This window comes from Miscanthus floridulus, chromosome 8 (genome assembly GCF_019320115.1).
Source record: "Miscanthus floridulus cultivar M001 chromosome 8, ASM1932011v1, whole genome shotgun sequence".
NCBI classification, from domain to species: Eukaryota; Viridiplantae; Streptophyta; class Magnoliopsida; order Poales; family Poaceae; genus Miscanthus; species Miscanthus floridulus.
In genome coordinates this window covers 115,796,131-115,868,219 of record NC_089587.1, presented here as the reverse complement: position 1 = coordinate 115,868,219, position 72,089 = coordinate 115,796,131, and the positions used below count along the sequence as shown (strand labels likewise).

Genomic DNA, 72,089 nt, shown 5'->3' with positions numbered 1-72,089 from the left:
AATAGATTTTTGTGAAAATTTCATACCATTTGCACATGTATAACATCCTATGCAAAAATAACAAGCTAGCAAGGTCTATTTTAGTGAAAATAATTAACCCTATAGAAAAGTGTCAAACAACAGATTATATATTTTTCCTAGCTTCATATTAGTGCCATACTACTGTAAAAAAATTTCATAGCAATATGTTGCATATTTTTATCCCTATAATTTTTCTTAGGAAATGCCATTTATTAATAGATAAAAAGAAAGATCATATTTCAATCAAGTTTACTGCAAGCTTAATATTTTTCCTGGCAAGAGCATGTCAGCACAAGACTAGCAAAGATGGAATCACAATTTTATCACTTTTCTAGCTCAAGATATATAATTTACAAGATTATAAATATTCAAAAAGCATTTATCTAAATATATTTTAATCACCAAAAAAATACCATATACTGTACATCTAATATTTTTATAAACTACTACACTTCAAGAGAAACCCAACAAAATTTGGTTGACCAAAAATGGACATCTAGAACTCCACTTATGATTTTTTAAAGTTTGCATTCAAATCTAAAATAAATGAACCAGCTTTCAACCCTACAGCCGCTGACAACTGGGACCCCTGAGTCAGTCAGGCCCGCGCGTTAGTGAGCCAAAAGCATAGGACCGGCACGGACCGGCCGGAGTTTGTCGACGGCGAGCTCTCCGGCAACAACACCGGCACCACAGCGATCCCCAAGCCATCCCACATGCACTAGGCTAGCTATCTTGATTGATTCCCAACGCGAATGGTGATGGCGGCGCTCATGGTGGCACGGCGCAACGGGTCGATGGCGAGGCGCCGGAGCTGGCCAAGACAGCGCAATCGAGGGTTTGGCCAAGCTTCTATAGTCTACGACGATGCTAGCGCGCCCAATATCACGGCTAAAGGCGGTCAGAGGCGGTTTGACCACAGCGACGTGGCACGGCGGTGAAACACCGGCGAGGCCGTGCGTGGCATGGAGGCATTACCGTGCATGGCTAGCAAGCAAGGCGGTTGTGGTGAGGCAATGGGATCACGACGGAACTATGGCAGTGGCAAAGGAGTGACGTGGTGCAAGCTGGGTGGCCGGCAAGGCGATGGCAGCGAGCTCTCACTACTGCGGGTGGAGGCGTAAGCAAACGAGGTAGCAAGGAGGGAAATGAGAGCACACAGAGTCACGGGCGAGTGCTGGGCAGGTGAAGGCGCGTCGTGGCCCGACGTGGCTTCACTAGGCGGGCCATCAGTGACGAGTGGCCTCCACACGGTGGCCAGACCCTGACGCTGGTCGGCCACTGATGGCCAGCCGAATAGACCATCAAAGCCCACGATTCCGTCCTGATAGCGTGATTTAGTGAAGCTCCAACTCCTAATCCATGGATCATTAGCAAATTCTTCTTTAACCAAAGTCGTAGCCCTATATACCATCTCCAATTTCTCTTAAAAGATCATGGTCTAATTCACAATGAATAAGGAGTACAATCATCACAAAGTCGGCCCAGCGAAACAGTAAACACGCTAAGACTTAGAAATTTTCTAAGTGTAGAAAAACAGTAAAATGTTGATTTTTGTGAGCTCAAAAAGACCAAGCTATGCACTGAATTCGCTCATGACCCAAAAATAAAAGTTGTTGCTCTACTCAAATACTAAAACTTTGCTACAGTGCACACATCCATGCAAAGGCTCTATGACATGGTTCAAACTAGGTCAAACATAACACTTTCAAAAGATGACTTACACTACAATTATGACTTAGAGACCAAACTAGCCCTAGTCATGAATACCAAAGTTGTTTATAGTGACATTCTAAACATATTTAGGGTATTCCTAAGGTCACACAAGCATTTCATACATTGGTTACATAAATTACTTCCTAGGTCAACAAGCATATCATCACTTAGGAGCTTAATTACATAAAGTGATCTACATGAACATGGTTCCCTTAGTCATCCTAAGTGTAGCTAAGGTGCTTTAGTGACCAACATCAACCACTTACACTTATTCACACATGATCATAAGCATACACATAAGGAAACATGAAATAACAAGGCATGTTTTACATGTTTCTGTTGTATGTTTCATATGTAAGAGTTCATATATGAATGCTTGATGATTATGCTCATGCAATGCAAGTCAAATTATGCAAGCCTAACACCTAGGGTGTTACAAAATGGTTCAAAAACAACAATGTAATGCCTAATCACTACTACAGATTGACCTATCACCAATGCCTCTATCACCGCCGGTACCATTAAAATGTTAGTAATGCTTATCACCAATGGTTCGTAATATGAACCATTGGTGATGAGAGTATCACCGTCGGTTCGTAAGAACATCGTGGTTGATAACTATCACCGCCACTTCGTCTTACCAACCAGCGGTGATAGTCCATCATCATAGCCGGTTTGCACCACCAACCGACGGTGATGATGTGCTCCTCATCACTGCGTCCTCACCATATGAACCAGAGGTGAAGATGTTTTTCACCGCCAGCTTATTGTAAGATACGGCGGTGATAACATGCTGCAGCACAATAAAATTCATAAATTTTTCAAATATAGTTGGATGAAAACAAATTTTATATCAAAGTTGTAGATCTCGACGAGATCAACAACTTTGTAGTTGATGACTTTTTCATTCGAAACCATATGCAGTCCCAGAATTCTTTTTGAAGCGCTCAAATTTGGAAATTCAATTTTTTTGAACTGTACAAATGACCTTAGATGGAAAAATGACCAAAAGCAAAGTTGTAGATGTTGACTATTTTATTAGAAATCATTTATAGTCTCAAATTTATATCTGAAGATTTAAAATTTTAAAAAACCAAAATTTTCAAACAACCTTGGATGAAAAATTGATCAAAAGCAAAGTTGTAGATCTTGATGAGAACAACTTTGTAGTTGATGAGTTTTTTATTTGAAATCATTTGAGGTCCCAAAAATCTGGCTGAAGTTTTGATGTTTTGAAATTTAAATTTGTCAAACGACCTCGGATGGCAAAACAACTAAAATCAAAGTTGTAGATCTTGATTAGAACAACAAATTTGTAGTTTATGATTTTTTTATTTGAAGCCGTTTAGGGTCCTAAATATTCATTTTAAATCCTAAAAAGTGAATACTAGAGGAATGGACATGCTATATAGACACAAGTGACTTAGGGGTGGAGTGGTTAGAGGAGCTAAGACAAAGGTCTCAGGTTTGAATCCCACTACAATCGCATACCATAAAAAATAGCGTGGAGCGGCTTCCTAGGAGTGAAATAATTTTTTTTTGTTATTTTTTGGCCCGTTTTTGAGAATTTTGAAAATTCAAATTACCGTCGGCTGGTAATACAAACCGACTGTGATAAGCTATTATCACCGCCGGTTGCAAACCGCCTGTGATGAGAATATCATCGTCACCAATAGCTTACTGCAGAGACCGAAAAGCGTTTATGATAGGCTTTACGAACCGCTTGTGATAAGTCTGAATGTAGCAGTGAATGGTGTCACAGTAAGCACTGAAATAAGCCTCTACCACAGCACCAGAGTAGTCAGAAATTTTGTGAGTCTCTGCAACGATCCTTTCAGCTATTATTGTGTCATCTATAGACCACCCAAAATAACCATGGTGGCCACAAAGTCGTGGTGCACAGAATCGAACTAAACAGTCATAGTGCCTTGAGTTATGGACCTATTCGATGTATGACGAAATATCTATGACCTAACCAATCCACCAACAGTTACCTGCATTTAGTTACACGTTAGAGGCACTTAGACATACAACCAGACTTTGATAGTAGTGTCATTGCACATTGCTACATAAATTCATTACTCACATTACATCAATACAACCGGAATACAAGGCTGTGAAGAAGAAATGATTAAACATCTCTCTCAGTGGTGTGCTCATGCATAGTGGATCGATGTAGCAGTGTGGTTTACTTTGTTGCTCGTCCAGGCTAAATGGTATTGACGATTAAATAGAACGAAACACATGCAATACGTGCGCGCAGGCAGAGAGAGAACAACAAGAACTATGCATATTGATGAAATGTCTTACTGCAAAATTAAAAATGTTGCACATATATGTATGACTGCGCTTTCAATTTCGAAGCCTTTATATGCAAGTAGAAATAATACATCTTAATTAACTTGCTGGCAGATGACAAAATATACATCGCATTAGAAAATGAGATCACACAGGCTAACATTATCATCTTTCAACTTTTCAATATGTACATTCCCAAATTGTCGACCATTTAATACTGAATAGCCAAATGAAAATGCATGCACTTGTTTTCATCTACTTTGTAACTCCTTATATTAGAGTGGGGTGGCTAAAGAAAAACAAGCTAGCCAATGAGCTTATTTCAAACAATAACCGAGAAGATATGAGCATAAACTCAATACCTATGTTGGCGAAGGCCGAGATGGAGAGTTTCGGTACAGACGCATCTGATTAGTACGCCTACTTCTATAGTCATTTCGCAGCATCACTAACTTGTCCGCAAGATAGTCTTCTACCATATGACTCATGCTTCTCTAACTGGTTGCACAAGTCGTCCCTGCTTCCTTCGAGCTCTCAAGTTTGATTCGCCTTGGCGAGAAGATCTAGTGGTGAGGGATGCAATGAGCACTGAGGGGCACATAGGTGGTGCGGGAGCAACTGTATTTATGATAGGGGGACAGGGGCATGTGGGTAAAACTGTCACTAAAAATGGGCTCGGAGCACTTTTTGAAGCTCTTGTGAGTGTGCCATGAGTACATGCTTTGTCGTCACATGCAGCAATTCCTAAAAGCCCATGCCTCTACATCCGATACCTACTCTATACTCCATACTAAACTCTCTGGCCCGCAGTGCTATAGAGAATTTGCATTTATAGTTGTGTGCTACGTTTACGAAGTAGTAACATCTTCAGTGTACTAAATGGGTCACACATGTGTATATTATTGACATTAAGTTTGCAGTACCTTTTCCAATATTTTGTTCTCTTGATTTAGTAAAATGGAATTGTTTCCAACCTATATGCATGCATAAGCATGTATCCTGTCTGATTATAGTTACAAAGACTGTATAGCTATCCACTATGCAAAAGGGGACCTCCCTTATAAGTGTTGGGACAAGCGTCCCAAACGGGATCAAGAGGGGGAGTGAGAGTGAAGTGGAGAGGGGAAATTAGGATTTACAAATGAGTAAGAGAGAGAGCCCCCTTCCCCTCATGCTATTGGCATTATATATAGGCAATGATAATTTACAACCGACCCCTTGGTGGGGGAAGATTTCACAAGCTAATACACCAACTCCTATTGGGACTCTTCAAGGGGGAGTTGGCCCATATTTCATATGGGCTCCCCCAACAGTAGCCTCTTAGCTACTAGGTTGTGGCTGGTACTACATGACCGTACCTTGTACATGCTCAAACAAGAGGAGGTACAATACATCTCAAAACCTGGTTGCGAGGATTGCCCTTCGCAACCCACATATGCACTCCTCATTAAATACTCCATCCAAAAACCCTATGTGAAAAACAGGTTTGGAGAAAAGAGCACGCACAGCTCTAGCCTATACATGTTCTAATTCTTAAGGCATCTAGCTCCAAGTGCCTTAGTCTTCTAGATATCTTCACCTTTGGGCTTTGATCAGTTCCCTTCTCCACTTCTACGACATGATTTATTGGCTTTGCTTGGCGCACGAGTCTTCGCTTGCAAGCCCTTCTTCTCCGAATTCTATCGGCGTGCAGGTCTTTGTCTCTGAGGCCTTTGTCTTTTGTATCTTCTCATGAGTGCCGGGGAAAAGACTTTGTGTTCGAAGTTGCTAGTCCTCCCGTGTGCCCCCTAGCCCCTTGGTGTCGTCGACGTAGTCGTAGTAGTGGAAGTAGATGTTCGGACCGAAGTTGCTGATTAGCCCTTCGAGTCAAAGTGATTGACGAAAGTGTAGTAGACCTTAGTGCAAAAGTAGTTTACGCAGCCCTACGAGGTCAGTGATGATGGTAAGTTATTGTTGGTGATAATGCCGAAGGTGTTGACGAAGGCACTCGAGCCGTTCTAGTGCTTGAAGATGATGGTGAAGCCCCTCTTGCCGCAGAACTCTTGCAAAGGTGTTTGGTAGAGGCGATTTGTTGTAGATGATGAAGGTGTTGGTGAAGCCCCCTCATGTCATTGTGTTGACGGAGCTAAGTCATCATGGTTCGTCGTGGCTATTGGCGAAGGCCCTTCTACGAAGGTGTTTGGCAAAGGTGATTTGTTGTAGATGATGAAGGTGTCGGCGAAGCCTCTCGTGTCGATGTGTTGATGGAGGCGAGTTGTTTCGGTATGGCAAATGTGTTGGTGAAGGCCCTCCAGCAAACTTGTTTGGCGAAGGCCCTCCTACAAACTTGTTTGGCGAAGGCACTCCTAAAAAGGTGTTTTGGCGAAGGTGATGTTGGTGAAGTCACCGAAGATGATGGCGAAGCTCCTCATGCCGAAGATCTTAGCGAAGGCGATGCCGATGTAGACACCGATGCCGCGTGCCAAAGGCTGGAAAAGTCGCGTGAAATGCAACTGAGTTGATAGGGTGCATTTTTCATTGACTTCGGTTGAGCGTTATAGCTTAGTCAAATATCGACTTGCTGGCAAGTGTTTCGACACTCAATAAGACACTGGCTTTCTGCTTGTTGCAAAAGATGGCTAGCCATTTAATATAATATATGAGGGGTGAGGTTTTTTGAAGCTTTTAACAGAGCGAAGATCCTGATGCCTAATTGCCCATAGGTCTTTGTCGGGTAAAGCTTTTTGAAGTTTTTGAGAGTGGTGGCCCCGATGCCTAATTATGGATAGGTCTTTGTCGGGTTACCGCGTTGCAATGCATTTATGTAATGCATATATGTATGTGATGATGTAAATGAATGCATTTGCACAAAAATGTTAAAAGGGGTAAACTTATCACGCACCCTAAAAAATGATAGTTATGCTTGAGCAAAGGTTAAACTTTGCGCATAAAGAATGATGCCCTCAAATGAGAGAGGGTTATAGTTTCAGATGGCTATTGAAGGCTACCATTTAGGAACCTGCACGGTTAGTTTTCTCCGAAGGTTGGCTCAAATAAAATTTGGTTGATAATATTATAAAAACCTAAAAAAGAAAAATTGAACAATACAATCTGCAAAAGAGAGGAAAAATTTTAGCATTTAGAGGGTTTGAAGGTTAGGTGGCTGCCAGAGGTCGATTATTGATGGAGTATGATTGTTGGTGAGGTCTGATGGTTGATGAAGTCTTCTGACTGACGAAGGCCAATGACTAAAGGAGGCTGCTGACTGACGAAGGCCAATGAATGACGAATGTTGCTGATTGATGATAACCAATTATAGATGAAGGCCACTGACTGATGAATGCCGCTAACTGTTGAAGGTCAATAACTAACGAAGGCCGCTGACTAACGAAGGCCACTGACTGATGATAACCAATTATAGTTGAAGGCTAATAACTAATGAAGGCCGCCGACTATCGAAGGGCACCGACTAATGAAGACTGCTGACTGATGGAAAACCACTGACTGATAGAGGATCACTGAGGTATCTTACGATGATTGAATATTTCATGAGAACCGTTGATTGATGGAGAGTGTTGACTGATGCAAACTCGGGAGTTGTTGGACAAATATGTGATAAATGCTGATCACTTAGTGAGAACCACTGACCGACAAAGGTTGCGTTCCGTGAGGACTATTAACTAATGTAAACGTACTAATGTATTTTGGGATTGTAAAAATGTGCATATAACAAAGAGAATGTACTCTAGGGGGGGTGTTAGCTTCGGAGGACAAGAGATACTTAAAATGATGGTGACCTGCAAGTTAGTAAAAAGGAGGTTTAGAAAATAAAATAAAAAAGTGTTTTAAGTTAGCCGGTTGGGGCCAAGCATGTATAGCCATTCAGACCGTACTTTTGATGTGGCAAAGGCCGCAACAATTTCTTGGTCTCATTAGTGACAAGGTGTATGCCAAGGTTAATTTTTGAAAATTTTCCTTGAGAGGCGAAGGTCATTGTGACAAAATAAATCATGAGAACAAAAATTGTTAGGCATTATAAGCTGATGAGAATTTATAGACGGTGAAAAATATTCACTTGTGCTAGTTTGGTTCCTGCACGAGGATACTTTTAGCATATGTAAAAAGGTTAGTGATTGATATATTTGTGCAACAATAATCATATTATTGTGGAAAATGAATGTTAAGATATTGCAAAGCTACCATCTCCGCCATCTACAAAGGTTTAAGAAGATCATACCTTTGCCCCAAGGTTCTTACCTTCTCTCGAGGTTGTCACATGTTCAAACCTTCTCTTTCAAGAAAACCCGAATTCTCAGCTTCACTGACGAAGGCCGCTGCTCCAAAGAAAACCTGAACTCCTGGCTTCATTAACGAAGGCTGCTGGCGAAGGATGCTGGCAAAACTAATCGAGACTAATGCTCCGAGGAAAAACCCAATTTCCGGCTTCATTGATGAAGGCTGAAACTGATCGAAGGCTGATGCTCTGAAAGAAAACCCAATTTTTTTCTTCATTGACGAAGGCTGATTCCAGCGTTGATATGATGAGGGTCCGAACGACGAAGGTTCCAATAACCAAAGGTCCCTGACCGACGATTTAGTTAATGACCTGCACAAGAAAAAGCGGCAGGCACTAGCTTGGCTCGCTGGTTAGCCGGCGGAGGGAAAATCCGCACTATTTTTTTTTTAATTTAGCGGTGGCTATGATTAGAAAATATTAATATGCTTCATGTTGACAGTGTTAGGCTTTGGACCCGTAGGTCCCAGGATAAATAAATCACCACAAGAGAGAAATTTTGAGGGGGCGAGTTTTATTACTTATCTGCGCTAAGTCCCCGTTGGACCGGCAGCCTTCGGTGTCCAGGGGCCTTCGTGTTCCATCCGGCGCTTTGCATGTAAATAAATCGCCATGCGGTAGTGAGGTCCCGAAGGTTCTCTCGGCCAAGATCGTCCGAAGGTGTTGGTAGACGTTGGAGGTTTAGCTGAACGCCTGTGTAACTTTGCTAACAAAAATAAAGAATAAAGTGGCCCTTTCATTAATTTTTGTGAAGTATGGCTATTTTTGTGAAGCTTGGCCCGCGAATGTTGACCAAGGCTTGGCCCGGGGGGAGAAAAGACTTGCGAAGGCAAAGGCTTAGAAAAAGCACTGAGGGCTTCCGACGTCAAAAATGGCCGAGGGCTCAGCAGAAAAACCATATATAATCTATATATATACCTAATAATAAAAAAAATAAAATTTCTCTCCATCTATTTTTTTATCGGTTCATTTTTTTGTCCGTCTGTCTCTAGAGTTTCTTACCTCCTCTCTTCTGTCCCGACTTATATGACACGCGCTCATACGGAGTTTGAATATATCTTGACTAGCAAGGATCGATACGGAGTCCGATTGCAATTTATATTGGATCCTGTCCACACTCATGCCTAAAAAATTTTGTCCGCACGGTCGCTAAAGAGTTTCTTCGTTTTGCAGCTTTTGCTATGTCCCCATCCAGTCAGCCCGCTCGGTCAGTTTGTTTTATCCGAGTCCTAACCCATCCCGTTTACAATCGTGGAGTCCCGAGTCCCAACCTATCCCGTTGACACCATGTCCTGAATCAACGCAAGGGAAAACTGGAATAGATAAGCACTAAGATGTGAATCTGGTGTCTGGCGGCCCCACGCGGAAACCCTCTTCTTTTCCATGTTCGTTAACCATCCGTTCGGCGTTGGTGCAAATTAATAAACGCCCGTTCTCCCGTCCAACGTTTCCCATCCTTTTCCATGTTTCTTTTCTCACGTGTATGTTTTTTCCGTCTAAAGTTGATTTTTTTTGTTTTCTTCTTTTATGTATCCCATTTTTCTTATAAACTTTAAAAAATAAATAATAAATACATCATTATGGGTATTTAAAATATTATAACAATCTTTCCATGATACATAAATATTTCACCACTAAATTATTGATGTAATTTTGATTACCGAAATAAAATTTATTATCAGTACAATTAAACAGTAGGCTCAAACCTTGAGCGGTTTATCATCCAACCTAATTAAAAGAATGTATCTCCAAACTATACGTATATATCAGTACAATTTTCGATAAAACAATGAGAGCTGACATATAAAAATCGAGAGAGAGGTCTCATTAATGGATAGACCAATCCTCATGATGATAACTAACTCTTTGTTGACTTTTATTTTTACGGGTCCTCAAAAGGAATCACATAACTCAATATCTAACTCACCAACACATGGACATTATGAAAATTGAAGCTACGATAAATTTATGAGTACAAATTTTTTTGAGCTTACAATGGGAGAAAAAAAATATCAAGGTAGTATTTTAATTTATATAGATGTCATAGTCATCATAAAAAATTATAGATGCAAATTTTATAGAAAGGGGAAACAAAATATATATGTAATATTTGTTTTCATTAGTGTTTAATAGTATTTTTTTTCTCCCGTTGCAACGCACGTGCATGTTTGTTAGTATAAACCTATAGACTACAGATGGCCAACGGGCCGAGCCGGCCCAGCCTGGCACGGCTGGTCGTGCCTCCCGGGCCGTGCCTCTCCGGGCCACGTGCTTGGCCTTTGGCACAGACATGGCACTATGGGCCGTTTTTTTGTGCCATGCCGGCCCGCTAAGCACGGCCAAATTTACTGGCCAGGCCAGCCCGTGGCCCACCAAAGAGCCAGAGACCAGAGAGAGACGGGAGGTTGGTGGTGGCCCTCGATGCTGACGCCAGATCCGGCAAAAAGAGAAGGCAGAGGGGGGATTCGGCAGGCCACGAAGAGGCGTCGCTGGCCGGTGGAGAGTAGCTCGGGCACACCGCGCGCGCTCTAGAGTGGAGGAGAGGAGCCCATGGTGGCACACCTCGCCGTTGAGCGGAGAAGGGAGTGGCTTCCCTGGGCAGCGCACCCCACCGACTGGCGAAGCTTGGGGCCGAGCTGCCTCGCTCGAGGATGGAGAGCGGCCGCCGGCCGGCGACCTTCACCCCTGCGCATTGAGTGAGGCGAGATGGAGAGGAGTCGGGGAGGCGACAACAGATGAACAAACTCGCACGAGTAGGGGCCGAGGGGCGGCAGTGGCTGGAACTGGGATGGGGATTAGTGTAACACCCTAAAATTTGCAACCTTTTGAAAATAGGTGAATTGGATTTATTTATGCATTGGTGTGAGCATGTGACATAGGAAAATAATAAATTTTATTAAATTAAAATCAAATATAAGTCTACAAACATGTATATGCATTCATGCTGCTGCATATTATTTTTGTGTTGTATGGTTTGAAGTTACATTTTAAATTGATTTGAATTTGCATTCAAAACTTGTTTGAAAATTAGTTTAGAAAATAGAAAAGTATTTTTCTCTCCCTTCCTTGAATTCGGCCCGCCGTAGCTGGTCGGCCTGCTCTCCTCGGCCTATTGGCCAACCATCCCGCTCTCCTTCGCTTCTTCGTGGCCCACCTCCCTCTTCCGCCCCACGGCCCAGCCAGACGTGTCATGCCCGCGTTTTCCCCTCTCTCCTCTCGCTGACATGCCGGGCCCACCAGTCAGCGTCGTCTTCCTCCCGTGTCCGCGCTGGAGTCTCCATTGCTGCCATCACCGATTCGAATCCGCCACCGCTACGCCGTGTATGTCATGCGCCCCACGCCTCTGGCCCTCATAAAAGCCGAGCCCGTGCCTACACCGCTCCCCTACCTAACCCTAGTGCAAGCCTCCGCCTTGCCTAGAGCTCGCAGCCGCCATAGCCCTAGCACCGCTGCCGCCATCGGGTTCAAGTAGCTGCCGCGTGCCGTCGTTGGTCCCCTGTCCTTGTTTCCGGTCTCGGTGAGTTCTCCTTCATCTCCTCTCTCTCCTCGTGCTCTTGGTTCGCCACTTGGTTCGCCAAACGGTGGTACGTAGGCCCTAACCCGTGAGCGTCGGTGAGCTCTTCGCTACCGTCCATGGAGAACCGTCGCGCTCAGTCCTGTTTTGGCCGACCGGCCATGCTAGGCCCTTCTCATCCGTCCAATCTAAGATCAAGGGCCAGGATTAGAACATACCTTTTCGCTGGTAGTTTTGCAAAAAGGCCATTACAATTAATTGAATCTTAACCCGCCGTCCCTGGTTTCTTTCAAAAGGACCCCTGCCTTTTCTTTTAATAATGCCCGCAGTCCTCGACCAGATTTAAAAATCAGGTTTTATTTATTTTCATTCAAAAATCAAGTTCCACTTATTTACAGAACTGTCACTACCTTCTATAGGCCATAAAATCTGTGTTTTAACTCTGATTTGATCCATTCAACTTGCGTTAGGTTCATAATTCCATAATCTACATGTTTGTATTACTGTTAAGTATGTTTTCAACTTTTAAAATTTGAGGTTAGATTTAATCTATTATTTTACTAAAGAAAATCTTGTTTAAATCATATTTTCTTCATTTTAGCTCTGATTTTTGTGATCTTCATGTCCGTGTGTTCGTAGTGAAACGTAGATTCATTTTAAAAACTTTTCATCTTAATTTTATGCTGTTGGTGTATTGTTCTAATCTATAGCTTTTATTTGCTATGCATTATTTCTTCTAGATGCTTGTATGTTGCTGTGAATATCGAGTATAGACGGTGAGCAATTCGTTGGAGACCAAGAGTATTACTTTGACAAGTAGGATCAGCAGGAGCAGTTTGTTCAAGGCAAGTATAGCATGGGATTATCCTTGTTACCTATCAACTGTAATCCATTTAATTCATGTTGCATGTGTCACCTTGATAGGGATTTCCCTTGAATTGAACTTATACCTTGTCACGTACGGGATATGCATTGGGTAGCTTTGCTAGTGCTTAATTAAACCATGATCTTGTAACTTGACTAATGGTATATGCAATAAAAATTAAAATATGACTTTTTAGCAACTTAGAAACAGGGGGATGGAGTATTTAGCTACTTTCTAAATGCTTCAGATTCCTCTCCCTTGGGACTTATCTGTAAGTGATCATCCGGGACTTACAGTATGGCTGTGAGGGCTATATGGCTCTGGCTTTAGCTCAGTATGAGGACCTTTTCTAGCTTGTTAGAGGTTACCTTTATTGGCGTAAGAATGGCTTGACGAATTGGGTATAGGATAGCCTCTACTCTTATGTCTATAGCCGCGATGAAATTGTGCCATTCGATAGGGGGTTCCTACATCTGTTTGCCGAGTGAATCTAATGGCCCTAAGTTGTTAGACAAACCTTTGAAAGGCTTCATAGTGACCCCTGCCTGCTCACCTTGGAAGTGTTTTGGGAGTAATTAACCTGGGCATATGGGTATCATGACTCACAATGAAAGTGTACAACCTCTGCAGAGTGTAAAACTGGTATATCAGTCGTGCTCACGGTCACGAGCGGTCTTGGAACCCTTATGGAATAGAAGATCACTAAGAATTATCTGTTTATGCTATTCATTACTCATGTTTACATTGATCATGTGTTTTACTTTGGGATTAAGACAACTTGTTGCTACTCTTAAGCTAAAATGGTGACAACTAAAAGCTAAACATTGTTAAACCTATGTCAAGCCTTTTTGAGCCTAATGAACCCCATGTTACACTTGTTGAGTACGACATGTACTTACACTTGTTTATTTTTTATTATTTGGATAAAAATCCCGCATGGGTAACAGATGGCTATGGTAATTACGACTTTTCTGAGAATTACTAGACTTATGGTAAACCAGTTGACGTCCCTGTGTTATGGAGGTTCCGCGAGAGATCTTTTCTTTATTACTTCCGCTATATTTATGTGAAGACTTTGTCTTATTATTCATGATGTAATAAACACCTGTGATGATACTATTTATAATTTGTGGGCTTATGTGTGTGACTGATCTCTGGGCACACATTAAGTTTTGCATCCCATTTTATCCTTAAAATCAGATGTGACAATTAGGGAGATGGGCATTAGGTTTGGCTAGTTTGGTATACATACCGGGCCTTTTGTCAGGCCTTGCATAAAATACGGGCCATGCCGTGCCAGCCCACGTGCTTAGGGCACGGCCCAAGCACGGCCTGCTCTGGGCCAGGCCAGCTTAGGCCCGCTGACCATCGGGCCGGGCCAAAATAGCGTGCTTTGTGTCAGGCCGTCGTGCCTCGGGCAGTATGGACATCCAAGCCTATAGATAGGCTGCATAAAGGAAGCAATAGCATTTCTCATCGTTTCATCAAGGGCTAGAAATCATGCGCGGAGTTGCCGCACAGATGATCTTGTGTCGGGCCAGCACCAACCTGCGATACTTTAGCCAGCCGCTGTAGGTGAGCAAGACCGGATTCCATACACATTGTGTATAGCCTGGTTGAGGAAATCGTTCTCAAGAAAGGATAATGGCTATATCAACATGAATATAGAAAAGGAAGCTCATAATACGTGATAAGTCTAGATAGTATAGCGATTCAGAAGAACTCGTGATAACCAAAGAAGATATGTCAACATCTCATGGATCTAATTTTTTGTATATTGCAGTATATACGACGGACACCACAGGGCACCACATGGAGATAGATACACAAAGGTGCTAGAACTTCTATATATATATATAATGACTGCAGCATGCAATAGCTATATAACCCTTATGTTCCAAGTCTGTCTTCTATTTCCATGTTCCTGCTTGTTGAATAGTCGCTGCAAGTGTGTAAAAGGGAAAAAATCAGAACATGCTTTTTTTTGGTTGTATGCCTATACTGAGTTTCAATTATGGGCAGTATACTTTAGATTTACTCAATCAGAACTATGGAGATTGGAGAATGGGATAAACGTGATGCATTTGTCTCATGTGCAAGGGAACTTTGCTAATATCATGTGGAACCCAAAGTGATGATGGAGCTTAAGCTATAACCTGGTCCAGCCAGAGATGCTTTTTTTATTACTTATTTACCTTTTTATTTTTCACTTGTTGGTTTAGAAAATTAGAAGGTTTCAAATAAAGATGAGTTGAGTTCCAATTGGGTTAAATTTTGGTAGGTCTTGGTGCACATTTTTTCTCTTATATAGAGATAAGAAATTTAAACGAGCTTCTGTTACTATTGTTCTATTTCTACTGCTGGGAAGGAAACAGGTTATTACCTTGAGATATGTGATGGACCCTGACCTGGCCTCGCTGTTGGAATTTACCAGCAAAGAGGGTGTTTTTGCTGTCCAGGGTTTTGACCCAGGGGAGCACGTTAGGTTGTCCTGCAAGATCTCTTTCTTGCCAATTCAGAATCCATATGAATCAGTATCAGCACAAAATAAAAGGAATAGATGTCTAAGCTATTACCTATGTGTATGCAAGATGTAGGTAAGTTCATCCCGAGGTAGCTTTATATCCCCTTTTCTGTAATTTTTTTATGATGGGCCTTGAAGTTGGAGCTAACAACACTGATTGAAGATTTGTTTTGTTTGTCAGTCCAATCGTACAAGTATTATGCAGCGATAATTTTAGCGTAGCATAACTTTCCAATGTGTTGCACATAACAACTGAGGCTGTGACTGTGTTATGACAGTATCACTCGATTGAAAACATATTGACATTTTTTTCTTTGGATTAGTTGCTTAAAGTGCATAAAAGATACTAATCAATGTTAGGCATGCATTTCCACATTATACCATACTGTAGTTAAAATTCTTGTCTGAAGTTGAATGATCCTTACAGGTTTCTGGTCTAATTTATTGAGTTTTGCAAGGAACTTGTTCATTCTTATAAGCACATTATATACAAAAGCATCTGCACATTCGAGATATTCATCCAAAAGTTCAGAATTCATGATTTGAGATTATCTACCAAAAAAGGAATAAGATAAGCATTGTCAGACAATGAACAGCCTTATTTTCTTCGTAAACCCATACCTTTCTGAGCAAGAGCACAATTAGAAGTGCAAATACAATGTCGATGTCACTATCACTATTGTGGACCAGCTTGTAGAGTTCCAAGTCGATATCAACGGTGGCATCGTGAAAGTGCAATCAAGCCTTAATTGTGGGTTTTGGTGATAATGACCTCGCTATTAGAGAACTAATGAGATTTATCGAGATGACAACTAGAGAATTTATATTCGAGGATGCTACATGAAACGGAGGAGCAGCCAAATACAAATATAGATGGCTTCAAACTCAAAGGAGGTTTAAATTTTTTATATATTGAATTTGAGTATAGGAAAAGCCATACTATAAAGGGGGCACAATGCTTAAGCTAAATCTGTGCTACCAAGGGCTCAAACAACCACATGCATCCTCAGATTCACAGCCAATCCATATTGTCTTGCGGGGTGTGAGCTCCGACTCGCCTGACCCCTTGGGTGCGAGCTCCGACTCGCCTGACCCCTTGGGTGCGGGCTTCATCTCGACCGACCCCTTGGGTGTGAGCTCCAGTTCGCCCGACCCTTTGGTCACAGGCTCCGTCTCGCCCGACCCCAAGGTCATGGGCTCCGTCTCTCCCGACCCCAAGGTCACGGGCTCCGGCTCGCCCGACCCTTTGATCACGGGCTTCGTCTCGCCCGACCCCAAGGTCACGGGCTCCGGCTCGCCCGACCCTTTGGTCGCGGGCTTCGTCTCGCCTGACCCCAAAGTCATGGGCTCCGGCTCATTCGGCCCTATGGTCACGGGCTCCGGCTCGCCAAACCCTTTGGTGGCGGCCTCGTCTCGCCCGACCTCAAGGCCACGGACCTCATCTCGCCCGACCTCTTGGGTGAAATGTCTGTTCGGGGCTAGGGGTATATATACCTTTTCCTTTCTCTCCAATGGCTATCTACAATTTAAGTGACCGTTGGGGCCTAGGGGTATATATACCTTTCCCTTTCTTTCCCAATGGTAACGAAAAAACCTGCCCCCTTCTTCCTCACTTCAGTACACTCAAAACAGAGCAGGAGCTCTCTCTCTCTCACTCCATTGTTGACCTCAAGCCCCCAAGCAAATCCATTTATTTCCTCATCAATCCTTGAGGGATAAGGGTCCAAAACTTGATGAGAGCATCTCCATTGATTCCAAACTTGAAAGAGCACTTGGTTCACATTTTGGCCAACGGGTGTGTTTGTTACTCTTGGGGCTTGGCTCCTAGCCGGCTAGAGCGTCGCCCGGTGAGCTTGCCAACTTGTGTGGTAGCCCCGGGAGGTTGGTAACCACCTCTTGCATCAAGTAAAATCACCCATCATCTCAAGAGTTCACTCTCTTGACTTGAGAACGAGGTAGGGCTGCAAATCCCTAAGCCTTAGTGGTATACCTCAACAACGTGGACTTAGGCAAGCCTTTGTGGCGAGCTGAACCATGGGATAAATCCTTGTGTCATCTTGTGCTTGTGTTGCTATACTTGTGTTCTTATTGTTGTTGAGGTGATTTCTAGGATTGAGGCCGATCTACTTGTGTGTGGTGTTTCCACCACTTTTAGCTGTCGATCTATGATCTACCACCATGTAGGAAGCTAAGAAATTTACCCAATCTAAATTTTGTTGGGTAGATTTTGAACTGTGAACTATCTCTCCTGCAGGTTGAAAGGTCCGAATGGCTAAAGGGGTGAATAGCCTATTTAAAAATTTCTACAAAAACACTTAGCAAACCAGTTAGACAAATATGAGGCAAAGCGAGTGTTGTGCTAGCTTACTAAAAATGCAAGCCACCTACCACAATTCTAGTTTCTATAGTCTCTATCCACACAATGACTATGTCACTACACTAAGTTAGTGTGATCTCAAAGACTAACTAAAGAGCCACACTAACCAAACTAACAAGCTCTCATGACTAGCTACACTAAAGAGCTTGACAACTAGTTTATGGTAATGTAAAGAGAGAGAGAGCAAGATGGTTATACCATCGCATCGAGGAATGAACCAATCAATCACAAGAATGAATACCAACCAATCACCTCAGAATCAAATGATGACACAATGATTTTTTACCGAGGTTCACTTGCTTGATGGCAACCTAATCCTCGTTGTGGCGATTCACTCACTTAGAGGTTCACGCGCTAATTGGAATCACACGCCAAACCCTCAATAAGGTGACGCACAACCAACACAAGATGAGGATCACAGAAGCCATGAGCAATCCACTAGAGTACCTTTTGGCTCTCTGCTAGGGAAAGGTCAAGAACCCCTCAATCACCACGATCAGAGCTGGAGACAATCACCAACCTCCGCTCGACGATCCTCGCTGCTCCAAGCCGTCTAGGTGGCGACAACCACCAAGAGTAACAAGCGAATCCCGCAGCGAAACACAAACACCAAGTGCCTCTAGATGCAATAACTCAAGCAATGCACTTGGATTTTCTTCCAATCTCACAAAGATGGTGAATCAATGATGGAGATGAGTGGGAGGGCTTTGGCTAAGCTCACAAGGTTGTTATGTCAATGCAAATAGCCAAGAGAGTGAGCTAGAGCCAGCTAAACGATATTTATAGACGCCCCCAAACAATAGAGCCGTTGGCTCAATTATTGGGCTGACTATGGGACGACCGGACACACAGGTCGTGTGCACCGAACGCGTCTGGTCGCTGCGTCCGGTCGCAGCCTGACCGCCACATGTCCTAGCCGTTTGAAACTATTCGTTGCCGTGCAATGGCTCACTCACGCGCGCTCACTGACCATCGACCAGATGCTACTGTTCAATTGACTAGACGCACCACGTGTCAGAGTCCGGTCGTTTCTAGAGAGCTCCCAGAGAGGTAAAATTTTGACTGGCCACTGACCATCGACCAGACGCTACTAAGTGTCTCAATCACCAAAACGAAAAAGCTCCTATCAAGTTTCACCTTTGCCTTGAGCTTTTTATTTTTCTCTTTCTTCTTTTTAAAGTCCAAGCACTTGATTATCATAATGGCATCACCATCTTCATGAACTTCACCGTTGCTTCACCACTTGGAATAATGCTACCTATCTGATGATCACTTAGATGAACTAGGTTAGCACTTAGGGTTTCATTAATTCACCAAAACCAAACTAGAGCTTTCAATCTCCCTTTTTTTGGTAATTGATAACAACCACTACACAAAGATATGAATTGAAATTTAATTGAATCAATGTTGCTTGCCCAAGCATATTTACCATGTGTAAAAGGATATGGACAAGTTTCATGAGCCCCATATGGTAGCAATTGCTCCCCCTACATATGTGCTAAGAGTTTGGATTGTAGCTTGCGCATATGTTTAGATAGAAAATATAGGAGACAATGTCTACCAAATGATGCTAAGGTATAAAAGATGGACCTTTGAAGCGTGATACCAATCGGAGTGCACCAATATACCATCCTTAGCACCATTAGTAACTAGATATACACAAAAACTAGAATGCCCCATGAGATCAACATTAGAAGTACGGGTCTAGTTTCCATAAAATGAACATAAGTCTAGTTTCTTAACCTATGCATGCTAGTTTTTCATTTCATCATTCAATCCTACAACTAGCATATACCACATGGATATTGAAATTTAAAACTTGTACCATGCAAGCAATCATATGAAATGCACATTCAAATGCATCCACCAAGTTTATAAGCTTGCTCCCCCTACTTGTGTGCTCAAAATTTTAATTGGTCCTGTTACTTTATCAGATCTCTCCCCCTATGTTATCTTTTCACTTTTAATTGATCCTGTTACTTTGTCATATCTCTCCCCCTATGTTATCTTTTTCACTATTTTTGTACACTATTTCTCCCCCTTTGTCATCAATGACCACAAAGGTTCAAAATGTAGATAGGTTGAGTTATCGATGTCAATCAATGAGGTGAGGATCCCAAATTTGGTTCAATCTAGAACATTTGCCCAAGATATTTAACTCGGTTTGATACAAGGACAAGCTTCTTCACACCTTCAAATAAGGGTTATCTTATACCATGTTGAGTTAAACACTTATAGCTCATTTTCTAGATCAAACACTAGGTTTACAAGCCCACAAACATGTCATATGCTACCACTAGACCAAATTAAGCATAGAAGCAATAATGGTACCCTACAAACATCAAAATCATTTGATTTTCATGGATGAGCCTATTAAATGTGAAAGATGACTAGATACACTAAACATGTCCTTAGTAAGGATGTATGCCATGCCAATCAACTTTTACCTTGGATTGCTCGAAGGAGAGACATGTCATATAAGTGGGGGGTGCATCAACACATGTTTGAGAAATCCAATATGTTCAACTCATTCCTTAGCTTGTAAAACCTTTTCTCATCCAATGGCTTGGTGAATATATCGGCAAGTTGATCTTTGGTGCTTACACTCTCAATGTAAATGTCCCCTTTTTGTTGGTGATCTCTTATGAAATGGTGGCGGACATCAATGTGCTTTGTTCTTACATGTTGAACCGGATTGTTGGTTAACTTGATTGCACTCTCATTGTCACATAGCAATGGCACTTTCTTGAACTTGATTCCAAGGTCACTCAAGGTAGCCTTCATTCAAAGTATTTGTGCACAACAGCTACCGGCAGATATGTATTCAGCTTCGGCGATTGATAATGCAACACTATTTTGCTTCTTTGATGACCATGAAACAAGTGATCTTCCCAACAATTGACATGTGTCTGAGGTGCTCTTCCTTTCAACTATGCATCCCGCATAATCCGAGTCAGAGTAACCAACTAGCTCAAACTTTGCTCCATTGGGATACCACAAACCAATATTTTGTGTATACTTCAAGCACCTCAATATTCTCTTTGTAGCCTTCAAATGACTTTATCTTGGTGAGGCTTGAAATCTTGCACACATGCATATACTAAACATGACATCCGGTCTTGATGCGGTCACATAGAGTAGACTTCCAATCATAGACCGATGCAATTTTTGATCACCATATTTCTACTTGCATCACTATCCAAGTTGCCATTTGTCCCCATTGGTGTGCTAATGGCTTTGCTATCACTCATGCCAAACTTCTTGAGCATGTCTTTGATGTACTTGCCTTGACTCACAAATGTACCATTCTTCAATTCCTTGATTTGAAGACCAAGGAAGTAACTTAACTCTCCAATCATGGACATTTCAAACTCACTAGAAAATAGGCGCAGCTTTGCTGCGCCCCTGCTATAGTAAAGCAACCTGTGGATGTATGTAGCTGTCCAAAATGCTCACTGATGTCTTTTTGAGGCTATTATTGGTATGCGAAAAATATGGAGTAATTTTTGGAGTGAGCTACCATCTTTTGTTCTTGTAGTGATGACTACATAAATTGAAATGCTAGAGCTCTATAAAGTACTTGTACTACATATAAAAATATTAGAATAGTTCATTTAGGAAAGGGTAACATGGATCACTGCTGCTAACTGCTATGACTATTCCTGCGGCAGTCCACGATGCGTGGCCTAGGGCGCTCATGTCCTTATGACCTTATCCCTTCACTGGTGTTTGCCTCTCTCCTTCCTGTTTCGGATTTATAACTCCGTGGTGATCTGTATTGAGTATCAATTGAGCAAGACAAGGTAGTCATCTACTCATCTTAATAGACCAATGTTCTGAGCCAACCTCATATTTTCCTACGACACAACGGTGCTATGATAAATGGCAATTTGAACAAAACTTTAAAAACATATAAACAGGAATGTTGGCTCGTTTCTAACCTGCACCATCTCCTATGCAGTTTATAATGTCCTACTATAGGTAGCTTCATTGGCTGTGAGGCTATAGGGTATTTGATATGATCCTGCTAGGGTTTGTTCCCGATCTTTCGATGAGAGGTGTGGGATAACTCGATTGATGGGTGGAGATGACGTTCACGGCCCGACTACAGCCTTCTAAGCTGCGCCTTAGCAACCGATACACCACCTCCACTGGCTGCCGCAATCTTGTTGAGCGCGTCACCCGGCCACTAGGGCACTCGTCCTGCAAGCAATCGAAGAACTAGCAAGAACAAGTATAGCAAGTACTGAATTACTAGATGTAGATGAAAATTTCAAACTCAATCTCAATTAAGGTGGGGTTCCGAAGACAAGAAGACGGGCGACTAATCCAGCACGCGCGCTTACAAGCAAGTAGCGAGAGCTAAACTTGATCTAAACAAAACCCGACTATTCTTGATGGCGGCTAAGTAGTATATGAAGATGGAAGGACGACCAGGGGGTGTTGGTTCGTTCTCCAACCCTAGGACGCATCCCTAATGGACCCAACTTGATACACGGCCCATTGGACCAAATTAAGGTGACGCAGCACCTTTGGACAGACAAGCTCTTAGTCGTAATTCAGTCATTGCGGCCGCCTCAAAATAGATATGGACTTGATTCCAAATCCATATGAAAGTAGACTTCATAAGGATTCCATGAAGTACTTGAATGCCCCAATCCGAGTCCGTATGCGACCGTGGTGACCATCACAAGTTGGAGCTGTCCTGGAGTCCGAATTCAGCCTCCGCAAATCCTTGTCCCTTTCGGTCATGTCCCTGGTTCCTAACCAAAACAAGGGTGCACACGTCTCCATGGTCTAAATATGATGGACAAAAACTCAAGAGTGAACTTACTTGATGATTAATGTGACGAGCACGGGGGCGAGTAATAGGACCAGAAACTGATGTATCGTTGGTGTTGATGTCCTCATCATCCTCCCCTTCTTGCATTTGAGGCGTCCTCGACTCAAGCTCATCTTCTTCTCCTAAATATGGCTTCAAATCTGCAATGTTAAATGTGGGGCTAACCCCAAATTCTGTAGGTAGATCGAGTTTATATACATTATCATTAATTTTCTCTAACACTTTAAATGGTCCATCAGCCCTAGGCATCAATTTAGACTTTCTAAAATCAGGAAACCTATCCTTTCTCAAGTGCAACCAAACTAAATCTCCAGGTTCAAATATTAGTTCCTTTCTACCTTTATCACCAGCAAACTTATATTTAGCATTCATACGCTCTATGTTTTCTTTAGTTGTTTCATGCAGTTTTAACATCAATTCAGCATGCTTAGTAGCATCAAAATTTAGTTTTTCAGAAGATGGCAAAGGCATCAAATCAATAGGAGCACGAGGCAAGAAACCATAGACAATCTGAAATGGGCACATCTTTGTAGTAGAATGCAGCGAACGATTATAAGCAAATTCAATATGAGGCTATGAGGCAAACAATCTTCCCACATCTTAATGTTCTTCTTTAAAACAGCCCTTAACATAGTAGACAAAGTTCTATTGACAACTTCAGTTTGACCATCGGTTTGGGGATGACATGTAGTAGAAAACAAAAGCTTAGTCCCTAGTTTTCCCCATAAAGTCTTCCAAAAATGACTAAGAAATTTAGCATCATGATCAGAAACAATTGTGTTGGGCACACCATGCAAACAAACAATTTCTCGAAAGAACAAATCAGCAATATGAGTAGCATCATCCGTTTTATGACAGGGTATGAAATGTGCCATCTTAGAAAATCTATCAACAACCACAAACACACTATCACGTCCCTTCCTAGTCCTTGGCAAACCCAACACAAAATCCATAGAAATATCTTCCCAAGGGGCACTAGGAACAGGTAGAGGCAAATACAAACCGTGTGGATTTAACCGTGACTTAGCCTTTTGACATGTCGTGCAACGAGCAACAAACCTCTCCATATCTCTTCTCATCTTTGGCCAAAAGAAATGACCAGCAAGTATGTCCTCCGTTTTCTTAGCTCCAAAATGCCCCATCAAGCCACCTCCATGCGCTTCCTGCAGCAACAACAAACGAACGGAGCTAGCTGGAATGCATATCTTGTTAGCTCTAAACACAAACCCATCACTAAAGATGAATTTGTTCCAACCTTTCCCATCTTTACAATGCAGCAACACATCTTTAAAATCAGCATCATTAACGTATTGGCCCTTAATTGTTTCTAATCCAAAGATTTTGTAATCAAGTTGATTCAGCAAGGTATATCTCCTAGACAAAGCATCAGCAATAATATTCTTTTTCCCTTTCTTGTGCTTAATAACATAAGGAAAAGATTCAATAAATTCAACCCACTTAGCATGTCTACGATTCAATTTCCCTTGACTACGAATATGCTTCAAAGACTCATGATCAGAATGAATAACAAACTCTTTGGGCCACAAGTAATGCTGCCATGTTTCTAATGTGCGAACAAGAGCATACAATTCCTTATCATATGTAGAATAATTTAGAACAGGCCCGCTCAATTTTTCACTAAAATACGCAATAGGTTTGCCTTCTTGTAACAAAACACCACCCAGTCCAATTCCGCTAGCATCACATTCAAGCTCAAAAGTCTTATTAAAATCAGGAAGTTGGAGGAGAGGTGCATGTGTCAACTTATCTTTTAGCATATTGAAGGAGTTCTCTTGTACTTTGCCCCAACAAAAAGGCACTCCCTTCTTTGTAAGCTCATTTAAAGGTGCAGCAATGGTACTGAAGTCCTTCATAAATCGGCGATAGAAACCAGCAAGTCCTAGAAAACTCCGCACTTGTGTGATAGTCTTTGGTACAGGCCATCCCTATATAGCTTCTACCTTGGCTTGATCAACCTCAATTCCCTATGGAGTCACAACATAGCCAAGAAAAGACACTCGATCAGTGCAAAAGGTGCACTTCTCAAGGTTATCAAATAAACGTGCATCTCGTAAAGCATTAAAAACAGCACGTAAGTGATCAAGATGTTCATCCATAGATTTGCTGTAAATCAATATATCATCAAAGTAGACTACAACAAATTTTCCAATGAAAGCACGCAGAACCTCGTTCATTAACCTCATGAAGGTACTAGGTGCATTAGTTAACCCAAAAGGCATGACTAACCACTCATATAAACCAAATTTAGTTTTGAAAGTAGTTTTCCATTCATCTCCCAATTTCATACGAATCTGGTGGTACCCACTTCGCAAATTAACTTTGGAAAACACATTAGCACCACTCAGTTCATCAAGCATATCATCCAATCATGGAATAGGGTGTCGATATCGAATGGTGATATTATTAATAGCTCTACAATCAACACACATACGCCATGTTCCATCTTTCTTAGGCACTAAAATGATAGGAACATCACAAGGACTAAGGGACTCACGCACATAACCTTTGTCGAGCAGTTCTTGCACTTGTCGTTGAATTTCCTTCATTTCTTCTAGATTAGTCCTGTATGGCGCACGGTTTGGCAAAGATGCACCAGGAATAAGATCAATTTGGTGCTCAATCCCTCGTATTGGTGGCAGCCCCACTGGTATCTCACTTGGAAAAACATCCGAAAACTCCTGCAAAATGTTAGCAACAGTAGGGGGCAAAGAATGCTGCATATCGTGAACTGAAATCAAAGCACCCTTGCATACCAAAGCATAGGCAACAGAAGTGGAAGCAACCAATTCATTAATATCAGATTTAGTAGCAAGCAAGCAATGTCCTTTCAATCTTATCTCATCTTTGTTACTACTAACAGATTTGACATTTTTATCGTTCTCAGATTTAGTTTTCTTAGCTTTAGCAACATCATCACGCACAATAGCTTCAGGAGACATAGGAAGCAAAACAATTTTCTTATCATGGTGTATGAGAGAATACATATTTGATCTACCATGATGCATACAATCTGTATCAAATTGCCATGGTCTACCTAGCAGAATATGACAAGCTTACATAGGCATAACATCACACTCAACAACATCATGATATGATCCAATAGCAAAATGAATTCGTACCAATCTCGTTACCTTAACCTTACCACTATTGTTGAGCCATAGAATGTGATATGGATGTGGGTGCGGTTTGGTTGTAAGTGCAAGCTTCTCTACCATATCGCTGCTAGCTACAGAAGGTTTATATGTTAGCACACGGCTGTGACTAGAACGTGACAAGAACTCGAAACTCTAAAGGACAAAAACTACGACCAGCAACTCGACACAACCGATGTAGCCGATGACTCAACAAGCCCTAACTAAGCAGTGCTAGCAAAGGATCAAAGGGTTTATAGGATCATGGTAAAACTAATCTACTATATTTTTTTTGGCTTTTCTGGACTATAGGAAAAATTAGAACAACGAAGGATTGGAAGACTCTCACCGATAAACCTTGCTCTGATACCAACTGATATGATCCCGTTAGGGTTTATTCCTGATCTTTTGATGAGAGGTGTGGGATAACTCGATTGATGGGTGGAGACGACGTTCACGGCCCGACTACAGCCTTCTAAGCTGCGCCTTAGCAACCGATACACCACCTCCACTGGCTACCGTGATCTTGTGGAGCGCGTCACCCGGCCACTAGGGCACTCGTCCTGCAAGCAATCGAAGAACTAGCAAGAACAAGTATAGCAAGTACTGAATTACTAGATGTAGATGAAAGTTTCAAACTCAATCTCAAATAAGGTGGGGTTCCGAAGACAAAAAGACGGGCGGCTGATCCAGCACGCGCGCTTACAAGCAAGTAGCGAGAGCTAAACTTGATCTAAACAAAACCCGACTATTCTTGATGGCGGCTAAGGAGTATATGAAGATGGAAGGACGGCCAGGGGGTGTTGGGGTCGTTCTCCAACCCTAGGACGCGTCCCTAATGGACCCAACTTAATACACGGCCCATTGGACCAAACTAAGGTGACGCAGCACCTTTGGACAGACAAGCTCTTAGTCGCAATTCAGTCATTGCGGCCGCCTCAAAACAGATATAGACTTGATTCCAGATCCATATGAAAGTAGACTTCATAAGGATTCCATGAAGTACTTGAACGCCCCAATCCGAGTCCGTATGCGACCGTGGTGACCATCACAAGTTTGAGCTGTCCTGGAGTCTGAATTCAGCCTCCGCGAATCCTTGTCCCTTTCGGTCCTCTCCCTGGTTCCTAACCAAAACAAGAGGGCACGCGTCTCCATGGTCTAAATATGATGGACAGAAACTCAGGAGTGAACTTACTTGATGATTAATGTGACAAGCACGGGCGCGAGTAATAGGACCAGAAACTGATGTATCGTTGGTGTTGATGTCCTCATCAGTATTGCCGTGCATCTTCACCCTGAGCCACACATATCAGACGAAGATATGTAATGGAACAGGTTAGACCTAAAGGAGGCATGAAACACTGTCTTGAGCTGAATTTCGGGCTCTGTAATCTGTTCTTTCAGCAAGCATCAATGTTTTGTTATTAACAAAGTATGTTAGACAGTAGCGTGTTATGCGTTTGTGTGGGTCTAGCGTTAGGCTGTTATAGCCGGCCGGCCCATGATTGATTTGGTTAGAGAGATTTGAGGAGATCTTGATTGGTGCTGTTTCTATAAACCTCAAGATCTCCCCTCCCTATATATATGTAAAGCATCCCTCTCGATAAATCAATCTACTATTCCACACAATCTTGTTTGCTTTCAAAGTAGAAAGGTTCAACATAATGATATAGGTTGTATGCACATATTGATGAAATGTAGATAAAAATCAATTTATTTATTTCAAAATTTAGATGTAACAGTTTGAACGCCTAAGTATATGGAAAAGTAAAAACAATATGTCCGTAGTTTCTTAGATCGATAGTTTAAACCATAAAATTTAGAGCTGGCATCAATGAAGAGGTTTGTTGATAGTAGTACAGAAGAACTAATATTATGGAAAGAACTAAAACTTACCTCATGCATTGAACAGGTACCATCAGGGAAAATATTCAATAGTCCATAACCTTTAATCATATCAGTATATTTCATGAAGCTGCTAAATGAATAAAATCTGAGGCCAATTTTGAAATAGGATAATTATAATAGCTTGATGGGAGCAGAATGATTTATTTATTCACATAGATCAAACTGAGGGTCTGAGTTTTGGCTTTCATGAAAATACTGGAGCTTTGAGTTTGTGCTTAGAGAAGAGTATTTGGAAGAACCATATAACCTTGGTTTTGTGACATTACCAAAAGCAGTAAATTCTTGTACAAAAATAGGCAAGAGGATGGATCGTTTTTTACAAAAAAGAAATATTTAACTTTCTAATTGTTTGTTTCATTGATGACATAATCTTCCAATGGATTTGGTCAACTATTTTATGAAAAAAATGAGTAGCGGATGAGAAATATAATCTAGGATCAAAAGAGATTATTTTTCTGCTGCAATAAGCTTATAAGCATATGGCCATTTTAACTCCAAATTCAATCTTACAACATTTTCCATAGATATGGAGAGGGATGGATTAATTTGATTTTTACCATACCAATGCATGATAGCAAAGATGCTGAACAGGAGCAGTGCACAGCAGAATCATTGGCATTTGGTAAAGTAGTTGCTATCTGAGGCACTCGACAGCCTTATGTTTTGCCTCTTGCTGATTATCGACATATTTTACAAACAAATGTATTTAAACAAAGCATGCTAGATTTATGCTAGTATTGGAAAATAAGGAAGCTGATACTATGGGCTGTTGAGAGCACTAAAGCTAGGCATAAAAGGATTGCCAAATCCCATGCAAAATTTCTTTGAAGGGACCTGTTGTCCTGTCCTATTAACTGAATAAAGTGATGCCCAAATTTTTTGCAATCATCCTATATCTTCAAAAGATACATTTAGTGTTGTGCAGACTCTAGAAACATCGTAAAAAGAAAACTGAGCTGCACTGCCACTATATATGGATTTTTTTTCGTTCTGAAGCCATTGTAATATGATCTGACAGCACAAATAGTTGCAAAGTAAATGTGGAGACAAAGTGCTATATTTCTCTGGATTAGCTAACTGATTGATTTAGCTATAAGAAAACTGAACCTTGCATTAAACAGTAAAATCTTTTTTTTTTTGAAAATTATGCCCTCAGCTATTCCGTTTGCAGTGCTTTTGGACAATGCATCTTGTCCAGTCCAAGCCTCTTAAAATCTGACCGTATACAGCCTCCAAAAAGAGGTTATGTACTTATGTACATCTACTACTACTATCCAGCGTAAAGCAGTCAAGCATTAAACTAATTGCTAGATATAAATAAAGGAATGTAAATAGAAACCCAGTAATTACGAACTTATAAGTAAGAATCGGCAAAAGAAACAAAATGGTTATGTGCAATAGAAGTAAAGAACTATGGGGGTGTTTGGCATGGCTCCAACTCTGGGTGGAGCTGCTCCACTCTAGAACTCCAGGTGGAGCCAGCTCTGGGTGGAGTTGGAACTGTCTGATGGAGGTGTTTGGCTGGGAGGGTACCTTCAGCTCCAAAAAGACAACTTTTAGGATGAATTGCCATTGTTACCCCCAACTCACGTCCCCACATGTCAGCCTCTCCCCCCTATCTTCTTCTTCGTCAGAATGCCGGTTGCCCTTGAATCCGGTGGAGCTTCGCATGAGACATGGCGGTGCTGGCCGGTTCAGAGCAGGACGGGGCTGTGGCGGCGCGGGTCAGCGGCGACTGGGATGAGAGCAGGACGGTGCTGTGGTGGCGCGGGCCAGCGACGGCCGGCACGGGCCGCACCTCGCTCCCAGCGGCTGCAGGCGACCAAGCGGCGGCGCACGGCTGGGTCTCGAGGCCAGTGCTTGGCCGTCGCGGGCGTTGGGCCAAGCCGCTCCTACCGCAGGGCAGGTGCCAGCCGTAGTGCATCCTGGCGGCGGCGTGCTCGAAGAAGACCGGGATGCATCCGGCGACGATGGCGTCGAACGTAGAGCGGCGGGACAGCAAGTCCCCGGGCGGCTACAGGCAGAAGTTAGCCTTGAGCATGGGGCGCATGTACGCCACGGGGTTGAGCCCGCACGCGGTGGCGGAGCAGTCGACGACGGTGCACACAGCCGACGTGCGGTTGGCGCACTCAGCGAGGATGGCGCCCCGGATGTTGGGCCTGGACGGCCTGGAGACGCCACCGGCGTAGAGCATGAGCGCGGTGCGACGGGAGCGGCGCGCGCGGGCGATCCAGGACCGGAGGCACGGCAGCGAGGACGGGTGGAAGGAGGTCGGGTGCGGGATGGCGTGCTCCTGCCAGGGCCAGGCGTGTCCGTGCGGTACCATTTTCTGTGCTCCTGCCAAGGGGTTGCGTCTGGAAGGAGACGGAGAATAGAAAGAACGAACCATTTTCTGTGTAACCAGTGGCATTGGTGGGTAATTACCCACCAACTCCGCGAGGAGGTTCATATTGGATGGTCTTGGAGCTGCAAAAGAGGTGCTCCAAAACTCCACCCCCATTTGCACTACAGCTCCATGGAGTTGGCAGCTTCGTGGAGTTTTAGAGCTGGGGTGTTTGGCTGGAAAATTAGCTGGAGTTGCTGGAGTTCAGCTCCAGAGCCATGCCAAACACGCCCCATATAGAGCTTCTAAGATTCATGCTTGGCACTCCATCGAGCACCTTGAGGGCGCATGAGGAGCTTGGGCTACATCTACAAGACACTGGCGTGGAGAAGCTCAGGCTTCATCACGCGTGTAGCTCAGGTTGCAGCTCAGGGTGAAACATGGCCTTCACTCCGTTAAGGTCAGGCTGCAGCTCAGGGATGAGATTGTGCGCACCTCTTGAGAATGAGCCGGCGAAGGTCCACCGTAGCCGGTCATCTCACTAGAAAGGAGAGCAGAGGTGGTGGCACTGGAGCCCGCGCACTACTCTACTCGCCATGCCAGTTGTTGTCGTGGTTGGTTAGAGCGGCCCTGTGCTTGGTTGCGTGCAGTGTTGCGTTGCCGGTGGATTGGACGGGAGGGAGCTACATCGTCTCGTCGCCAAGCTGCCTTGACGACTCTCACCGGTGAGCCATGCCGCCTCGCTAGCGGATCAAGCATTTCCCGACGGAGCGCAATGAGTCAATGCGGCGATGCCTAGGAAGGTTCGCGAGCTATCGGATCGACACCCGCACAGACCCGCAATCGGACGGCTCACATGGTTTTGTCACCGTATCGAACGATCAACGGGTTATCGGGTGACGTGTCCTGATCCACGGGCCCGCTTATGGAAGCAGGATTCCTATATAGAGATTAGCCATCATCTTTTCAAACCCTTCACAAAAATCTTGATTGGTTGATCCAAATATGATGTCATCAAGATAGATTTGCAACACAAATAAGTCTTTGCCAATCTTCTTGGTGAAAAGAGTGGTGTCATTCTTACCCATCATGAACCCTTTAGAGAGTAGGAAGTCCCTCAATCTCTCATACCATGCTCTAGGTGCTTGCTTCAAGCCGTATAATGCCTTCTTCAACTTGTACACATGGTCGAGCTTCTTGTCATTTTCAAAACCAGGAGGTTGCTCAACATATACTTCTTCATTGATGTAACCATTGAAAATGCACTCTTGACATCCATTTGATAGAGCTTGATGTTGTGGGCACAAGTATAGGCTAATAAGATTCTAATTGCTTCCAATCTAGCAACCGAGGCATATATTTCTCCAAAGTCAAGACCTTCAATTTGTGTATATCCTTGTGCTATCAATCTTGCTTTGTTCCTTACTACTATGCCATCTTGACCTTGCTTGTTTCTAAAAACTCATTTGGTTCCAATCATATTATGTCTCTTTGATCTCTCTATCAATTCCCATACTTGATTTCTTGTGAAGTTATTCAATTCTTCATTCATAGCATTCACCCAATCAACATCCTTCAATACTTCATCTATCTTCTTTGGTTCAATGCATGACACAAATGAGAAATGCTCACAAAATGAAGTCAATCTTGATCTAGTTTGCACACCTCTTGAAATATAATCAATGATAATGTCCAATGGATGATCTCTTGCAATATTGGTTGGTTGGAGTATTAAAACTTGATTGCTTTCACTTGCTTGATCATTGGGTTGAGATGATGTACTAGCCACTTGATTTTATTCATTGTTATGAGAGCCATTTGTACTAGCTTGATTTGTATCATCTTGCAAATTTGTGTTAGAGAGCACTTGCACTTGATCATCTTCATCATCATTCGTTTGCCTAGGCCGTAATTCACCAACATCTATGTTCTTCATGGCATTTGAAAGTTGAATGCCTCTAACATCTTCCAATTTCTCATTCTCATCTTGGGAACCACTGGTTTCATCAAATTCAACATCATGAACTTCCTTAAGACTACCACTATCCAAATTCGAAACTCTATGTTTTGCTAGTAGTTGAGTATCTAAGTAGGAATCATTCATCACATTTTTTGTCAAATTTGTCCAATCTAGTGCCTTTCTTCAGGATATAGTATTTACAACCAAAGACCCTAAAATATGCAATGTTGGGCTTTCTACCATTCAAGAGCTCATATGGTGTCTTCTCTTTCAATGGGTGACAATAGAGGCGGTTGCTACAATAGCAAGCCGTGTTGATAGCTTCGGCCCAAAAAGATTGACTCACATTGTACTCACTAAGCATAGACCTTGCCATATCAATGAGTGTTCTATTCTTCCTCTCAACAAGATCATTTGATTGTAGAGTGTACTTGGCCGAGAATTGATGTCTAATTCCAAATTCATCACACAACTCTTCAAATCTAGTGTTCTTGAACTCACTACCATTGTCACTTCTAACTCTCTTGATGGTTGTTTCAAACTCATTGTGAATGCCCTTGACAAATGATTTAAATGTTGCAAACACATCACTTTTGTCCACTAGGAAGAATACCCAAGTGTATCTAGTATAATCATCCACTATCACAAAGCCACATTTATTTCCACCGATGCTAGTGTATTGTGTTGGCCCAAACAAATCTATGTGCACTAACTTAAATGCTTTACTAGTGCTCATCATGCTTTTCTTAGGACGGGTGTTTCCAACTTGTTTGTCGGCTTGACAATTGCTACAAAGCTTATCCTTTTCAAACACAACATCTTTCAAGTCTCTAACTAAGTCATGCTTAACCAATATATTCAATTGTTTCATTCCATCATGACCAAGCCTTCTATGCCATAACCAACCTATGCTAGACTTAGTGATCAAACATATAGATAATTGAGCTTCACTAGCATTGAAATCAACCAAGTATAGATTCTCATATCTAAAGCCTTTGAAGATCAAGTTAGAGTCATCTACACTTATGATCTCTACATCATCTACCCCAAATATGTATTTGAATCTAAGATCACACAATTGAGCCATGGATAGCAAATTAAAGTTCAAGCTCTTTACTAACAACACATTGGATATGCTCATGTCATTGGATACTACAATCTTATCAAGGCCTTTGACCTTGCCTTTGCCATTGTCACCAAATATGATACTATCATAACAATCATTGCTATTGGTATTGATTGAGTTGAACATTCTTGCATCACCGGTCATGTGTTGAGTGCACCCACTATCAAGGACCCAATGCCTTCCTCTGGCTTTGTAATTGACCTACAAAAGAAGATCAATTCTTTTTAGGTACCCAAACTTGCTTGGGTCCTTGAAGGTTAGTGACCAACCTCTTTGGCACCCAAATGGCTTTCTTCTTTGAGCCCATCCATGGTGTACCAATGAACTTAGCTTTCATACCATTTATACCCTTAGTAAGCACATAGAAAGAATTATTCTTAATTGAGGATACATTAGCACTTTTACTCTTGTTCTTGCACTCATGCTCTTTATGACCAACTTGCTTGCAACTAGTGCAAAACTGATCATTGTTCTTCACAAAGCTAGTCTTATGAGGAGCAAAGGCCGCCTTGCCTTTTTTGGGGATATAGTCCAATCCCTCTTTGTAGAGAGAATCTCTTTGGCTATCGAAGCATATAAGCAAGCGGTCTTCACTGCCATAGGCCTTAGCCAAGATATGAGTGAGCTCATTGACCTCCTTCTCAAGGGTCTCATTCTCAACCATTAGTGAGGCATCATATGTGAAACCATTACTACTAGATGAGGTGGAAGTAAAAGTGCTACAAGAAGGGTTAGTGGGAGCAACAATGATAGGCTTATAGAATGATTCATCAATTAAGTCACAAGTTAAGCCTACATTACATGTCCCAACATGCTTCTTCTTATTTTGCTCATCAAGCAAAGAGGAATGAGCATTTTTAAGCTTCTTGTGAGCCTTGCCAAGCTTCTCATGGGCTTCCTCTAGCCTCTCATGAGATGCATTGAGCTCATCAAAGGCTTGCTTACGGGCTTTTAGTTTCTTACGCAAGCTTTTGCATTCCCTTCTCTTAATGTCAAAGTGTTCTTTAGCATCATCTAGCATGCCAAGTAGTTCATCCTTAGTTGGTTCATCATCATCACTATCACTTTTATTTTCATTTTCATTATCATGTTCCTCATCACTTCCATCATCATAAGTTTGTACCTTAGTGGCCTTAGCCATGAAGCATGATGGAGTGTCAAAGAGAGAAGGCTTCTCATTAATAGCAATGCTTGCAAGAGCCTTCTTCTTGGTGGTTTTGTCATCATCACTTGAGGAAGCATCACTATCCCAAGTAACCACATATGAACCACCCTTCTTCTTCTTCTTCTTGATGGTCATCTTGCCCTTCTTCTCTTTCTTTTCTTTCTTGTCGTTCTTCTTGCTCTTCTTGTTGTCATCATCATTGTCACAATTGTATGGGCATTGAGCAACAAGATGATCCTTGCTTCCACAATTGAAGCACCTTCTCGACTCTTCCTTGTTTTTGGATGAAGACTTCTTTCTTCTAGCACGATAGCCCTTCTTCATCATGAACTTGCCAAATCTCTTGACAAAGAGAGCCATCTTTTCATCATCCATCTCATCAAAGCTCAAGTTTTCATCTTCACTTGATGATTCTTGCTTTGTCTTGCCCTTGGATGATGTGACCTTGAACGCCACACTCTTCTTCTTGTCATCTTTCTTCTCCCTCTTTTCTTCCTTCTCATTATCATTTCTATAAGCATCATCGGTCATGATATTTCCCAAGATTTGGTTTGGTGTCATTGTGTCCAAACTGGTCCTCACTAGCAAGGTGACCAACATGCCAAATCTAGCAGGTAAGCATCTTGAGAACTTATGAGAGAAGTCCTTGTCCTCCACCTTCTCGCCAAGTGCTTTGAGATCATTGACAAGCACTTCCATTCGATGGAACATATACGACACACTCTCATCTTCCTTCATCTTGAAGCTAGCAAATTTCTCCTTGAGAATGTATGCCTTTGCACCCTTTATTGCCTTGGTGCCCTCGAATGATTCTTCCAACTTATTCCAAGCCTCATAAGCCATCTCAATGTTCTTGATTTTCTCAAATATTCTCTCATCAATTGCATCATGAATGTCACTTAGAGCAATGTCATTGTTTTGGAGAAGCACTTCTTTGGCCGTGGTGGGATTTTCTAGATCGGCAATCTCAATTTTGGTTTCTACCACCTTCCACACCCTTCTATTGATTGGCTCGATATGTGTGGTCATCTTTGACTTCCAATATGGATACTTTGTGCCATCAAATTGGGGTGGCTTCTTATTGTTGTAGATTTGAGGTATTTTGACACCGAAGGTTGTTAAGCCTCAAATCACGGTGACCTCAGCTCTGATACCACTTGAAAGGTCCTAATGGCTAGAGGGGGTGAATAGCCTATTTAAAAACTTATACAACAACACTTAGCAAACCAGTTAGACAAATATAAGGCGAAGCGAGTGTTGCGCTAGCGTACTAAAAATGCAAGTCACCTACCACAATTCTAGTTTCTATAGTCTCTATCAACACAATGACTATGTCACTATACTAAGTTAGGGTGCTCTCAAAGGCTAACTAAAGAGCGACACTAACCAAACTAACAAGCTCTCACGTCTAGCTACACTAAAGAGCTTGACAACTAGTTTGTGGTAATATAGAGAGAGAGCAAGATGGTTATACCACCGACTCGAGGAATGAACCAATGAATCACAAGAATGGATACCAATGAAAACCAATCACCTCAGAATCAAGTGATGACACAATGATTTTTACCGAGGTTCACTTGCTTGCTGGCAAGCTAGTCCTCATTGTGGCGATACACTCACTTGGAGGTTCACACGCTAATTGGTATCACATGCCAAACCCTCAATAGGGTGCCGCACAACCAGCACAAGATGAGAATCACACAAGTCACGAGCAATTTACTAGAGTACCTTTTGACTCTCCACTAGAGAAGGTCAAGAATCCCTCACAATCACCATGATCGGAGCTAGAGACAATCACCAACCTCCGCTCGACGATCCTCGCTGCTCCAAGCCATCTAGGTGGCGGCAACCACCAAGAGTATCAAGCGAATCCCACAGTGAAACACTAACACCAAGTGCCTCTACATGCAATCACTCAAGCAATGCACTTAGATTCTCTCCCAATCTCACAAAGATGATGAATCAATGATGGAGTTAAGTGGGAGGATTTTGGATAAGCTCACAAGGTTGCTATATCAATGCAAATAGCCAAGATAGTGAGCTAGAGCCAGCCAAATGATATTTATAGACACCCCCAAACAATAGAGCCGTTGGCTCAATTATTCGGCTGACTGCAGGATGACCGGACGCGCAGGTCGTGTGCACTGGATGTGTCTAGTCGCTGTGTCCAGTCGTAGCTTGTCCACCAAATGTCCTAGCCATTTGAAACTATCCGTTGGCACTCAATGGATCACTCGCACACGCTCACTAACCATCGATTGGATGCTCTTGTTCAATTGATCGGACGCACCACACGTCAGAGTCTGGTCGTTTCCATAGAGCTCCTAGAGAGGTAAAATTTCGATCGGACGTGGCTCAGGGTCTGGTGCTCACTGGCTTGTTTTGATGCTTGCATTAGCGTACATGATACCCTGACCAGACGCACCTCCTGCATGTCTGGTCCTCTTTCTTCTCAGTGTCCGGTTAAAGGACCGAGGGCCGCCTTCACTGCGCGCTACTGACCGGACGCGGGGTCAGAGTCCGGTCACTGCCCAAGGCAGAGTCCAGTCAATACGAAACTCCTCCTTTTGAGCCCCAAACTCCACCATCCTTGATCAAATGTGCCAGCCACCAAGTGTATCACCTTGTGCACGTGTCTTAGCATATTTTCACAAACATTTTCAAGGGTGTTGGCTTTCCACTAGATCCTAAATGCATATGCAATGAGTTAGAGCATCTAGTGGCACTTTGATAACTGCATTTCGATACCAGTTTCACCCCTCTTAATAGTACGGCTGTCGATCCTAAATGTGATCACACTCACTAAGTGTCTCGATAACCAAAACAAAAAAAGCTCCTATCAAGTTTCACCTTTGCCTTGAGCTTTTTGTTTTTCTCTTTCTTCTTTTCAAAGTCCAAGCACTTGATCATCACCATGGCATCACCATCATGATCTTCACCGTTGCTTCCCCACTTAGAATAATGCTACCTATCTCATGATCACTTAGATGAACTAGGTTAGCACTTAGGGTTTCATCAATTCACCAAAACCAAACTAGAGCTTTCGCAGGTGTGGCAGTACCACGCTCAAACAGCGACAGTGCCGCTAGTGAATTTAACTTCAATTTTAGTTGAATTGTTACAGGCCTATTCACCCCCCTCTAGGTGTACCAGAGATCCTACAAGTGGTATCAGAGAAAGGTTACTCGTCTACGCTTCACCGCGTGAGGTATGGAGCCTGAGGGAGGATCCGGTGTTGTGAAGCCCATCAATGTCGATCCAGAGGACGTTGGGCTACATGACACCGATAGTAGTGAGCTTAGCGCCTCTACAGCGAGCAACTCCATGCTCCCGTAGCTGGAGGCAACCGATGCCGAAAAATCTCAAAATAAAGAAGAAAGAAGAAGAAAAAGAGCAGCTAGAAAAGAGAAAAGAGAAGCAAGAGAGAAAAGAAGGAGCAGTAGCGGCTAGAAGAGAAGAAAGCAAGAAAAGAAGAAAGAAGAATCAAGAGAGAAGCTAGAAGAAAAAGAAGAGAAGCAAGAAAGAAGAAGGAACAAGAAGCAAAAGCCTCCAATGCATCTTCAAGTGAGCTATCTAGCAGCTCCGAAGATGGTGATGATGATAAGTCCTACCAAGTACATAGCAAGAAGGATAAGAAAGGAAAGGGCAAGAAGAATGATGACAATAAATATGCCGCCGTATCCTTTAACAATTCTTCTATGTCTATGACTAACCATGATCGCAAGTCTTTCATCAATGTGCCCGCGGGCAAGTTACCTCATTTTGATGGGACTAACTTTGCTAGATGGAAGCACTTGATGAGAGCCTATCTTATAGGTCTTCATCCTAGAATTTGGGAGGTTGTTTGCAATGGATTTGAGCCACCTGTTGATCCCAAGAATCCAACCATGGAAGAAATAAGAATCATCCACCTCAACGGTCAATCTACTAGTGTGCTACTTAGTGCCTTGGATGGTGATGAGTACAATAGAGTGATTGGTGTGGATGTTGCCAAGCAAATTTGGGATACTTTGCATCTTACACATGAAGGAGTTGACAAAGTGAGAAAGGTAGTGTCAACGAAATATGGTCGGTAGTCTACCTAGGGGTATGCCCAAGGTAGTAGATTATCGGCAGACAGGTGCGCAAGCCACGAACAAGATGGTGACGTAAGACAGACACGAGGTTTTATCCAGGTTCGGCCACCATAAAGGCGTAATACCTACGTCTTGCGTCTGATTGTATTGCTGTATGTCAATGAGATGTTTTTTGAGAGGGGTCCCCTGCCCGCCTTATATAGTCTGGGGGCAGGATTATAGATCTGGAAACTAATCCTAACCAGTTACAATTGTCATAGGTGGCCGGATAAGGATTCCTATTCTAACCAACTAGGATCTTGCTTGATCTCTAAGTCTGCCTTGATTCCTTGCGTGGGACTCCGAGTAGATCGGCCGAGCCACGCGTCGTCTTCTAGTGGGCCAGACCCCCTGGTCCGAGCCGGCCCAAGCCTAGCCGTAAGGGTATAGGGGTTAATACTCCCACAGCTAGTCCCCGAGCACCATGTATTATGTTGCGACACACCGTTTGATCTTCTTCGGCTAATGCGGTCTGTCTTCATATCATCTCCAACTGGTTGAAACATTGACCAAGCAAATGTGCCAGTATTCTGGTCAGCACAGAGAGCAGTAGACCATGATTATAGCCGAAGATTCTGGTTGTCCGAAGAATGCATGGTGCTCTAAAGAAAAAAGAAAAAGATTTCTTTCCTGATCAAGTGTGCCCACTTGTATTTCTGAAAAGAAATGTAAGTGACCCTTGTACAGTAGTAGTTATGGCCAACAGTCAGAGCGTAGGGGCCGATAAAATAAGCACATTCACCACAAGGTGAAGTGTGCCCACTTAGTCCCTGAGCCTAGTAGTAGGTGACGTAGGCATGTGGTGCCAGAGTCTAAAAAGAATTCCCAGTTAAGTTGAGAATCCAATCGTCGTACAAGTGATACGAGATGCACCGGTAGGTGCATTGTACCGATGTAGTCCCCGAGCTTGCTGGAAGGCGAGGTATTAGCCTTGTAGCAAGGTCTAAGTGAGAAAAAATAAATGCCTCTCAACTGTATGTGAGTACAAATCACATGTAGCTAAGGAGAACGGTCTCCGAGCAATGGTCGGAGAGTGGTCGGGGCAGTCCCCGAGCGCAGCATGGGGAAAACGACGAATCCCCGAGAATAACCGTAGTCAGTTTAGTCCACGAGCACGAGGGCGGTCGAGACAGTCCCGAGCATGAGAGTGGTTGGAACAGTCCTCGAGCATGATGGTGGTCGGAACAGTCCCCGAGCACGATGGTGGTCGGGACAGTCCCCGAGCACAAGGATAGTCGCGACAGTCCCCGAGCACGAGGGTGGTCGGGACAATCCCCAAGCACAAAAAGTGTGGCAAAAAACCATATGCCACTTGTACTATTATGCCACTTGTACTATTATTTTATGTATTTATTTATTTATTTGTTCTGACAAGTCCGGTCTGACACGTCTGGTCAAAAAACTAGATGGGTATAGCACGTCATACTGCCTTTTTGTCTTGTCAAGCAAACAGTTGCATGGCACCTGTCAGTAGGTGCGTCAGCGTGGGCCCTCCCATACTGGCAACGAAGAGGTGCATATATTGGCGTAGATCTCAAGGCTGAGTAATACTGCAAACGTGAAAACAACCGTCTATGGCGCGTGCGCATGTCCCCCAAGAATCCTAGGCAGACGAAACGGCATAACTCTTGGTTTAAATATAGTATATGATAGGTCAGTTACTATTTACTAAACCCCATTGCCATTCGTAACCGCAGCTTTCGTCTTCCTCTCGCCAACCAACCCCAAAACATCTGAAATCGCCACCAATCAATCCACCGCCGCCTCGACTGCCACCTCTGCTAATCCCCCGCTACTATTGAAGATCATAACGCTCCCTGTTCACCAGTAAGGCCGGAGTCTAAGGCGAAAAACGAAAGGGAAATGGCGAAAAGTGATGCGCAGAAGACAACAGGGGTCATGGTGAAGGAATGGTGGAAGTCGAGAAGCAACGAGCAGACCATTGAAGACCTCGTCACCATGGGGGTACTCCACAACAAGGAGCTCATAGGATGGCATGAGCTGGAGGTCGAGAGGTACCCCAATCCACAACCAGGTGAGATCGTGGTGTTCGAGGATTTCTTTAAACGGGGATTTGGAGTTCCGGTGCATCCGTTTCTTCAGGGGCTCTGTCTTTACTACGAGATTGGGATTTGCAATTTGCATCCCAACTCGATCCTCCTTGTCGCCACTTTTATTCATCTATGTGAAGCGTATGGCGGCTTCCAGCCCCCTTTTGATTTTTTCTGCCATCTTTTCTGGAAGAAAGGAAGCGGTGGTTCGAAGATAGCCGGGGGTGTATACCTCAACCTCTGTGATGGCATGAAAGCCCAGTACCTGCACTGCCCATGGAACACGTCGCTCGACGACTGGTACAAAAAATGGTTCTACATCCGCGAAGAGCCGAACACGATCACGCTGTGCGATGCGGGCTACATTCCGGAGAAGAAGATGAGCTGGCCGGAGAAGCCCGAGCATCTGGGACAGATCCCAGAAATATTTGGAATGATCCCGTGGAAAAAACTAGATGGTCCGAGCGTGGTCGGGAGCTTCATTAGCCAACAGGTCTAGCCCTGCCAGAGGAGGGTACATCCTAGCTATGAGTATCAAGGGAGCGCAGACCTGGCGAGGACGAGGCAGGGGGTGCTTGACAAAATTGAAGTCAAAGCTAGAATTGGCGAGCTATTTAACTTAGCCGATCCAAATTATGCCAGATTGAGTGACATCGAGCATGCTTTCAAGCTTGCCCAACCTCCCCCAAAGGTAACTCGTCTTGCCGCGTACCTGTAGTCTTATATTGTGGTAGGATAAGTGGAAACTTACTATGTTCACTCCCTTTTGTTACCCAGGTTAATGGTCGGCATAGAGCGACAGTGTTTGTGTCACCACCCCCTGGAGTATAGTGGCCACAAGGAGCTGATCCCACCACCCAGACCAGCATCGAGATCGAGGACGAGGACGTCGACTGGGCGAAGCTCGGAGCTAGAGAGGAGGCAGCGGCCAAAACCGCTGGTAAGCGGCTGGCTGCCCCCAAACAGTCAAAGAAGAGATCAATAACCACCTTGCTCACCGGGAGAGCGCTAAATATTAATGAGCCCGAGGGGGACCCAGAGGAGAACCCGGCTGGCAAGCGTCGGCAGGCGATTTTTGCTTGGTCGGACGATGATGCAGAGGAGGGAGAAGATGCAGACACCTTTCAACTTGTCCCTCGAAAAAGGAGGAAGCAACTGGCGGTGAAGGATGCAGCCGGGTCGAGCTTGGGAATATCTGGGCAAGGAACGCGACCGACGACGGGAGCGACAACTCAACCGAGCACGCCACCGACCACTGCAACGCGAAGGACAAGTGGCAGAGGGGTCGAGCACCAAGGCCCAGTGACAGTACTGGACCAGGAGTCACCCACATAGCACGTGGAGCAAGTACGGCTAAAGAGACACGCCTTCTCACATCATTCCGCGCTTCGAACATGTAAGTATTTGTAACCTTGATATAAGTTAGCAATTTGCATTTAATATGATTGCTTTCTGAACTTATCTAGGATGTACTAGCTCGGCGTCCATAGAAAGTCTGGACCAGCTAGCTGGAAGTGGTGTGGCACCACCAATAAGTACAGGGCAGACTACCCAGCAGCCGACCACCGAGGAAGCCATAGTAGAAGATATGTCAGGGCCTCAACAAGCGAGCAGTCAGACAATAGTCCCCGAGCAGGTGGTCGAGGGACCAGCCGAGCCGGGCACGAGTGCTCCAAGTGCTAAACCTGCTGAGGGCAACACCTCAGCATCGAGGGTAATAGAGCAGACCAAGGAGCAACGGCCGAAGGTGAGGGCATAGACCGCATTTACCAATGCTGCAGCTCATGGGAAGGCTATGGTGATCACAGATGCTGCTGACGCCGGGCCAGCATCAGGACCCGAAGAGGATGAGGTGGAGGAGGTCCTGGGCCATCCGCAAGACAAGTGACAACATGTTTATGTGTCATGTTGGTGGAACAACCAATGGGTTGTCCATGAGGAAATCCCAGAGGTCGAAGAAACCAAGAAAGTTGAACGGGCGGCGAAGCGGCTTGTTACGGAAGTGAAGGTAAGCTTCGCTTCACCCCCTGGTCTTGCGGTCTAGTCGTAGTTGTCTTACTTAGCTATCTGCACTTCGGACTTAATGAAGACCGCAAGGTACCACAAGAAATGCTTCGACCAGATCGAGGGTATCGTTGCAAACAACCAGGAGCTGACGGCGGAGGTGGACCGCTTGCGCCAATGACTTGAAGCCGCTGATCATGAAAAGACGGTGCAAGATTCCCAGAAGTAGAACCTGGTCATCCAGCTCAGTAAGAAAGAGTGGGAAAGAACAAGTAAGTAGCCATTTTATCATACCGACTACTGACAAGTGCTGTTGCGTTGTTGGTAGTAACAGCTGTAGTGCAGGCTTAGAAGCTAAAGTGATCCATCTCCGAGAGGAGAACAGTTGTGTGGTCGGCGAGTGTGATTGCCTAAATGAGGACAACAAAAAACTAGCGCAAGACTTGTCATAGCTCTAGGACCACACAACCAAGATGATAGAGGAGTTGAAAGGTTAGTTATCCAACCGCCTTTGCTCATTTTTGTTGCCTACCGTAGTTTGGCGTGGTCTAACGTCTTAACGGCGTGTGCGGTTTGCAGTTATGAAAATCAATGCAAAGAAGCATCTGGAGGCCATGATGAAAGACCATGACGGCTGGAAGGCGCAATGCCAAGAGATCACCAAGGACCGTGACACCTAGAAAAGCCGGTGCCAGGAGGTGGCAAAGGGCATTTTGCCGGTCCTTAACCTCATCGATCCGGCGCTAGTAGAAGATATGCTAAGGATGCCGCAGCTGGGATTGATCGAGAGATGCCAAAGGTCATGGGGATGGTTCCAGGAGTTCATGAAGGAGGCGAGAGAGTACACAGGCGCACATGTGCTAAGCATGGTACGTGCTCACTACCCCCTAATCGATCTTAAGCGCCTGGAGGTTGGATACCCGAAGGAGGTAGATCCAGACAAGGCTAAGGAGCTACGGATGACCCAGCTGGACTTGTCGGTGAAAATAATTGGCGATATCAACCTGTGTGGGGGTGTGACACCACCTGTACAAGGAACGCCATCAACAAGTCAGCTAGGAGTGCCATCATCTTTAAGCCAACCGGCAAAGCCTGCGGTCTCGACCAGCCAGGCATCGGCAGGGCCATATTCTTCAGCTCGATCAATGCCAGAGTCCCCGAGACCCGAGCACGATGTCAGGCCCAGCGAGCAGCAAGCGCCGCGTGCCCCGACCAGCCAATAGTGTAGGCTATAGCTGTAGAAGAAGATGTAGTTGAGTTATTGTAAACATGGACCTTTTTAGGCAAGCTTGTAATAACGTAACTGTATATCAACATAAGCTTGCTTGTTTTGTAGAAAACGTGTTTAAGCTCGGATATCGTGTTGATGTAACTAAGTTAGAACGTGTATGCGTTCTGTTTAGTTGTACCAGTTTAGTCGACACGTCATCCTGAAAGGTTTGTATGGCCCTGGTTTGCCTTGCGGTTGGAGTGTGAGGTGCATAGCTTGTGCACACGTAGAAACACACAAGTCAAACCAGAGGGCACCTACCGATCACCCGTAGCGTAGAGAGCGGATCCCATGCACGCGTTGGGAGGAACCGGAGATAGGGCCAGCTCCGAGAACCCGAGAAGGAATGGTGGTCGGTTTTAACTGGTAGAGTTAGAATAACAATAGACTTCGAAGTGACACATTAGAATGGTCGGAGAAATCATAATAGCTTTATTGAAATAAACCAAAAGTGCAAGGGGGGTACATATCTTAGTAGCTAAGCACAGAAATGCCTAAGCTTGTCGATATGCCAGGAATTGGGTACGTCTGTGCCGTCTAGGCGAGATAGCCTGTAAGATGTAGGGAGTGTAACCTCCTTGATCATGAAGGGTCCTTCCCATGGGGTTGCGAGTTTGTGGACACCAGCCTGATTCGTCTTCCACTTCAGAACTAGGTCCCCAACCACAAAGAACCGCTCCTTGATGTTCTTGTTGTAGTACCTGAGCAAAACAGCAAGGTATTCTGCTGTACGTACGTAAGAATCGAGCCGCTTCTCTTCTGCACTATTCACTTCTGGCTTCCGCACTTCATTGGCCTTTTCTTCGTTAAAGTTCTCTACCCGTGCTGATTTGAAGGCTATATCTGCTGGGTGCATTGCCTTAGCGCCATAAACCATAAAGTATGGTGATACGCTGGTATTGCGACTGGGCTGGGTTCTGAGACCCCAGACCACGGCTGGTAACTCTTTGAGCCATCTTCCAGGAGCTTTGTCATTCTCTCTATACATCCCCTTCTTAAGTGCGTCCAGGATCATACCATTTGCCCGCTCGACCTATCCATTAGCTCTAGGGTGTGCCATCGAGACGTATTTTACTACTATGCTCTTTTCATCGCAGAAGTCCCAAAAAGTGTTCCCGGTGAGCTAAGTACCCAGATCAGTGATGATGCTGTTGGGTATGCCGAAGCGGTGGATGACCTGGTCAAGGAACACGACAGCCTTTTCTGAAGATGCCTTGACCAGGGGCATGTACTCTATCCACTTGGAGAATTTGTTGATCAGCACAAAGACGCATGTAAATTTCCCAGGGGCCGGTTTGAAAGGCCCGATCATATCTAGTCCCCAACATGCGAAGGGCCAAGATGCTGGTATAGTCTGAATCTCGTGTGCTGGTATGTGGATTCTCTTGGAGAAAAACTGACAACCTTCATAATGGTGGACTAGCTTCTCTGCATCGGCTACGGCTGGCATCCAATAGAACCCTGCTCAAAAAGCCTTGCCGACCAGCGTTCTTGAGGCCACGTGGTTGCCGTAGGAGCCAGAGTGGATTTTGTCTAGGAGATGTTCACCATCCTCCTGGGTTATACACTTCATCAAGATTTCCTCCTTCGCGTTCTTGCACCACAATTTGCCATCGACGAGCAGATATTGCTTACTACGACGCATCATGCGTTCGTTTTGTGTCCGATCGGTGTAACCGCTACCATCTGTCAGGTATTTGATGAAAGGTACTCTCCAGTCGGGCTCCTTAGTGGTTGGAGGTGGTTTGGTGGTGTTTGACGCCGAAACCATAGCCACCAATGGCTGGTCTGGAGGCTTGTCGACCGTGGGATCTTCTTCTTTGATGGAGGGCGTGAGCAGGTCTTGAACAAATACACCATGTGGGACTTTGGCTCGGGATGATCCTAACTTTGGTAGCGCATCTGCTGCTTGATTTTTGTCCCGAACCACATGTGTGTACTCGATGCCATAGAACTTGCCTTCCAGCTTCCTGATCGCTTTGCAGTATGCGTCCATCTTTTCGCTGGTCGTATCCCAGTCCTTGTTGAGTTGGTTGATGACCAGAGCCGAGTCTCCATAAACATAGAGATGCTTGACACCGAGCTTGACCACAATGCGCAGACCGTGTAGGCATGCTTTGTACTCAGCGGCGTTATTAGACGCCGGGAAATAAATCCTAAGGACATATCGGAGCTACTCCTTGGATGGTGATACGAAAAGGACTCCTGCTCCTGCGCCATCGATGTTGAGGGAGCCATCGAAGTACATCTTCCAATACTCAGCGGGCCCCTGAGAGGCAGGTGTGCTTAAGTCTGTCCACTCGACGATGAAATCGACAAGTGCCTGAGACTTGATTGTAGTACGGCTTGCAAATTCCAAGGAGAAAGGGCATAGCTCCATTGCCCATTTGACGATGCGCCCGTTTGCATCCTTGTTGCGAATGATGTCTCCCAAAGGGTACTCGGTCATGACCACCACATGATATCTGTCGAAGTAGTGTTTCAACTTTCGGGATGTAATTAGTATGGTGTAGATTAGTTTCTGAATCTATGGGTACCTGGTCTTGGATTCACTGAGCACCTCACTGACGAAATAAATTGGTCGCTGTACCTTGTAGACGTGGTCGGGCTTGTCACACTCGACCACCATGGCAGTGGAGACCACTCGATTAGTTGCCGCAATGTAGAGCAGGAGGGTTTCGTCTTCTCTGGGAGTAGTGAGGACCGGAGGTGATGTAAGGAATTGTTTTAGCTGTGTAAAGGCGGCGTCTGCTTCCTCCGACCACTCAAACCTCTCAGATGCTTTGAGCAGCTAGAAAAACGATAGTCCTTTTTCGCCCAATCTAGATATGAAATGACTAAGGGCAGCCATGCATCCGGTAAGCTTCTGAACATCCTTCACCTTTTTGGGCGGCTTCATGTCTAAGATAGCTTTTACTTTCTCTGGGTTAGGGCGTATGCCATCGTGACTGACGACGTTGCCGAGCAGTATACCAGATGGAACACCAAAGATGCACTTCTTTGGGTTTAATTTCCATTGGAATGTGTTAAGGGCCGCAAAGGTACATTCTAGGTTGTCGACAAGGGTGTATGCTTCCTTGGTTTTAACAACTACATCATCAACATAAGCCTCGACGAGTTCGTCTTTTATCTCATCTTTGAGGCAGGCCTATATGGCATGTTGGTAGGTGGCCCCAGTGTTCTTGAGCTCGAATGACATGGTCGTGTAGCAGTAGGCGCCGAAGGGCGTGATGAAGGATGTCTTGATCTGGTCGTCCTTTTTGAGAGCGATCTGGTGATAACCAGAGTAGAAATCGAGAAAGGAAAGCAGCTCGCAACCGGTAGTTGAATCTACGACCTCGTCTATGCGAGGTAAGCTGAAGGGGTCTTTAGGGCAGTGTTTGTTGAGATCAGTGTAATCAACGCACATTCTCCATTCCTTATTCTTTTTGCATACAAGAACCGGGTTGGCTAACCACTCTGGATGATACACTTCTTTGATAAATCCGACTGCTAAAAGCTATGTAACTTCTACCCTAATAGCCTCCTTTTTGTCGCGAGCGAAACGTTGTAGCTTCTACTTGATGGGTTTGGCCTTGCCATCGACATTTAAGGAGTGTTCGATCAAGTTCTGAGGTACACCAGGCATGTTAGCGGGTTTCCATGCGAACACACTCACGTTGCTCCTCAAGAACCTGACGAGCGCGTCTTTATATTTAGGATCCAGGTTGGCCCCGATAAGGGCCATTTTGCTAGGATCACCGTCGACCAGCTAGATCTCTTTGTGCTCTTTGGACTTGATGTTCTTGCGTGGGGCCTCGAGCTCTGGGATCTCCAGATGGTCGACTGGGGTCTGCTTGGCATCGAGCATGGTCTCGGCCATGCGAATAGAGAGGTCATGAGCCTCTGCTATTTTGAAGCTATCATCCTCGCAGGTGTAAGCTGTGTATACGTTGCCCCTGAGAGTTAGAACCCCCTTCTCAGTAGGCATCTTGAGCACCAAATACCTGTAGTGAGGTATGGCCATGAACTTGGTGAGCGCTGGTCGGCCAAAGATAGCATGGTAGGTGTCTTCGAAGTCGGCGACCACGAAGTTGACGTAGTCGGTGCAGAAGTGGTCTGGGGTACCAAATTGCACAGGTAGCGTGATCTGCCCGAGAGGTGTGGAGCTTTGTCTGGGGAGAACACCCCAGAACTGTGTCTCGTATGGCTTGAGATCAGCCTGGGTTATCTTCAGGGCTGGCAAACTGTTCTTGAACAGTATATCGATAGAACTGTCGCCGTCAATCAGCACTCTATCGAACTGAACCTTGTTGATACAAGGATCGAGAACCAGAGGAAAATGCCCTGGCTTAGGTATTGCAGCCCATTGGTCCTTTCTGCTGAAGGAAATCTCGCGGTGAGACCAAGGAGGGAGCCACGGATCGGCGATGAGGTTGTCGGCATTGGCCACGTTCAAGCAAGCGTGGGCGAGCAGCTTGCGCTCTCGTTTGGTCTCGATGGACACTCTACCCCCAATGATGGTGTGGATGCGATCGGTTGGCTTGACGTACTTGTGACGGGGATCTGCGTCTTCATCATCGTTGTCCTCGTTACGCTGCTCCCCTACATCGTTAGGCTTATCGGATTTATCCGGAGCCTATTGGCGTGTGTAGATGGATTTGAGAACATGGCAATTCTCCATGGTATGGTTTGACTTGGGATGGAGCTGGCAGGGTCCTTTCAATGCTTTGGCGTAGTCTTCTTCATAGTTGCGATGTCCGCCACCTTTTTTAACGATGTTGACTTCACCGTCATCTTCCCGAGCATGCTTGCCCCTGTAATCGTCATGATGATTACACCACTGATTACACTGGTCGTGGTGGTCGCGGGAATCGTTGCACTGGTTGCGGCGATTAGAATTGTCGTTCCGACCATGGTTGTCACGGTAGTCGTCGCGGTGTGGGGGGTGGTCGAAGCGTGGAACCCTTGCTGCTTCTTCAATGATTATCTTTTTAGCATCATCGGCGTCCGCATATTTTTTAGCAGTAGCTAGGAGCGCTGTGACCGATTTAGGTCTTTTGTAGAGGAGCTTGTCCCTTAGGGCATCGTGAAAGCGGAGACCAGTGATGAAAGCTTCGATTGCCTCGTTGTCGGAGATTGATGGGACCTTGATGCGCATCTCCGAGAAGCGTCGGACGTACTCGCGTAGTGGCTCATCTTTGCGATCTCGAATCTGCTGCAGATCATATTTGTTGCCAGGTTGTTTGCAAGTAGCAATGAAGTTGTCGATGAATGCTTGCTTGAGCTCTTGCCAAGAATCAAAGTAGTTTGCCGGCAAGCTGACCAGCCATTGGTGGCCTACATGGCCGACAGTGACTGGGAAGTAATTAGACATGACGTGCTCGTTAGCCATGGCTGATCTGCATGCGGTTTCATAGAGCATGACCCATAACTTGGGGTTCTCCTTGCCATCGTACTTCTGGAGTTTTTCGAGCTTGAAGTTTTGTGGCCACACGACTTGGCGAAGGTGAGTAGTAAACTGCTTCAAACCCGGAGGGCCGTGGGTAGTATCATATTCCATACGGTGATAGCTTTCGTGGGATGCATGATCGTTGGCTCTTTGGTTAATGCGATCTCGCAGATCGCGTTCTCCGAGGGAATGGCAGAGATCGTAATTGCCATCACGGCGATCCCGATTGCCACCCTGGTTGACCCTACGACCGCGGTTATCACAGCGATTGTCACGGTTGTCTCGTCGATTGTCGTCCCGGTAGTTGCGGCGGTTGTCGTCCCGACCACCATCATGACCACCGTTTCCGCCTTGACGGTTGTCTGGTGGGTCGTTGTTGCGTGAGCCACGCTGGTTGGGTGACTGTGGGTGACTTGAATACTAGAGACTATGGCTTGATTCGACTAAGACGGATGGAGCCCAGGCTTGGTTTGCAATCTCTGCGGTCTAGGCTATAGCAGCTGTCAGGTAGGCTTGTACATCATCACGAATTGCCTAGATTTCCGGGGTATTGGGTAGTCGTTGCATTGTCACCATAGCAACAGCTACGTTGGCGCTTGGAATCCTGAAGACCTGCTTTTCCCCTACCCTATCAAAGGCATTGTTGAGATTGTGTGGCTGGAACCTTATGCGTCGTGCCTCCTCTTCTGCCTCGACTTCGGCTTGTCTATGATTAAACTGGTCAATATTGCGTGCTTTGCGTGCTAGTCTTTCTTGTTCTGTTTCGCCAACTACCGGTGGTTCGTCATTACTGATGACATTGATCAAGTCTCCTTGGTCTGGGATATCCAGATCGTATTCAACTCCTTCATTGTCATGATGCTGAAGTTCGATGTGGACGGAGCCAATAGATGCGATGCTGGACGTGGAGCTTGAACCACCCTCTTGAACTGTGTGGACCGATCCTTCTTGATACTCCTCAATCCGAACCATGTTGACAAAGTTACGTGGCTTTGGCCGAGGTCGATGTATAAAACACAGATTCGAGCAGCGTTGTATATTGTACGCATCGTCAGAAGCAGTGTTTCACAGGCCATAGGGCTGAGCTTGGTAATTCTCCATCAAGGCTTCGCACTCAGAGAGCCGGAGACCCGTTGCGGGGGCTGGTCGGCAACAAACGGAGTGCCCTTCAGGAGTAGACGTGACCACAAGATCCATACCGAGTCGTGTAGGACGACTGGCCCAAGCTGGCCAGGTAGATCTGTTGTGGGTTGTGGTTACCTGCTCGGTAGGTTGATTTTGAATCGAATCTACCAGAGCTAGGGTTTCAGCAAGCTTGGTGCTGACCTGATCGATGGAGTCGAGCAGGTCGGTGTTGTCGATCTGCCTCCCTTTGTAGCGGGGAAGCGAACGACGGGTTGTCGGCGTGGCCGAAGACGATGCTGGTGTGGTCGGAGCCTGATCCAACATGGTCAAAGCCGTAGCTGATGCTGGGGAAGCAATGGTCGACGCAGATTGGATCTGCGCCTCCTCCGTGGTCATGGTGATAAAGTTGTCGGAGCCAGTGGTCCAGATAATCTGGCCGATGGTGAACGTGAGGCCGTTCGGCATAGCCATGGAACCGGGGATGATGACCATCTTGTTTGTCTAGGGAGCAGTATGCACACCCCCTACCTGGCGTGCCACTATCGACGAAATATGGTCGGCGGTCTACCTAGGGGTATGCCTAAGGTAGTAGATTATCGGTAGACAGGTGCGCAAGCCACGAATGAGATGGTGACGCAAGACAGACACGAGGTTTTATCCAGGTTCGGCCGCCGTAAAGGCGTAATACCTACGTCCTGCGTCTGATTGTATTGCTGTATATCAATGAGATGTTTTTTGAGAGGGGTCCCCTGCCCGCCTTATATAGTCTAGGGGGCAGGATTATAGATCTGGAAACTAATCCTATCCAGTTACAATTGCCATAGGTGGCCGGATAAGGATTCCTATTCTAACCGACCAGGATCTTGCTTGATCTCCAAGTCTGCCTTGATTCCTTACGCGGGACTCTGAGTAGATCGGCCGGGCCGCGCATCGTCTTCTAGTGGGCCAGACCCCCTGGTCCGGGTCGGCCCAAGCCTAGCCGTAAGGGTATAGGGGTTAATACCCCCATAGGTAGGTTGATGACAATGGTGGGGCATGATTAGAGGCTATGGTTGTGATGAGCTAGATGATCATAAAGTTGTCAAGATTATGTTGGAAGCTTATTCACCTAGAAATGAGACCGTAGTCACTTTAATTAGAGACAAGAATAAGTTTGAGTACTTCACACCAAATGATGTACTTGGGAGGATCTTGACCTTTGATATGCAAAGAGAAGAAGCAAATGAGAGGAAGAAGCTTAGAGAATTGCAAGCAAAGCTAGAAGGCATCAAGATCAAGAAGGATGTAGCTCTCAAGGCCAACAAATCAAGCAAGCAAGGCTCTACTAGCAAGTCCAAGACCAACAAACAAGCTTCAACTAGCAAACCCAAAGCAAGCAAGCAAGTTCAAGAAAGAGTAGAGACCACCTCATCCTCTATTGAGAGTGAACATGATGATGACCAATATGAGAAAGTGGATGATGTTGCTCTCTTTATGAGGAAGTATCACAAGGGGCTAAAGAAGCAAGGCTACAAGGTAGTGAAGAAAAGCTTCCCAAACAAGAAAAAGAGGACATGCTACAATGTGGAAGCACCGATCACTTCATTGCCAAGTGTCCACATGAGATCAAGGACAACAAATACAAGAAGGACAAGAAAGAGGAGAAGACCGACCATAGAAAGAGCAAGAAGTACATGGGAGAGGCTCACATTGGGCATGAATGGGACTCAACTAAAGAAAGCTCAAGTGAAGAAGATGAGAAAGTTGCAACCATTGCTATCCATGAGCCATCTTCTTCACCAAGACTCTTCACCAACATGTCAGATGATGACTACTACTCCTATCACATTTGTCTTATGACAAAGGGTGAGAAGGTAAAATCTAAATCCAAGGCCAAAGCTCCTTCACCTCCTAGTGATATCTCTAGTAGTGATATTAGTGATAGCTCTAGTGATGATGAATCTAGTGATGAAGAAATAAACATGATAACTAAAAATTTGGATGGAAAGACTAAATTATTCATCACTAAGCTAATAGAGGATTTAGAGAGTGTCCAAGCCAAGCTAGAATATAGAGAAGAGACTCTTATCCAACAAGAGGATCTCTACATTGCAAGCAAAGAAGCTCTTGCATTAGAGAGAAGTGAGGTGGAATCCTTGCGCAAGGCCTTGGCCAAAGAACAAGGGGGCCATGCTATCACAAAGAAAGAAAATATTGCTCTCGAGAAAAGGTATTCTGACTTAGATGAAAAGCACAAAGAACTTGAGCTGCAATATAACATTCTTTGGGATAGCAACTCACATCCCTCTAAGGCAAAGGATGTCTCTACTACCTTCACTAGTCAAGGTTGTGGAAAATATTACAATATTGATTTGAATGCTTATTCCTCTAACCTTGCAAACATGGAGGCAATGAGAAAAGAAATTGCTAGACTCAATAACAATTTGTTGCTATAACCCCTGTGCATTCAATTACAAATGTATTACATGTTGATTCATTGAGTTACAATTTGTTGTCCATTTCTCAATTGTGTGAGATGGGCTACAATTGTGTCTTTTCGGATAAGGGTGTTGAAGTCTTTAGAAGGGAGGATTCCTCTATTGTCTTTATGGGTCAATTAAAGAACAAGCTTTACTTAGTTAATTTCAACAAAAGTAAAGCTAAGCTTGAGACTTGTTTAGTGGCAAAATCTAGCATGGGTTGGCTTTGGCATCGTTGACTAGCCCATGTTGGGATGAGGAACTTGGCCAAACTTCTAAAAGATGAACATATCCTTGGGCTAATAAATGTTCACTTTGAGAAAGATAGGATATGTAGCGCTTGTCAAGCTGGAAAGCAAGTTGGCGTACCTCACCCACCATAGAGCATCATGACCATGATGCAACTATTGGAGCTCATACACATGGATCTCTTTGGACCGGTCTCCTACCTAAGCATCGGGGGTAACAAATATGGTCTTGTTATTATTGATGATTATTTTTGTTTCACTTGGGTATTTTTCTTGTTTGATAAGTGTCAAGTTAGAGACAAAGTGAAGACTTTTGTTAGAAGAGCTCAAAAGGAGTTCGGTCTCCCCATCAAGAAAATGAGAAGCGACAATGGGACCGAATTCAAGAACACCCAAGTTGAGGAGTTTCTTGATGAAGAGGGCATCAAGCATGAGTTTTCAACTCCATACACCCCTCAACAAAATGGAGTACTAGAGAGAAAGAATCATACACTAATTGACATGACAAGGACAATGCTAGATGAGTACAAGACGCCGGACCTCTTTTGGTGCGAAGCCGTCAACACTGCTTGCCATGCCATCAACCGCCTCTACCTACACAAGAAGTTGAAGAAAACTTTATATGAGCTTCTAACCGGTAACAAACCAAAGGTGTCCTATTTTAGAGTATTTGGGTACAAGTGTTTCATACTTAATAAGAAACCCAAAACCTCTAAGTTTGCACCTAAAGTTTATAAAGGTTTTCTTCTTGGTTATGGATCAAATGAGCATGCCTATCATGTTTTCAACAAAACCTCCAGGAGAGTTGAAATAGCTATAGACGTAACATTTGATGAATCTAATGGCTCTCAAATGGAGCAAGTTGATTCAAGTGTCGTAGGAAAGGAGGATCCACCATGTGAAGCAATCAAGCAATTGGCTATTGGTGATATTAGACCACAAGAAGATGAAGTCACTGAAGTGGTGGTTCCTCAAGCTACTAATGAACAAAGTTCCACTGGCATACCTGATGCTAAGGGGGAGCTGACCCCTGCTGCAAATCAGCAGGCGACAGTGCCGCACATAAGAGCAGCAGTGTCGCACTCCCTCTGATAGCAGCAGCAAGTCCAACTCCAATTCAAGGACAGAACCTACAACCTATATTCGAGCAAGAAGATAATGAACATCTAGAAGATGGACAAGAGGCCATTGATTATCCAAGGCTAAGGCAAACAATACAACGGGATCATCCCGTTGACAACATCCTTGGGAGTCTTCAAAAGGGGGTAACAACTCATTCACATTTAGCAAACTTTTCCTAATATTACTCATTTATTTCCTCTTTGGAACCTCTTAAGGTTGAGCAAGCACTTGGAGACCCGAATTGGGTGATGGCCATGCAAGAAGAGCTCAATAACTTTGAAAGAAACCAAGTGTGGACCTTCGTGGAGAGACCCAACACCAATATTATTGGGACCAAGTGGGTCTTCCACAACAAGAAAGATGAGAATGGAGTGGTGACAAGAAATAAGGCAAGATTGGTTGCTCAAGGTTTCACTCAAGTAGAGGGCTTGGACTTTGAGGAAACATATGCACCAGTGGCAAGACTTGAAGCAATCGGAATGCTTCTAGCCTATGCCGCTCATCACAATTTCAAGCTATATCAAATGGACGTGAAGAGTGCATTCCTCAATGGCCCCATTCAAGAACTTGTCTATGTTGAGCAACCACCAGGTTTTGAAGATCCCAAGTTCCCCAACCACGTCTACAAACTCCAAAAGGTGCTCTATGGGCTTAAGCAAGCACCAAGAGCATGGTATGAATGCCTTAAGGAATTCTTGCTTAAATAAGGCTTTGAAATAGGCAAAGCTGACCCTACCCTTTTCACTCACAAAGTTGGCAAAGATATATGTGTGTGCCAAATATATGTCGATGACATAATATTTGGTAGTACTAATTATTCTTTTTGTGAGGAATTTAGTAGGATCATGACCAAGAGATTTGAGATGTCCATGATGGGTGAATTGAAGTTCTTCCTTGGATTTCAAATCAAGCAAGTAAATGATGGAACTTTTATCAGTCAAACGAAGTACACCCATGATATGCTTAAGAAGTTTGACATGGTGAATGCCAAGCCTATCAAAACTCACATGCCAACCAATAGACATCTTGATCTCAACATTGAAGGGAAAGCCATGGATACCAAGGTATATCATTCTGTGATCGGCTCTCTACTTTATTTGTGTGCATCTAGGCCCGATATTATGCTTAGTGTGTGCATGTGTGCTAGATTTCAAGCTAACCCTAAAGAGTGTCACTTAGTGGCCGTTAAGAGAATCTTGAGATATCTAGTACACACTCCTAACCTTAGCTTGTGGTATCCTAAGGGCTCTAAGTTTGATCTACTTGGGTATTCGAATTTCGATTACGCCGATTGCAAAGTAGATCGAAAAAGAACTTTGGGGACATGTCAATTCCTTAGACAATCCCTAGTGTCTTGGAGTTCTAAAAAGCAAAATTGTGTATCCCTTTCCATCGCCAAGGCCGAGTATGTTGCAACCAGTGCATGTTGTGCTCAACTATTTTGGATGAGGCAAACCCTTCAAGATTTCGGATGTCATTTTACCAAAATCCCATTATTATGTGACAATGAGAGTGCCATTAAGCTTGCAAACAATCCTGTAAGTCACTCTAGAACCAAGCACATAGACATCCATCATCATTTCTTGAGAGATCATGAAACCAAAGGAGATATCAAAATTCGCCATGTGAGCACCGAAAAGCAACTAGCCGATATCTTCACAAAGCCCCTCGACGAGTCAAGGTTTTGTGCTTTACGTAGTAAGATAAGTATACTTGATTCTCGTAACGTGGTTTGAATTTTAGCATGCCTCTATTTGATAAACTAGTATCTAGGCAAAAGAGTTGAAAATTTTCATATTGTGCATGAAAATGATTTATAAAAGACAACTTATGTATCATGATCATGGTCTGTACTGATTATTTGTTTCTGGTCATGGTATATAGGTGACATGTTTCCATATCTAATATAGAGAGAGTCATATAGATTATAGCTAACTCCCACTGTTTTAGAGAGTGCAGTAGTGCCGCGCCTGCCGTGCGGCAGTGCCGCACTTTGAATCTCAATTGAGATTAGGCCCAAATGGTTTTACTGTAGGGCCCATTTATTCTTCCTCTTATCCTCAGGACCGTAGTAACTTCCTTCCCTCTCTCTCTTTCTCCCTGACGTCGACGCCTGCACCTCTCTCTCCTCTCGCGCCCATGCCGTCGTCGTCGCTTGGCCACGCGTTGCCAATCTCTGGCAGTGCCGCGGTAGCTACCAGCTCTCCCTCAATGACACTGATAGCTGCTACTACCCCTGGCCCAAGCAGTTTCTTCCCTCTCCTCTCCTATCCTCAGTTGAGAAGATGGAGCATGGATATAATGACTGAAGGGGAATGGGAAGATGAATGAGCAAAGAGACAAGGATTCACCTCGCTGTGGTCGAGGGAGGTCAATAGCAACAAGCAGTAGTGCAGCTCCAAGGGGACTTGGTGATAAGGGGAGGCGTGAGTAATACATTGAAGATGTGGAAAGGCTAGAGATGACAGGTTGTACCACTGATGCCATTCTCGACACCCCATAGCATCTTTCTGAGTTTGATGGCAGATACATGAGAGATTTTGAGGGTGAGATCATCATGAGACCTCTAGATGACTCATGCCAGCATGCAGTTGTCAACTATTCCAAGAGTTGGAAGCTAGTGGAAAAGGCAAGGGAGATCAATCCCTATGCAGTGCGCAAAGATTTGGGCATTGATTATAGATTCTAGAATGAGTTTCATTCCAACTTTTATGCCACCGCCATTCTTGCATCCAAGAAAACCAAGATCATTAAGATGCAGTATATTGATTGGGACGAGATGTAGAAGGAGGATCCTGAGTTTGACAAGGTGATCAAAATTTGTGATAGGTTCCAGCTTTCAGACATCATGAGTTTCCAGTATAACTGGAATGAGGAAGTCCTTGCATAGTTTTATGCCACATACTTCTATGACCAGACCTCTTATGAGATTCACTGGATGACTGATGGTCGGCACTACCAAGTCAATTTTATCACTTTCAGCCGGATTCTTGGCTTTGGGGAGGAGCACAGAGGTTACACTTACATTCATGATGAGCCTCGAGGTGAGATCTGTGACATCAGTTACATGTGGAGAGATAAAAGGATTGCAGATGGCAAGAGGAGTGGTCTACACAGCTTCTATTACATCCTCAACAACCTCATCAGGAACACCATCAACCTAAAGGATGGAGCAGCCTCAGATATTAATGGCTATGTGAGAAATGTGTTGGCTAGATTCGCTCTAGGTGGAGACAGGTTCAATGTCCCTAGATTCTTGTGGACTGAATTGAGATTTGCCATGGAGGATGGGAGGAGGGGTTTGCCCTATGCCCCCTACCTCATGTTCGTGATTGAGAGGGTCACTGGATTTTATTTTCCGAAGGATGAGATGCACACCGTCTACAAAATTGAGAAGACTTAGCCTGCTGTAGCTACGCAGGGAGTGGGGAGCTCTCATGCTCATGTAGATATCCCTGAATCTTTTCGCTCTAGGTCTCGTAGGGGAGGCAAGATGAAGAAGTTTGGCAAGTGGTTGAAGGCAATATTCAGCAAGTGCACCAATGCAGCTGTGAGACACATCTTGAGCAACATTAGCAGCGTGGACAGGACCTTCCACCACTTCCTCCTATTCCACCTCCTCCACAGTATGACCTTCCAAGTCTCTCTGACATAGATTCAGATGATGAGGAGGAGGAGCAGGGACAAGCAGCAGATTGGGATGAGACCCTAGAAGGATACCGTTAGAGACAGGAGTCGAGGTGTTCCACTCATTCCAATTGCTACACCGCCACCACTCACCATCAGGGCCGTGCACGTATTGACTCCGATGACGATGATTGTGACGGTGGTGCTAGGACTGCTGCAGGAGGTGATGATATTGATTGGACTAACATCCAGGGAGATGTCAAGTAGGTGTTGATCTTTCTTCTTTTTCTCTCTTTTTGGTGCTTTATGTCAAAGGGGGAGAAAATTAGAGGGGTCAACAACTTTTTGCAATAGCTGTGCTTCATGTCCTATTCAATGAGTGTTAGTCATCGCTAGGTGGAAAGTTTGAGAGTTGCTCAAAACTTTAAATTGTGAAATAATGCTACTATTTGACTCTTTGTTTATCGGATATAGACATGTATCGTTGTGTGGATTATAAGTCATCTTATTATGCTAGGCTGCATATCCTTTTGTTTGAGCTAGGTGTGTGGTGCTTGACTCTGTCTTGCTCGTACAGTCAGGTGCGGCTCTGCCGCATAGCAGCAAGCACATGTGTGCATAAACTATCATTTGCATCACGTTTTACATACCTGACACAGTATGCAGCACCCCACAGAAGCTTGGATGTAGGGGGAGCCCCATCACTTTCACTAAAATGTGAATCTTGGCTTCTTATGCCAATTTGATAATTCAATTCTCTATTCACATATTTAGGGGGAGACTCTACACCCATGGCTTGAAAAGTCTCAGTATTTATTTCATATCTTTTGTAAGTTCTAATTGGGTTGTCATCAATCACCAAAAAGGGGGAGATTGAAAGTGCAATCAAACCTAATTGTGGGTTTTGGTGATAATGACCTCGCAATTAGAGAACTAATGAGATTTATCGAGATGACAAGTAGAGAATTTATCTTCGAGGATGCTACACGAAATGGAGGAGCCCCCAACTACAAATATAGATGGCTTCAAACTCAAAGGAGATTTAAATTCTTTTATATATTGAATTTAAGTATAGGAAAAGCTGTACTATAAAGGGGGCACAATGCTTAAGCTAAATCTATACTACCAAGTGCTCAAACAACCACATGCATCCTCAGATTCATAGTCAAGATAGTCTACACTTCACTATTATCCTTACTGTCTTGCAGGGTACGAGCTCTGACTCGCCTGACCCCTTGGGTGCGAGCTTCGACTCGCCGAACCCCTTGGAAGCGGGCTTCGTCTCGCTCGACCCCTTGGGTGCAGGCTCCGGTTTGCCCGACCCCTTGGGTGCAGGCTTTGGTTCGCCCGACCCTTTGGTCGCCGGCTCCGTCTCACCCGACCCTAAGGTCATGGGCTCCGTCTTGCCCAACCCTAAGGTCGTGGGCTTCAGCTCACCCAACCCTTTGGTCGCGGGCTTCGTCTCACCCGACCCTAAGGTCGTGGGCTCTGGCTCGCCCGTCCCTTTGGTTGCAGGCTCCATCTCTCATGACCCTTTGGTCGCGGGCTCCGGTTCGCCAGACCCTTTGGCGGCGGCCTCGTCTCGCCCAACGTCAAGGCCGCAGACCTCATCTCACCCGACCTCTTGGGTGAAATGTTCATTGCGGGCTGGGGTATATATACCTTTTCTTTTCTTCCCAATGGCTCTCTGCGATTTAAGTGACCGTTGGGGCCTGGGGGTATATATGCCTATCCCTTTCTTTCCCAATGGTAACGAAAAAATCTGCTCCCTTCTTCCTCACTTTAGTACACTCAAAACAGAGCAGGAGCTCTCTCTCTCTCACACCATTGTTGACCTCAAGCCCCAAAGCAAATTCATTTATTTCACCATCAATCCTTGAGGGATAAGGGTCCAAAACTTGATAAGAGAGCATCTCCATTGATTCCAAACTCTAAAGAGCACTTGGTTCACGTTTTGGCCGGCGGTTGTGTTTGTTACTCTTGGAGCTTGGCTCCTAGCCGGCTAGAGCGTTGCCCGGTGAGCTTGCCAACTTGTGTGGTAGCCCCGGGAGGTTTGTAACCACCTCTTGCAGCAAGTAAAATCACCCCTCATCTCAAGAGTTCACTCTCTTGACTTGAGAATGAGGTAAGGTTGCAAATCCCTAAGCCTTAGTGGTATACCTCAACAACGTGGACTTAGGCAAGCCTTTGTGTCGAGCTGAACTATGGGATAAATCCTTGTGTCATCTTGTGCTTGTGTTGCTACACTTGTGTTCTTGTTGTTGTTGAGATGATTTCTAGGATTGAGGCCGATCTACTTGTGTGTGGTGTTCCCACCACTTTTAGTTGTCAATCTATGATCTATCACCCTGCAAGAAGCTAAGAAATTTACCCGATCTAAATTTCGTTGGGTAGATTTTGAACTGTGAAGTAATCTCTCCTACAGGTGCGGCAGTACCGCGCTCAAACAGTGGCAATGCCGCTGGTGAATTTGACTTCGATTTGAGTTAAATTGTTACAGGCCTATTCACCCCCCTCTAGGTGTACCAGAGATCCCACACATCGCAACTGATTCTTTCTGTTGATCAACTCTAGGTGCTGAATCAGTTTTGATTGGTTGACATTCAGGTTGCGCCTGCTCGCCAAGCAGGCAGCAAATTTCCTGAACAATGGAAGCAATACCCGATCAAACCAAAGCCTCCAAAAAATGCCAGAGTGCAAGAACAGCTAGCACGCATCCTAACCTTGTCATGGGCCGGCTGCTTGGCAACACTGTCTTCTTTTTGTCCCTTCTACTCTTCCCGAAGAGAGGAAAGGAACGCCACGGTTAAACAAATTTGAACCCAAGAACCATGAAACAAAGACACGATCTTGTGATAGTAGATTACTGCAACATGGGCTAACAAAGGTGCTCAATTAATTATAGGGTAGTTTAGATGTGCTGAAAGCCTGAATATTTCCTCTGCCAAATGCATAGAAAAGAATACCTTATTGCATACGCCGCTTTTCTTATTTTTCCTGTTTTATCTTATAGCATAGTGAATAAAAGCAATTTTGAGAGTGAATAAAATGGAGCATTGGTATAAATTCGATTTGATAAAAGGATTAAGTCTACTTTTGGCCCCTCAACTATTGGGTTCGTCTAATTTTAACCATCCACTACAAAACCGTTTAATGCTGGTACCCCAACTTTTAAAACCGTTCACTTTTAGCACATGAACGCGAGCAGGGTTGTTTTGTCCAACGTGGAGCGGGTTTAACCATGGCACACTGGTGTTGACCATGCCACACTGGCCCTCTCTTTCCTCTCGTTCCTGCGTGCGTGAAGGAGACAACGGCGACGAACTGGCTATGGCGATGGCACGCCAGCAGGCTGCGGCGGCGGCGCGCGAGTAGGCTACGGCGACAGTCGCTCCCTATGCCAGACCAAGCTCACCATGGAGCTCCGGCGAGGACAGGGGCTGCCGTCGCCGGGTTGCTGCTCGACGACCACGCCAAGCCACTCGGCGCCGGCAGTGCTCTGCCGTCGGTCAGCTCCCGCACCGCGGCCGCCGGGCCTTTCTCTTCTCCCTCAGTTGTGCGTCTGCACCTCTCTCTTCTCCCTCAGCTCACGCGAGCAGCTCGGCCATGGCAGCTTGGAGCTCTGGCGAGGACAGGGGCTGCCGCCGTCGAGTTGCTGCTCGGCGCCGGCGGCGCTCTGGTGTCGGTCAGCTCCTTCTCCAATGACTCCCGCGCCCGCGCCACCACCACGCCCGCTTCAGTGGAGCGCATGCGCCTTCTCCAGCGACTCAGCCTCCGTTCGCGCCGCCCGTAGGTCCACGAGCGCGGTCGCGCGGCGTTCCCTGACGTCATCGAGTTCCACCTTCGCCTTCATCGCGGCCCTCTCGCTGGTGGCATGCCGCGACTCCTCGTGGCATAGCTCGGCGAGCTCCGCCTGCTCCCGCGCCTTGGTCTACTCGGCCCGCGCCATCTCTAGGCCCAGCCTGAGCTCGTCGCCACCAGGAAGGTGGAGGAGGCGCCGCGCTATGGCCGCGCGGGCGAGACGCCGTGGCCGCATGGGCGGGACACGGTGGCCGAGCAGCGAGCGGGATGAGCAGGACGTAGAGGACGAGCTTCGAGCGGGGCGCGGTGGCCTTGCTTGCGTGGCATTGCGGGACGTGGTGGCGGCGTAGGTGTGGCGCTGTCGTGGGGGACGGTGCCGGTGATGCTCAGGCTAGAGGTGGCGTGGGGGCGCTACCGTGAGGATGGAGAGGGAGGGGATGGGTGGTTGACGCGTGTGCCCCACATGTCACTAGATGGAGGCCAGCGTCCTACGTGGCGGTCAACGCCAGCATGGTGTGGTCAAACCTGCTCTACGTTGGACAAAACAGCCCTAGCTTCATCCAGGTGCTAAAAGTAAACAATTTTGACAATTGGGGTACCAGCATTATACGGTTTTGTTGTTGAGGGCCAAAATTAGACGAACCCAATAGTTGAGGGGTCAAAAATGGACTTAATCCTTGATAAAATGGTAGCGTAACAAAAAGTACCATTACAAATCCCAAACCAGGTTCAGATTACGCATGTTTGGGCTTAAGGTTAGAAATCGTTTCAGAATGATAACACTGAGCACTACATAATTCAGAACTACGAAATCTCTCCTACTCAATCAATGCACATTCAGGAGCTAAATAATCATTTCGTCTCCCTTGTCCTTCCTGAAAATATTTGAATACAAATGCTTTCTAAATTCTAATAGAATTACAATAAAGATCTATAAGAAGTCAGATCGTCCATACGAGGAGAATAATCCTAAGCAATAGGAGAGGAGAGGGATAAATCACAGCATGGGACGGAGGCAAACCTGGGCCTCACCTTCACAGCTTGGATCAGTGCCAAATCTGGTGGTTGCCTCATTGCCTGGAGGAGAGGAGTGGTAGTCCATTGCTGCGGGAGAGCGAGGTACAGACGCCATGGATTTCGGCTATAAATCACGGCGGTGTTCATCCAGCCGAGAGCGACGCCTCTTAGCCACCGCCATCGTCGATGCAATCCATGCCAACATCACTTGGGGCTAGCCATGGAGGAATGACTCAGCTCAAGGCGGGCGCAGACTGATGGATCCAGCATCTTGCACCCTGGCCCAATGCTGCTTCATCTCAACAACCTCCTAGTGCGGGCACCGTCGACCCTGGCTGTCCCGCTAAGCCGTCAACCCGGACCCGCGCCGCCGGCCATGCGCGTGGCCCATCTGGCGCGCGTCTGTGCGCCCCTCGCACCTACGAGATTTCCCCATTCTTCCCCACGGGAGCAGAGCAGAGTGCGCACTCGGCACTGCCGATTCCGGCCAGGTGAAGAGCGGCCGATAGCGATGGAGCCTGCCCAAATCCCTCACGCACCCGCGCGACCACGGGCGCCGCCGGCTGCGCCCGCGCGGTTTGGCGGCGGCGGTAGACGGTGAGGAGGAGACCGCTCGCGGGCGACCCCTGCACCTCCCTCCTCCTCCTGACGCGGGTGGAGGCCCTAGCGGCCCCGACGCAGGCGGGGTGCTGGCGTGGCGGCCCTGGCGACTCCTGTCCAGGCCATCCCGGCGTCAGATGAGGCCCCAGCGACCCTGTCAGCTCTCGCCTGTAGCGCACGCCCAGGATCCCCTCGACCCGGTCGCTTCCGCTACCTCGGGTCCTCGGCGGTTGCGCTTCCTCTCCCTCTTCTTGCTGGCCACATTTCTTGGCGCCCGTGGTCGCGCGGGTGCGTGAGGGATTTGGGCAGGCTCCATCGCTATCGGCCGCTCTTCACCTGGCCGGAATCGGCAGTGCCGAGTGCGCACTCTGCTCTGCTCCCGTGGGGAAGAATGGGGAAATCTCGTAGGTGCGAGGGGCGCACAGACGCGCGCCAGATGGGCCACGCGCATGGCCGGCGGCGCGGGTCCGGGTTGACGGCTTAGCGGGACAGCCGGGGTCGACGGTGCCCGCACTAGGAGGAGGAGGTGGACGGCGGTGGGGGACTGGAGGAGAGAAACGCGCCGCGGACAGACCGAGGAGGCGCCCACGGGTGGGTTCGCGAGGATTCGCGACCGCCCGGGTTGATGGCTTAACGGGTGTGAGACCCGCTACTACCTAGGTCAGACGGTCCATATCGTGTCTTGGCTAGATCTGATGGCTGGAGGGTTTGTGGACGATGTGGCCCTATCCGTTAGCCCGCTTTTGGTGCAGGAATGGTACTTAGAGATAGAGATTCCTAGCCTGTCGCGGGAGAATCGAATTTTCTCAACGAGCACTTCTAAAAGTTTACGTGTGCGTTTCCATCGGAAGCCCACTTCTTCACTTCACGTGCTTCATGATGATGCTGCCTTAGAGGTTAATTTTCAAACTTAATTAACGTGGAAATATTGAACATCGGAAGCCACATATTACACCAAAAAGATCGCCAATCGCAAGTGAGCAGGCAACATCATTCCGCGTGCTTGATCTGACCGGAATGTGCTTGGTTCCATTTTTTGTTGCTCTTTGTTCCTTATACTTTTTTTTATATGAAATTGTTCCTTATACTTTGCTGGTTGGTATTAAGCATTGTGTTCCACATCGTCAAACTCAAAATTACTTATATGTCACACATACTCTAGTTTAACAATATGATTAGTACCCGCGAAAAAAACAACATGATTAGAATAATCGACGGCTATAAATTGAAAATTATTCTAGCACCTCTAATTTTGTCCATTTCAAAAAAAAAAAAAGTACCCAAAACCTTACTTGAAAAATTAGAGATCGACCAAAGGATCTTCCGTGTCTTTGCTTGGACCAAAGCACAAACCACTCTTCTCATAAACTACTATTCCTTCCACTAAAAAAGTTGCATATTGGTCCACTATGTTTTTACTAAATTATAATTATAGAGTCCAATCATTCCTGACATCATTATAAAGGTATTTTTCCTCAAATATCATTTATATTTAGAAACCATTGATAGTCATAATTTTAGTTTCAAATGCATGACCTTTTCCATGACGTCTTGTGACCGGAGAGGGTACAAATATCACGAGTAAGAAAAAGCACAGATCGTCTCAAGTACACTAACATCAGGGCAACCATTTTAAAGTCTGTACAATCATGGCTAATCATCCGTGCGCCATTCAAACTACTTGCAGGCTCGTAGGTGATCTATTCAAACGCAAAAAAAAGACCCATGCATGTATCAAGGACGATGATGGTGCCGGTACTACTACAGTACTTCATGGACCAATTGTAAAGACAATAAAAAAGGATATGTAGAGATGGTTATAGCAACCGTCTTGTCGGTGTTTCGGACCGGAGGTCCTCAACCAACTAGTGAATTTGAACTGCGTGCTCCCGATTCCGGATGGTGATGCAAAGAGACACAAGGTTTATACTGGTTCGGGCAATCGGTGCCCTACGTCCAGTCTGAGAGATCGATCTTGTATTCCTTGCACCAAGGTGCTCGTAGCAGGGGGTTACAAGCTAGGTGAGAGAGGGAGCTGGTCCCAGGTCTCGGCAGGGACAATGTGGGCCGCTTGAGGCGTTGCTCTCAGGCGGCTGTGATGTGTGCGTGTGTTACAATGTGTTCCTCCCCTCTTCTAAGTGGCTCAAGTCCTCTCCTTTTATAGTTGAAGGGAGGACTAGGACAGTACATGTGTTCAACTATGCGGCGTCGTGCCAACAGGGGCGGCATGTCCGAGCCCTGTGGCCCGTTCCTGTGGTGGCGTGGTCGTCGGAGTGGACCGTCCTTGGAGCACTGGGGCGGCGTGCCAGTCTCATCCGATCCTGTGCGTCATGAGAGCCCTGGGACTGCCCTGGAGTGGGTGCGGCGGTGGACGTGCAAGCCGCTATGGAAGGACTATGCGCGAGGCCGAGGCTTGGTCGGTGCCGAGGCTGCACCGCAGTGGGGGGTCTCGGCGGGCACAAACCCCGAGATAGCCGAGACCTTGGTGCACAGTGCCGAGGCCCCGAGTGGGCGGCTGACCTGGTGCGCCGGCTTGGAGGCGGTGATAACCCGGGCCAAGTTGTCCATGTCGCGTTGTTTTCGAGGCGGGGATCACGGAGCACAGTGCAGTGTGGGCGCCGATCGTGGGCACAGCGTCAGAACACAGTGGCCGGTAATCCCCGCCGTGCCCTGTCCCAACCGGTATGGCGTTGATGCGACCTCAGGTCCCGTCGGCCATTCTGTGGCGTCGAACCATCGTCCGGCTGAGATTGCGGGAGTGGTTGAAGTATTAATGAGACATGACGTGCTGTCGGGAAGACCGGCCGAGGCGGGGGCGACGGACTATGGATAAGCTGGTCTCGTGCGATATGGGGAATGAGGCCTCGCGCGAGACGGAGAGCGGAGCCTCGCGCGGGATGGAGATCGGACTCCTTGCTGAGGCCTTTCGTGAGAAGCCTCACGCGATACGGAGAAGGCACCCCCTGCCGAGGCCTTCCGTGCAGAGCCTCGTGCGAAGCGGAGATCGTGTTCCCTGCCGAGGCCTTCCGCGGAGAGCCTCGCGCGAGGCGGAGATTGCGTCAGGACGCCGGGACCTCCTGCGCGAGGCTCGAGGCGAGGCGGAGGTCCTGGTGGGCTCGGACGTGGCGGGTGAGGGGCCCACGGCTTTCCTTCTAGCTTTGATTTTTTTGACGGGACTTAAGTGACCCCTTTGATTGTTCGCTCGGGGTACCCCGTTCTAAGGTACCCGACAGTAGCCCCCGAGCCTCCGGGGGAGTGCGTGCACTCTCCCGGAGGGTTTGCCGAGGCTTGGTTTATACCCGCCCCCGTAGGAGTTGGGTTTTGTTTCTTGAGATTCCGGTGGGTGCGCGTGAGCGCACCCGCCGGGTGTAGCCCCCGAGGCCCTGGAGGAGTGGAGTTACTCCTCCAGGGGCTTTTTTCACTTTCGCGTTTAAGCGAGTAGCCTTTTTATCGCATTTGCCGAGCCCATAAGCGCAAGTTCGGGTTGCGGGGGTCTCGGCGAGGCTGCAGGAAGAGCCCTCTAGCCTCCGCACAGAGCGAGAGGTTTGTCAGGGGTCCCCCTGACTTTGGGTACGACCCTCACGCTTCCTTTCGCTCGGAAGGAGGGGTAGAATGTGCCAGGCTACCCTCGATGGGCACGAGCGTGGACACTTCCGGTGAGCTGTTATCGGGTGAGTCCGAGTGGAGGCCCGTACCCCATTCGCTAGGGGACGGCTAGCGGTCCAGAGACGCACTCCAAGAGTACCAGAGGGTTTCTCTAGTGGGTGCCGAGGCCATTCGCTGGGCCTCGGTGGCTCGGTGCCTCCCTACGGTGGGATCCCATTTAGATACTTCCCTACCGGTCTCGGACACGACTTAGGACACCCCGAGCGACTGTTCGCTTGGGCCTGGGCCATTCATAGGCTCGCCTCGAAGTCATCCCTGACTCTGTTGCCCTAGGGCGGCTGTCGAAACCTCTTGGAGGCCCAGCCTTCGAACCCCTGGACCGTAACGGGCTCGGTGCCCTTTATCGTGTTTTGTAATTAAACCTCTAGCGTGGGCTTGGACCGTTTGTCTTGGTCTTGGGTGCAAGAGGAGCCCCCGAGCCTCCGCCTAGAGCAAGAGGGCGGTCGGGGGTCCCCTGACTTTTTCATCCGACCCTCACATATCCTTTTCGTTCGGACGGAGGGTTTGTTTGCCGAGCCCATTCTGGTCTCGGCAAGGTTGCAGGAAGAGCCCCTAGCCTCTGCGCGGAGTGAGAGGGCCGTCGGGAGTTCCCCTGACTTTTTATACGCCCCTCGCGCGTGAGGGTTTGTTTGCCGAGGCCCCTTTTGGGCGCGAGCCCGAGTTGTGGGGTCTCGGCGTATTTGCAGGAAGAGCCCCCTAGCCTCTGCACAAGGTGAGAGGGCCGTCAGGAGCTCCCCTGTCTTTTTGTACGACCCTCACGCTTCCTTTTCGCTCAGAAAGAGGGTTTGTTTTGCCGAGCCCCTTTGAGTGCGAGCTGGGGTCGCTGGGTCTCGGCAAGGTTGCAGGAAGAGCCCCCTAGCCTCTGCATAGAACGAGAAGGCCGTCGAGGGTTCCCCTGACTTTTTGTGTGACCCTCACGCTTCCTTTTCGCTCAGAAGGAGGGGTGGAATGTGCCTCGCTACCCTCGGTGGGCACGAGCGGTGGCACTTCTGGTGAGCTGTTATCAGGTAGTCCGAGTGGAGGCCCAAACCCCGTTCGCTAGGGGGCGGCTAGCGGTCCAGAGACACACTCCAAGAGTACCAGAGGACGTCTCTAGTGGGTGCCGAGGCCGTTCGCTGGGCCTCAGTGGCTCGGTGCCTCTCTACGGTGGGATCCCATTCGGAGACTTTCCTCCGGTCTCGGACACGACTTTGGGCGTCCCAAGCGTTTCGCTTGCTTGGGCCTCGGCCCCGTATAGGCTCGCCCGCGGTCGTCCCTGACTCTGTTATCCTGGGGCGGCTGGGGCCTAGCCTTCGAACCCCTGGATCGTAATAGGCTCAGAGCCTGGTTCCTTCATACGAAAGGAATAGGCCGCGGGGAATATCTTCCCTATTGGCTCGGCAACGGGTGGCGTGCCTTTTGAGGCGGTTTCATGGGGAGGCAAAACGACGCCTACTGCCGTAGTGGCTGAGCGTGACGTGGTGGATGGGACGTAACTGTCCTAGCATTTAATGCGGGAGGCGTGGGCGCGTGGGCCGGCGAAATCGGCTCGTAGTTAACTGCGCCGGATCGGGGGGAAAAACCTCCCCGATTTCGTCGCCCGTTCGTTTCGCCTCCTCCCTGCATAAATACCCGTAGGGTCCCGCCCCTCCTCGTCTTACCTTGCCTGCATTAGCACTGCCTCCGTCGAGCCACCGCTAGAGCATTCCTTGCCGGGAAGAAGAGGAGAGAAGAGCGAGCCTAGGGAGAAAGCGAGAAAAAAGTGAGAGCGTGGGAGAGAGAAAAAAAACTCACCGCCGCACCTGATTCCTCCATCGCACCCCATGGCCGGCGACATCGTCGTTGTCAAGGCGGACCCCTGGGACCCGTCGGACGTCACCGAGGAGATGCTTCAGTCGCTTGTCGATGGTGGACTCCTTCGCCCGGTGACAGACCCCAGCAGGCCAGAGTGGATTGCTCCGTACGGCGAGCTGGAGCCGAGGCCTCGCGACGGCTACGTCGTGAGCTTCGTCTCCTTTCACGAGTGTGGCCTCGGCGTCTCGGCGGACCGGTTCATGCGGGCGCTCCTGCACTACTACGGCGTGGAGCTCCACAACTTCAATCCCAACTCCATCGCTCAGGCGGCTATCTTTGTTGCCATCTGCGAGGGGTATTTGGGGATTGCTCCCCATTTAGAGTTGTGGCTCCACCTATTTCGGGCGGGGCATACTACCAAGACGATGGGCACATCGGGTAAGAGGAAGGCGACGAGGGCTGGCGGCTGCACTCTCCAGGTGCGCCAGGACCGCCTGCACCTCTATATCCCAGCCCAACTCGCGTCCTCCAATCGCCGGTGGTACACGAGTTGGTTCTACCTCCGCAACGACGACGGAGGACTTCCCCCTTACACTGGGCGGATTGTGGAGAGTTGCCCGGAGAGATGGAAGTACGGCGTCCCAAAGGACGACCAGCCCAAGCTGCAGCCGCTTCTGGACGGATTGGCGAGGCTGCGGGGCCACGGTCTCACCGTGGCTGTGGTCGTGGCCACCTTCCACCGCCGAAGGGTGTTGCCGCTGATGGCTCGGCGCCGGCGGCTGTTCGAGATGAAGCCGGGTGAGCCCATTGAGGGCACCCGGATGTCCTCCTCTGCCCTTTCTGATGAGGAAATTCTTCGTCGGGTGGGGGAGATGGTAGAGGCGAAGCTGAGGGGCGGCAACTTGACCCCTATCGCGATGCGGCCGTCGCGGGGGTTCCTTTCGCTGGTAAGTCGCATGCCGCTATAGCCTCCGAGCCTCCTCAATCTCTCCTTACCCCTTGTTTCCTTATGCGCGTCCGTCATTCCTGTAGGGGATGAGGGACATGCGCTCCTCTCCTCCGCCTGTTCCTGAGGACGCGAGGTGGCGGGCGATCAACCGCGCGCACGCCGACGCGCAGAAAAAACGGAAGGACGCCAAGGCGGCGAAGCGCACGAAGCAACTCCTCGCGCACGAGGAGCTGGATAAGCGCCGCCGTCAACAAAGGAAGGAGGGCCTCCCGCTGGAGGAATCCCCGTCGACGTCGCTGTCGACGGAGGCCTCGGACAGGGATGACGGGGGCGAGGTGGGGCGAGGTCCCTTGGACCACCTTCCTGACGTAGTGGAGGTGGTGCCCGGGGCGTTGGCAAGCAGCCCAGCACTCCCGGGAGGAGGAGGAGAAGCGGACCCGGGGTCGGCGGTTGCTGGCTCCAGGGCCGAGGCCGACACGCCCGAGACGCGGGTGTTGGGCAAACGTGCCGTCAGCCCACTGGGCTCGGCGGCCGTGGTGGAACAAGCGGTGGTGGAGGCGACGCCACCGCCCCTGCAGAGGACCGAAGAGGCGCCGGGGTCCATTGAGGACCGACTGGCGCCAATGGATACGGAGGCGACGCCTCTGCCGCCGCCTCCGCCGTTGCGGACGAGGTTTGCCATGGCGAAGCGGCTGCCGCCCCGATCAAGGTAAGTGTATTTTTGGCAGGGTCATAGTGCCTTCCGTTCGCTCTTTTGGTCTCGCGCTGACCCTGTAGGTTATTTTTCCTTAGTCGGAAGCAGCCTACGGACGAGCTCCCCTTGGCACCCCTTAAGGCGCTTAAGGCGAGCCCCGGCTCCTCCGCCCACTGGGTGGCGGAGGCACAAGCCGCTATCCAACATGGCGCGGCATCGGCAAGGGTCGACCCAAAGGGGCCGGCTGCCCAGGGAGGGGTTGCCGAGGCGGCCCCTACACAGACGAGGGAGGGAGCGCTTCCGCCTCGTGGGGGCGAGGCTCACGAGTCAGATGGGGCCAGCGTGCCCTTGGTTGCCGAGGCCCCCAGGGTCTCCGAGGCTAAGGCGACGGAGGCCACGGCGCCCACGGCCGCCGAGACCATAGTGGCCACGGTCGGTGCCTCCACGTCTGCCGAGGCCACGATGGCGGAGGCCGAAGCCCCCGAGACCGCCGAGGCCATAATTGCAGAGGCCGGAGCCCCCGAGATCACCAAGGCCATCGTGATGGCGGTGAGGCCGTCTGTCGAGGAGGCGGAGATGCAGGCGGCGGCCTCGGTGGCGCCCTTGGTTCAGGGCCCGCCGTTGTTGCGAGAGAGCGCCCGGGAAGCGGAGGTCTATCCGATCTCCTCCTACGATACTTCCCAAGCGCGGGAGGTGGTCGGCACCGAGGAGACCGATGCCGTGAAGCAGCCGGCGCCGCTCTTGGATGAAGGAAACTCGGCCCTCGTGTGGGTGCGATCCGAGTCTCGTAGGTGGGATTACCCGCGGATACTATGGCGGAGCCGGGATGACCTTGAGGGGGAGCCTCTGTTCACCCTCGAGGACGCAGCCGAGGGCGGGCGCTGGGGCACCTTCGAGCAATACCGCCGGCTGGCGAAGCGGTCGCTACGGACGGCGCTGTCCGTGGTGGCCGACGAACTGCCTGGAGTCGCCCAGGATCTTGAAACCCGGTCCCTTGGGAAGTCGGTCTTTCTCCGGCGGGAGAGGGGCGTCTAGGACCAGCTTCAGCGGTAAAGGACCTTCTTGCCAGCGCCAACGAGCTCCTGTCGGCGCGGAGCGCGGAGGTAGAGGACCTCCGCCTTCGTTGTGCCGACGCGAAGGTCGAGGCGGCCACAGCCCAGACGCAACTCGCCCCTCTGGTGGCGCGGGTTAAGGAGTTGGAGGAGGAGCTCACCCGCGCGGTCAGTGACCGGGATGCTTTCAGGGGCCGAGCCGTTGAAGCTACGGCCTCGGCCGCGGCTCACGCGGGGCAGCTGGGGGCGGAACAAAGGGCGCACCAGCTGACGAAAGGCACTCTGAACAAGGCTCTTGCTGCGGTTGAGGCCTCGCAAATCGAGGCTGTGGTTTGGAAGGGGACGGTCGAGGGTGAGTTTCAGTCCCCTTGTTTTGTTTCCTTTTTCTTATGTTCACTCCCTAATTCCCTTGCGTGACGCAGAGCTGGGGAGTGAAGCTTCCAGGGCGGCCGAGGTTTCTCGGGTCGAGGCCCAGCGGTTGAAGGAGAAGGTCGAGGCCTCTCGGGCCGAGGCCCTGCGTTGGAAGGAGAAAGCCGAGACCTGTCAGGTCGAGACCCGACGCTGGGAACAGAAGGCCAAGGGTGAGTTCCATGGGCTTCCGTCCCTAACTTAGGTTGTTTTTCCCTTGCTCGGCCTCATTCCATTTTCCTCGGTGCAGAGTCGGAGGCGGAGATCACTCGGGCCGCCGAGGCTTCCGGTGCGGTGCAGACGGTGCTCGAGACCGAGATCGGGGAGCACGAGGCGCTGAAACGTGCTGCCCTTTCCGCCTGCGAGGCCTTAGAGGTTGAGGGGGTTTAGTCAGGCAGTTCCCTAGGGAGCCGTCTGATCGCGCTGAGCAACCAGATGCGCGAGCGGCTCCGAGGAGCGCTGCACACGGGTGTCAAGCGCGCGCTGGCCGTCATCTCTTCTCACTACATCGGTGTCGACCTCCCGGCCATCAGCGATGGGTATGTCCTGCCTGATGATGAGGAGGAGGCGGACGCGGTGGTCATGAAGTTGATGGAGGCGGCGGAAGGCCCT

At 46.9% G+C, this 72,089-nt stretch overlaps 1 protein-coding gene and 1 pseudogene across 1 annotated transcript; one reads left to right on the top strand and one right to left on the bottom strand.

Annotated features, from left to right (window-relative positions):
* Positions 1-14,735: 14,735 nt before the first annotated feature.
* LOC136475331 (uncharacterized) lies at positions 14,736-62,540 on the bottom strand (annotated as a pseudogene).
* A 6,751-nt stretch (positions 62,541-69,291) lies between these two features.
* Positions 69,292-71,052, top strand: LOC136469762 (uncharacterized). The gene is made up of 5 exons (XM_066467832.1): positions 69,292-69,321; positions 69,407-69,615; positions 69,727-70,032; positions 70,116-70,527; positions 70,630-71,052. The coding sequence occupies exons 1-5, from the start codon at positions 69,292-69,294 to the stop codon at positions 71,050-71,052; spliced, it is 1,380 nt and encodes a 459-aa protein (XP_066323929.1).
* The last annotated feature ends 1,037 nt before the right edge of the window (positions 71,053-72,089 follow it).

Bases quoted from the DNA above. Each gene is read 5' to 3' on its own strand.
- LOC136469762 (XM_066467832.1), top strand. From the start codon at position 69,292: ATGCGGCCGTCGCGGGGGTTCCTTTCGCTG. The intron at 69,616-69,726 runs GTCGCTGTCGAC...GTTGGCAAGCAG, and splicing joins CTGGAGGAATCCCCGTCGAC to CCCAGCACTCCCGGGAGGAG. The intron at 70,033-70,115 runs GTAAGTGTATTT...ATTTTTCCTTAG, and splicing joins CGGCTGCCGCCCCGATCAAG to TCGGAAGCAGCCTACGGACG.